The sequence below is a fragment of the Notechis scutatus genome, chromosome 6 (assembly GCF_049901735.1).
Source record: "Notechis scutatus isolate UNSWTSFEM ecotype Mainland chromosome 6, rNotScu1.2, whole genome shotgun sequence".
Classification (NCBI taxonomy): domain Eukaryota; kingdom Metazoa; phylum Chordata; class Lepidosauria; order Squamata; family Elapidae; genus Notechis; species Notechis scutatus.
The window spans coordinates 71,073,134-71,135,444 of record NC_142014.1 but is presented as its reverse complement, the minus strand read 5'-3'; the positions used below and the strand labels follow the sequence as shown (position 1 = coordinate 71,135,444).

Sequence of the window (62,311 nt, the reverse complement as noted above, 5' to 3'; positions counted from 1 at the left end):
GCCATACTCCATAAACACGTCTACTTTGAGCAATTTAGCTTTTTTCTTCAGGTTTGTCACTGTTTGGATGCCTTAAAAAGTTCACAATCCCTCATAGAGCATGTTTTAGCTGCGCTGTAAACCAGCTTAGGATAAAATTAACAAAGGCCAGTGTACCAGACGCTGGTTGAATAGATTTACTCGTGTATCTTTTACCTGTCTGGCATTTTTTAAAAAAATTATTTAGTACATTTTTCTGGTTCTCTTCCTTCCGACTAATTGATATTAAAAAAATAAAAATAGGTATGTTACATTTCAGGGGTGATTTTAAATGGATACAAAATGGATTTTATAATGCAGATTTAATTATCTTGCTGCTTGTTTCCAGATCTTATAAAGTAGAAAATCAGCAGTAAAACACAAACAGTAATAGGTTGGTTTAACTATGTTTCCCCCCCAAAAAATAATAATATAGTTTTATGTGTTCTCATTGTTATATTCGGAAGGTCGGGTTCAGTTAAGACGAGAGACTTCAGTTTAGTAACAACAGCTCTTTATTTATCGGCTGGAACAAGCTTAAAAGAATAGCAGCCGCGGTGGCTCTTTTATAGAGCTCGCCGCGGCTAGGCGGCCAATGACACTTCTTTAAGTCTGCCGCGCTTGGTTTTAGCCAATCGCGGCAGACCCTTAGTGAGCCAATCCTAGCTGTCCGGCTAACCAATCAGACAGCGGTAAAAACGGACCAGTGGGAATGCGGGGTTTCAAGTCTGTGGATATGGAACACTCATGACACCTTGAACAATTGTTTTTTTAGAGAATGTATATGGCCGCCCACTCACTTTCAGTGACTCTAGGAGGCTTACAAACAATAACATAATAAAATTAACCATTTGAGCTGGATTTATGCAACATGCTACACTAAAAGATAGTCGGTGATGTTCTTGTGTGTTTCAGAACAAAGATGGAGTCAAGTAATCAAAGCCAGGTATAAAAGAGTACATCTGCCCAGTCATGTGATTGTTCTGACCAATCAGCATCCAGTAAACAGCCTGCCCTTCCTCCATTTATGCAAGCCCGGCTTACTTCGAATAGAATAGAATAATAGAGTTGGAAGGAACCTTGGAGGTCTTCTAGTCCAACCCCCCATTTAGGCTGGAAACCCTATACCATTTCAGAGAAATGGTTGTCCAATCTCTTCTTAAAAACTTTCAGTGTTGGAGCATTCACAACTTCTGGATTATTTTATTTTAGGCTCTGTGACAATTGTGTGCAGCCGTGACAATAAATCCTGTACCTCATGATAACATCACATTCCCAATTCAGAGCGGCAGTCAACCATACCATAAACATGTTTAATACATACAGCGCTACATGTACAAGTTTGTAAGCAAGTTGGAATCGGAGGTCAGAATTATATGGAAGCAAAGGAACAAACTATTCTACATCCAAAAATCCTCTTCAATAATAATGTATCATTTATTACATTTTTATATGGCAAAAATGAGGGAACTCCCCCCACCAATAATTATGTGTTCATAATAAATTCATGTGTTTAGATCATTAAATAAATATTAACATTTAAACAATCAGCCACAAAAGAGAATGCATTTAAAACAAAACCCTGGGTGAAGGCTAAGCATATTTACATCCACAAAAATTTCAAATTTGAATTATTTATTTATTTGAATAACAGAAATTAACCTAGAGCTGTATACTGTTTGTATGGGTGCCTTTTTTCAGCATAGGATCCTGGAGGAAATTTTGTGCCTCCGTGGCCCAGTGGTTAGAGTGCAGTAATGAAGGCTACTTCTGCTGACTGCTGGCTGCCTGCAATTTGGCAGATCGAATCTCACCAGCTCACTAGGCTCAAGGTTGACTCAGCCTTCCATCCTTCCTAGGTGGGTAAAAGGAGGACCCAAAATTGTTGGGACAATAGGCTGACTCTAAACCACTTAGAGAGGGCTGTGAAACACTGTGAAGTGGTATATAAATCTAAGTTCTATTGCTATTGTGGATGTAAGAAATACATTTTGATAGCATTGAAAACACAAACCCAAGTAGCCCTTGGTTTACAACCATTTGTTTAGGTATGAAGTTACAGCATAGCTGAAAAAAAGAGACTGACAGCTGGTCCTCGTACTTATGACATGCAGCATCCCTGTGGTCCAGAGGTGGTATTCAGCAGGTTTTGACCAGTTCTGGAGAACCGGTCATGGAAATTTTGAGTAGTTTGGAGAACTGGCAAATACCACCTCTGACTGGAGCTTTTACAGTATCCTTCCCCTGCCACGCCCACCAAGCCACACCCATCAAGCCCACAGAACTGGTAGTAAAACAATTTGAATCCCACCACTGCCGTGGTCATGTGATCAAATTTTGGTCACTTGGCAACCGGCATGTATTTGTGATGGTTGCAGTGTCCTGGAGTCATGTGATCACAATCTGAAACCTTCCCAGCAGGATTACAACAAGGGGAAACCAGATCTGTTTAACAACAGTGTGATTCATTTAACAACAGCAGTGATGTGCTTAACAACGGTGGCAAAAGAGGTTGTAAAATCAGGAGCGACTCACTTAATAACTGCCTTGTTTAGCAATGGAGATTGTGGGCATTGGTTGAGGACTCTCTATAAAAATGCTGGGTCACAAACTTAGTTGCCATTTTTTAAAACTCTGAAGCAGGCTTCCGCTTTTCTACCTGATTCTCAGGTTGGTTGTGGATTTCTTTCACATTTCTCTCAGTGGTGCTTTTGAGGTTTATTATTTGCTGGAGTTGACATAACCACAGAGTCCTGCTGTTTTCTGCTACACAGCTTCCTTGTTGGTCCACACTTTTCAGCCTGAAAAAGCCCCGCGGGAGGATCTGAAAGCAAGAGAAGCTATTGTATTGTAGCAATTGAGGTATTGTCTTTGGATAGTTGCCAGAAAGTGTAAGTTTTAACAGTTCATCATAGAGACTATATAAGCGGAAAAGAAAATTCCCGGTTTTAAATATTCCCTGTGGTTCCAGGAACGGAATCATAACACACCACTGAACTTTTGGCAGCCTAACCAAAGTTCAACACACTCTCACTCCCTTAAATCTTGGCCACTGTTTTTAAAAAAAATGAATATCATTAAATAATCAAGGTCTTTCACTGAAGCTAAGTCCCAAGTTTCCAAGATAAGTGGAATATATTATTTTGAGATCTTGCCCTCTTCTGAAATGAAACTGGTCTTCTAAGAAAACTTAGAGAACTCCCTCAGCTTCAAACAGTACCAAGGAAGCCCTCTGAAGCTGCATGAGAGAACAACTTCTCTGGAAATCGTTGATCCACAAATACATCATGGTCACTTTGGAAGAAAAACAACAAATAGCCGGGGCAGCCCAGTGAAAGGTTATGAAAATGGACATTTTTGAATGCGTTTTTAATGGCTGTCTTGCAAGGCTTTGCAAAATGATGCATAGTTTCTTGAAGGACTTCGACATATGACAGTCTGGTGGGGGACATGGACAGTTTCACCTGTCCCTAGAGCAGGGGTGTCAAACACAAGGCCAGCGGGCCAAATCCGGCCCGCCAGACCTCGTCTGATGGCCCGCGGTGCCGCCGCCAGCCTTGCAGCCTCCCCCTTTTTTTCAATGAATTTACTCCGTGCCTGCACGGAGTAAATTCATTTAAAAATAGCTCAAGTTAAAAAAAAAAAAAATTACTTACCTTCCGGGACCTGGCCCGACTTCTTCCTGCCCGCACTGCTCCCTGGGTGTCGGACGTGACGTCATCACGTGGCGTCCGCCCGACATCTCCAGGGATCAGAGGAAGCGCGGGCCGCGGAGAGGAGCAAGAAGAAAGAAGTAAAAGAAAGAAAGAAGTAAAAGGTAAGTAAAGTAAATGGAGGGGCAGATGGCTGGGCACTATAAAAGGGGCAGATGGCTGGGCACTTTAAAAGGGGGCACATGGCTGGGCACTTTAAAAGGGGGCACATGGCTGGGCACTATAAAAGTTAAAAAAGGTAATGCCTTGTGTTTTCCATATGTTTAATAAACAGTGTTTGGCAATATTTGTATGTTTAAAAAAAAAATTAATGTTTGTTACCAAAAACATTTTTCAATACATTGTACAATAATTGTACATTTGAATATCTACTTGTCATTATTCTGACTATGTTTCTGCTTTCAGAGCTAGTTATTACTTACATTATTACAAAAAACAGTAATAATTGAATGCAGTGACATTAATTTATGATAATAAAGAGTGGACACATAGACCTACAGATACAACCGGCCCTTTGATGGGGACCAAACTGCTGATGCGGCCCCCGATGAATTTGAGTTTGACACCCCTGCCCTAGAGGTTCCTCCTTTCCCCAGCCTACTTTGAATCTGGAGTACAACCATTAATTAGGTAATCCTTGATTAATGACCGCTTGTTCAGCAATTGTTTGCATTTACAATAGTGTTGAACAAGTGGTACTTACAACCGGTCCTTGGAGTTCTATTGCAGTATCTCCACAGTCAAATGATTGTAATCTAGACATTTGGTGACCCGGTTCACAATTACAACACTGCAGTGTCCTGTAGTCATGTGGCCGCCATTTGCTAACTTCTTTGCTGGCTTCCAAATAGCAAAAGCAATGGGGAAACCAGCAGGATGTCGCAAATGATGATCATGTGAGTCCTCACCCCTTTCCTAAGAGGTCTGTAGGGGGGCGTGCATAAGCGCACCAACGTGCCTACTGTCCCTGTCCTATTGTTTCTTTTATTTTTCTTATATGTATCCATGTATTCATAACTATGTTTTTACTTATACCTATTATCTTGTAAGCAATTGACAAACCAAATAAATAAAATAAATAAGTTCTTAACCCAGGACTAACTATAATATTCTAGCCAATCAGAATATTTCATTCTATCTTCCCACCTCCTGTTTTTTTCTCAACTTCCCAAAGAGATTCTCAATGTTGTGGCTGAGCATGCTCATTCTTTATTGCACTATTACAGTGGTGGCTAACCTTTTTGGGCTCCTGTGCCAAAAGTTGTGCGTGCACTTGCACGTTCGCACTCGCGTGCCAGCACCCAGAAAGCAATGAGCACACACCCCCATGCCCCCTACGCATGCGCATGTAATAACCACCCACCACAGCCCCTTTACCTGCACTGCGTCTCACAGCTGATTTTTGGCTGGTTTGAGCCTTTTGCAGACTCCCAAAGGCTTGAGGAAGGCTTCTGCAGGCTTTGCAGGCCAAAAACTAACCCCGTTTCATCACTTCTGGTATTTTCGGGAAAACAGGAAGTGATGAAATGGGGCTAGTTTTCGGCCTGATTTATTGAGGGCCTCATTGGGATTGTGTTTGACCTGGGGGTGGGGGCTGGGGTGGGCGTGGCCAGCTTGACCACTCATGTTGGGGGTGCCTGTGGTGGCCTGAGTGCTCTGCCAGCGAAAAGACTTCTGTTTTTGCTGGCAGAGGCACTGCGGGCTGGTCCTTTGTGTTTCCAGGGCAGCCCAGTGGGCCAGATCTAAGCACCCCACAGGCTGGATCTGGCCCCCGAGCCTTGAGTATGACACCCCTGGTTTAGATGTTTCAATGTGGCTGCCCGGCTATTCTAATCCAGAGAGTAGGTCTGCTATTTCTATGAGGGCATGGCATTAAAATGATTTTGGAGAAGCATTACAGATCCTGTGAGAGCACTTCTGTGTTGTACATCCAAGGAGACTGTAGAAAGGCATGGACATGAGCTTGAGGGAAATATTCAGAAGCCAGTATGAGAGCCACCAAGAAGAATATGACCCCTGGGAAAGGTAGTGTTAACTCCTTCTTAACTCACTGAGGTGTAAGAGAGAGGGGAGGAATAAAAAGAACTTGCAGAATTCTGCAATTATGGCCTACTGTAAGAAAGTTTAATGCTAGTTTTCTTGTGAAATCTTGGTCTGGATAACCTCAAAGGGCTGACAAAACCTTATTTGAAAAAACTTTTTCCCCTCAACTCTTAAAAATTGTTCTCCAGACAATTTTAGCATAATTTTAACTTTTAATAAACAAATTCTTTAAACCTGCAGAATCTTCTCTCCCATCTCAATCAGACTCCATTAGAAGTCACCATGTCTTATTAAACATACCAGGCTTAAAACAATGCATTAATGTAGTGCGTTAACTCGGCCTGTAGATATGCCTGCTTTTATAGGTAGGTCTACTATTGCACAGGTATAACTAAAATCCTGTGAGATGTTCAGCTCCTCACTTTATTTACCTACTATTGCTAACTCCAGCTGAAATCGGTCATAGAAGTGTCTGCTTCCTAAGAAATAGGTACATAAATGGTTCTGCCTGTCTGCCAGAAGTCATACTCCAAATATATACACTGAATAAAAGTAATTGCCTATAAAACGAAGTACTCAGTTTATACAACTAATTGGACTCTCCTTGTATATGGCAGTCACGGTCTGTCTCACACAAACCCACTCTCATAAAACACACAAACAGAAGTGCACACGTAGGCTCATACACTGGACACACACACCCTTGCAACAGAAACAGAAAAGGTGGGTCAAAATATGATTTTACTGCCCTGGAAAGAAACAGGAAGAAGGAGCAAGACAGAGGCAGAAGGAATCTGAATCAGAAGGCAGAGCAAAGTAAGACAGGTCTGGCTCAGGTGTTCCAAAAAACGATTAAGATTAAAGCAACACCTTAAAGCAACAACTAAACTCCAAAAACATTCATGCTTTTCGACAACATCTGAAGTCATTTGCATCACCTGCCAATTCAAAAGTCACCTTCCTCTGGCTAAACAGAGTACATGTGCATGTATTAAGTTGAGCATGTTTTAAAAAAACAATTTGGAAGAAGTGTCGAAGATACTTGGTGGCCCAGTGGTTAGAATGCAGTATTGCGGGGTAATTCTGCCTACTGCCAGGAATTCAATTCTCACCGGCTCAAGGTTGACTCAGCCTTCCATCCTTCTGAAGTCGGTTAAATGAGGACCCAGATTGTTGGGGGCAATATACTGACTTTGTAAACCCCCTACAGAAGGCAATAAAGCACTGTGAAGCGGTATATAAGTCTAAGTGCTATTTCTATTGCTTTAAGCCACTGATTTATTTTAATAGGAATATCTTGCCAGTAGCCTCTGATCACATTCCCGCTGTTAAAAACCACCTGAAAAAGGAAAAACAAACAAACAAAAAAGGATCATAAGATGGGGGCACAACTCTCTTAACAACTGCCTTGCTTAGCAATGGAAATTTTAGGCTTCATTGTGGTTGTAAGTCAAGGACTACCAGTAATTCCTCTTGGTCTCTGTTACCTTCACAAATGTATGTGGTTGTGGTTTTGCAAATTAACATTTCACATACTCTGTATCAGAGTTCCTCAACCTTTTGGGGCTGGCGGCCTGGAGCGAGGGAGGGAGGAAAGAAGGGATGGTTTTGTGGGTGTGGGGAAAACACGTGTGTGCGCACAAACACCCATTGCTCATGAGAGAGGGGCTGCGAGCACACCCATGATGCTTGGGGTGACGCTCACACGAGTGGGCCCACAAACACCCACAATGCTCAGGACGATGCTTGCGTGAATGGGGCCGCAAACACCTGCGATGCATGTGGCGACATTCATGCAAGTGGGGCTCTGCACAGTGGCCACACATGTACAGTGGCCAGCTACTCACACAGCCTGCTGGCCAATAGGCCGTGGCCCGATAAAGGGCCACAGCCCACAGGTTGCGGACCTTTGCTATACATAATAGGGGTACTTACAGTGATGGGATTCAATTTTTTTTACTACCAGTTCTGTGGGCGTGGCTTGGTGGGTGTGGAGTGGCTTGGTGGGCGTAGCTTGGTGGGCATGGCAGGGGAAGAATACCGTAAAATCCCCATTCCCTCCCCAACCCACTAACCTGCTTTCCAGCTCCGTTCTCCTGTGCAGGGCAACAAAAGAAGACCCAGCCAATCAGCTGGGACTCAGGAGGCAGAGAATAGATGGGGGTGGGGCCAATCAGAGGTGGTATTGGCCAGTTCTCCAAAACTCCAAAACTACTAAAAATTTCCAGATCTCCAGAACTGGTCAGAATCTGCTGAATACCACCTCTGGGTACTTCCATTGTATTTCCAGAATGTCTGGGTATCAGACAGTATTCTCCATCTGAGGGACTTCTGAAGTGTCATCATCTTAAGCCAAAGTCACGCAATGCAAACTTGTCGCACTGCATGATTTATCGTAGGGACCAAAGCTGCTTAGAAATACAGAGAAATGGTTGGAGAAAAAGGTCTACGGGTTTTGTTTAAGCTACTCCTGTTAGTCTCCTCCTGTTTTCCCATGGAAAAGTAATTGCAACTACAGCAGCCTGAAAAGATGATGAGATGAGGCTTTTAAAAAAAATTACATGCTGGCTGGGGAATTCTGGGAGTCAAAGTCCACAGATGTTCAAGTTGCCAGATTTGAAAAAGACTGCTTCAAATTTACTTTTAAGGTTGCAGCAACTCCCCCTCCCACTCCCAAGCTCTGGATTATTTTTTTAATACAGCAATTTTACAGAATAGTTTTGCAAACACATCTATGTGGCCTGAAGCATTTATTCTAAACAATGATCTGATTGCTTATTGTACCCTATGACTATCATTAAGTGTTGTACCTGATGATTCTTGACTCTTGACGAATGTATCTTTTCTTTTATGTACACTGAGAGCATTTGCACCAAGACAAATTCCTTGTGTGTCCAATCACACTTGGCCAATAAAGAATTCTATTCTATTCTATTCTATTCTATTCTATTCTATTCTATTCTATTCTATTCTATTCTGTTCTGTTCTGTTCTGTTCTGTTCTGTTCTGTTCTGTTTTGTTTTGTTTTGTTCTGTTCTGTTCTGTTCTGTTCTGTTCTACTCTACTCTACTCTACTCTATTCTACTCTACTCTACTCTACTCTATTCTATGTTTGCAGCACCCACAGCCAAGGCTAAAGATGTACATTCTACATCCCCTGCTTTCAGTCTGGAACTGCCCATGGAAATTACCTCATTCTGCCTTTCACAACATACGAGGTGTGTGAGGTGCAGAATCTGCACGTCCCTTATCTGAGGATGTTGAGTCACATCAATAGATCAGGGAAAAAAAGAGAATATGATAACATTGCTCAAATGCCTGACAGGATGTCACAGAAGAAGCAACGGCGTGTTCTCTCTTGCTCCTTAGATATAAATTTAAGTTCAAGGAAAGCAGATTCCAATGGAATGTCAGGAAAATAAAACTCCACAGAGGTATACATCAAAAGTATAATTCAGAAAGGTGGTGTTTTCAAGCAGAGGCTAGAGAGCCACCTGTTGGGAATATAGGTAGTCCTTGCTTAGCAGCCCCAACTGAGATCACTAACTCTGTCACTAAACAAGACATCACAGGACTGTGATGGATGTGCAATGTCACTTCCCATTCAGTCATTAAACGAGTCCCAGCTGGCTTCCAACTAGCAAAGTCAATGAGGAAAACTGGATTCTCTTAATGGCCATGTGATTCCTGCTGGGATACACTTCACAACCGTAGCAGAAGGTCATAAAATCAGGTGCAACTCACTTAACAGTTGCCTTGCTTAGCAGCAGTCATTCTGGTCCCAATTGTCACAAGTTGAAGACTATCTGTACTTACTGTTCACCCTTTCCTTACTAGGCCCCTGGGTTTCCAATATTTTCGGAAAAAGAGCCTTCTTCTGGGAAATTTACTGAATGTTGTGGAAGGAATTAGAATCCTTGATTTTTAAAAAAATATTTGTACTCACTAAAAGTCATCCGATTATTGTATTTTTTTTCCTTCAAGCTCCAGCTTGCTTGCTTGAGATGGCTTAAAATGTGAACTTGGATGGAAAGCAATCTAGAAATAAAGCAGAATGTCATCATTCTTTAAACAGGATGCATGGAATTAATTCCTTTGTTTTGTTGTTTTTGCTGGCAGTCAGGTTTAATATATAACCATCTGCGGCTGACCTCAAAGGAAGTCAATATGTCTTGTTATTGCTTAATTGAATAAATAACTTCTCCGGTTGGCAACAACTGGAGTGGATGCCTTGACATCCCCACACGGAAAGCCACAATGTTTAAAAGTAGCTATGACATCCTTCCTCCAATCAATATGGGCCATAAATCCATATATAATGCAAAGCTAGTAAATGAGCATACAGGCCTTTTACGACCTATGAGAAGCTGACATTTTCATTTTTTCCCAAGATTATGAGACACCAAGATGGAAACACCATAGCAAATAAGACTGAAAGAGTACAGCAGGCAAGAAGAAAAAATTGCTTGGGTAGAGCTAGCAAAAAGCCCCATTATTGCAGGACTAATGTTATTAGAATGTAGGTTACAGCATCTCAGACTGCAGATAAGATAATCTCAATGCATGACCCTTTTGTAAAATAGTACAGTATGACTCATGCTCTGCAATGCAGGGGATTTTATTTTAAAATGTGAGTGAGTTTTACAAATGTGATCTTTGATCTTGCAATCTGAAATGGTCCTAGTCCAGGTTCCTACCATGTCACTCTGCCGGAAATTGAACATGAATTTTTCATCATGTTAGACTGAAACTTTCTTTCTGAGCGGTGTCCTTCTTATAATTTTTTTTTTTTTTAAAAGGGGGAATAAAACAGAAATAAATAAAGGGAGAGCCAAAGAGGTGATGTACCAACCTTCTTGGACCTTGGATACTTGGATAGAAGTGGTGTGGTGGCCTAACGGTAAAAATGCTCGCCTCCCATTTGGAAGGTTGAGAGTTCAATCCTAGGTAGCAGCACATTTCTCTCTCCTAGGGCGCAAAGAAAAATATCTGCTGTGAACTCCGCATGGCATCAGGAAGGGCATCCAGCCAGTAAATGCTCAGCTCAGATCAGTCACCCCGACTCTACCCCAAATTAAGGGATCACAGAGGCGTAAAAAGGGGCTACTTGTCAGATACATAAAGTTTAGGTCTCATAATTCTCATCATGGCTGGTTAGGTTGATATCTGTAATATGGCCTAACTCTATATGTCATGAGAGCATGCAATATGTAGAAATAGGCCAAGGGAGACGAATATCACTGGTTGTACAACTTGCACATTCTTTCTAAGTGCTTCAGCATATGTCCTGAAATGCTCATCGGAAAACAAATGTGTGTCATACCTAACCTGCAATTTTGATATCTATTTCATCAGGATTAAATCCCCATATGTTTTCTCCCTGGCTGCACAGAGATAGAAATTGCACAAGAGCTCTAGCAAGTCTATAATAACCATGATGGGTAGGTGATGCATACCAATAGTTTAGTAGTTAAATAGCACTTCCGATAGATTCATTAACAGTTGCTGAACAGCTGTTAAAACCAGTATTATTATACTAAGCAAGAATGAGAACACATTACCACAGTTAATTAATGTACAGTATATACTTTTCCTCCAGCAAGTCAGGATGGTATCATAGAACTATTTCCTCCACTTTTTCCATATGTAAATCTCCAGGTAGGGAGGGCTAAAAGAGAAGACAGGTAGTCCTTGATTTATGACCACAATCAAGCCCAGATTTTTGCTCCATTTTATGACCTTTCTTGCCACAACTGTTAAGTGAATCATTGCAGTTATTAAGTTAGTAACACAGTTGTTAAGTGAATCTGGTTTCCCCCATTGACTTTGCATCTCAGAAGGTTGCAAAAGGTGAGTACATGATCCAGCGAATTTTGATTACATGACTATGGGCATGCTGCAACAATCACAACTGTGAAAAACTGGCATAAGCCATTTTTTCCAGTACCGTTGAAATTTTGAACAGTCACTAAACAAATGGTCATACGTCAAGGACTACCTGTATTGGAGCCAAAGTCACTCAGTAAACATGGCCCCAAACTTGGATCTTTCTGGTTTTACTCCAGGACCTTAAGCAAATATGGTGTAGCTGTTAAGATGTTAAATTAGAACTGGTAGATCCAGGATAAAATCAATCAATCTATCTATCTATCTACCTACCTATCTATCTATCTATCTATCTATCTATCTATCTATCCATCTATCTATCTATCTACCTACCTACCTACCTACCTACCTAACTACCTACCTACCTATCTATTTTGTCAAGCATGCATTTGATAACAGATATAAGTATAAACATGATTATTAATACATGAAATGTGTACCAATAACAGAGAACATTAAGACAGGGACGGTAGGCACGGTGGTGTGCTTATGCACACCCCTTACAGACCTCTTTGCAAAGGGGTAAGGTCAACAGTAGACAGTCTGTAGACAGTTTGGGGTTAGTGGAAGAAATACTCTACAGAGTCAGGTAGAGTATTCCAGGCATTGACCACTCTGTGCTGAACATTTCCTGCTCCAACTCAACTTTTTTTCTGGAAGTTAAAAGTTCCAATCTAACCTACCTCAAAGAATTGCTGCTTGTGGATAAAATGAAAGCAGATGCTCATGGGTACTGTCTTGAATTGTTGGAAGAAATACAGGAATACAGAAATCTCATGAGTAAATGAATTGCTTCTTGGCAGGAGTGTAGCAGAACAACAGACAGAGTCATGAGAGTCATCAGCCTAGAGTCATTATGTTCTTACAAACGATCTAAGTGCAAGACCTCTTGAATTCTGTTGACTCTTATTTAGGTCCAGTTTAATGCTGTTAGTGGACTACATTCTTGTGTAGAGGGAGGAGCAATGAATCTGAACTGAAACTTAATGTCTGGTCACTCCTGGCAAGAGGTCTTATTCTGTTGATAGCAACTTTCCAGCATCTGAAACAGGCTTACAAACCTTTATATGGAATGTTAGAAGCTTAGGAGCTAGTATGGTATAGGATCTAGGTGTAATTATGGTTTAGTAGTATGACTCAGGAAATCCTAGTGCTAATCCAGCGTCCAGTATTGAAACTCACATGTACTGTATTAATTCTTAGGATAATGAATCAAAATATAAAGTGTCCTGCTTATAAATGGGTTTCGGATCTTGTATTCCTTTTGGGGATGGGACTGGGAAAAATGATTTGGAGGAAATTTGAGAGCTTATACAATTGCTTTCCTTTGTTTGCCATGTCACAATGAAGACAATGATGGTGATAATTGGGGAAAAAAATCTACTGAAATTCAGCCTGGAACTAGAAGGAGTTGCAGGATCTACAAAAAAACAAACAAACAAAAAAGATATTTGGACTATCATGACCTAATATTGATGGATAGGAAGGGCCCTCATATGAGCAAGCTAGTGAAATGTCAGGAATATCACCCCAGAAATGATACTACCACAACACGAACCTTCTCAAGTACAAACCAATGTTGATTTCCTTTCAATCTTGCAGAAATCTAGAGATTGCCTTTGTCCATACCCACTTAACCTTATCCTACTGATACCTGATTACAATCAACCATCAGGCAGCCTTTGACCCAGAGGTGGTATTCAGCAGGTTCTGACCAGTTCTGGAGAACAGGTAGCAGAAATTTTGAGTAATTCAGAGAACCGGCAAATCCCACCTCTGACTGGAGGTTTTACAGTATCCTTCCCTTGCCATGCCCACCACGCCACGCCCACAGAACTGGTAGTAAAAAATAATTGAATCCCACCACTTTGACCCCATTAGAGTTCTACATCCATGGTGAAACCATAAATGGACTCCTTAGTATTCTCCAACACCTGCTATTCTTTATCACTGTCCATGCTATCTGATGAAATTTGATGTCTAAAAAAAACTTCAGGACATCAGAATTTCAGAGTTCTGCCCTAGTTCCCAGAATTTTGAAGCCATAATTTCAAAATTCCTCTGCAAGATTAGCTCAATAGGCCAGACCTATTTTATATCAGTAACGATCTGCTGTTTTCCCATTGGCCTGTATAACAGGAAAGAAGAACAGGGAAAGTGAGACAGAGAGAGAAGACCAAGAAAACCAGAGAAAAGCTGAAAATAAGAAAGAGAGAAGAGGGAGTGACACCATTCATTTTTGACTTTGATTCCAGCCACCACCAGTTTTGAACCCACAACAAATTGATTATGAAACAACAGATACATTAATTAAAATACATAGATTTTTCTCCAGGATGTTTTGTCTTCCATCTGGTCTTTCAGTGGTGTATTTATGATTGTTGTAATAGAGTCTACCCACCTTTCAGTTGGCCATTCTTCAGATATTTCCAGCATGGAAAAGTAAAATTCTGAAGGCAAATACAATTTTTGCTTTAGTGTGTCCAAAATACGATATACCAAGCTTGGTAATTTGTGCCTCAAGTGACAATTATTGACTTATTCTCCCAGGAAAATGCAACCTTACATTTAAAATAAATGCATAACTGAGCTCATGATTTTCTCCGTTCTTTCTGCTGTTTCTCCTTCCTAGGTTTCTGCTGGAGGCATGGAGGATGATAACACAGACAAGATCCAAAAAAAAACCCTGATCAAAACAAGGTCCATTTCTGCCTGTCCTGCAGATCTAACAGAGGAGTCTTTCAAACCCTCAACACAGCCAACAGTTTACACATTTGTAAAGAAGCTTGTGCAGCCATTTGACTCTTGCCACCAGCTCGATCGTCTGGCTCCACAATATCCCCATTCATTGCCCTCTGGTGCAGAAAGAAAGGGAAACGTGTTAGCAGCTGAAAGAAGTGTAACTAAAGTTTCCTGTGGCTATTTCCAAATATATTGGAATAGCTTGTTTACACCTCCCTTGGCTCTCTAAGAAATACTTACCTGCAGATTGTTTAGCTGAGAATTGATTCTATATATATATACGTATATAAAAACTCTCAGCAGCTGTAGGCTGCTTCTGAAATGCAAAATCCCCACGCAGTGGAGAAAAATCTTTGAAGCACTAGAAGATGGAAATCTTAACATAGGACAATTCAAGCTTTGGGACTGAATTCTGGTATTACACAGAATTTAGTGACGCGGTGTGGCATAATACGTATGTCTATGGAGATTCTCAATTTAATTCAATTCAATCCAAACCTTGATTGTCAGAGTACAACATGTGTACAATGAGATTGGCTGAGCCTCCCTTCGTGCAACCCCCGCCACACAATACAACTCACAGAAAATCCCTAACCCAGTGAATCCTACCAACAAACACACAATCCTATTGCACCATGTGAACTTATTGCACGTCGCACTCTTACTATGTTGTTGTAAGGTTGTTTTCATTCAGGAGTCTGACAGCCCACGGGTAGAACCTGTTCTTCAGCCTGTTGATGCAGCTGGCTATGCTTCTATATCTCCTACCAGATTGTAGGAGAGTGAAGAAGTGCTGACCAGGTGTGAATCATCGCTAAGGATTTTCCTCACTCTTCTAAGGCAATGAGCCCTAGCAACATGGCAGTGCCAGGGAACAGCCCACAATGTTTTGTGTTGTAGTGTCTTTCTACCCATGGCTGTCAAGCCAGCATACCACACCGTAATGCAGTGAATGAGGATGCTTTCTATTGTGGACCAATAGGAGGTCATCAGATGTTGTTCCACTTTGTTTTTTCGGAAGACCCTGAGGAAGTAGAGTCTCTGTTGGGCCTTTCTGGCCACCTGGGTCATGTTGATTTTCCAGGTGAGATCTTCGCTGAGGTAGACTCCTAGGAATTTAAAGGAGGAAACTCTCTCCACACAGCCCCCCCTCAATGTAAAGTGGGGCAGGTCTTTCTTCTTCCAGAAGTCTAACACCATTTCCTTGGTCTTGCTGATGTTCAGGTGCAGGTTGTTTTCTAAGCACCAGGTGGATAATTTTTGAACCTCACCCCTGTACGCTGTTTTGTCGCCACCTGTAATAAGACCCAGTATGGTGGTATCATCTGCGACCCTAATGATCACAGTGGATGGGTCAGACGATACACAATCATGTGTGTACAGTGAGTATAGGTAGGGACTGAGCACACAGCCCTGTGGGGTGCCAGTGCTAAGCTTCAGGGAGGGGGATTTGACAGACCCAAACCTCACTGTTTGTGGCCAGATGATTCTTAATGATCCACATCATGGTTCTCCCAAAGGTGCTTTTCCAAAAGGCAGATGACTTCCTTGTTTTTTCCTTGAAGATGTTTTGCTTCTCGTCCAAGAAACCTCTTTGGTTCTGCTGAGTGGTGGAGAATCCTTCCATTCTCCACCATTCAGTCAGAACTGAAGAAGCTTCTTGGATAAGAAAGGAAATATCTTCAAGGAAAAAACAAGGAAGTCCATTTGCCTTTTGAAAAAGCACCTTTGGGTTAAATTGTAGATGCGGATTTAATAACTGCTATAGCTAAAAATTATGTATAGCTCAGTGCTACAGGGAGAAGTTTATCAGACATAGTCCCTCATCTCAAATGTTGTTAGCAAAATATTGGCATTTTTGAGGAAGCAAAATCATTGTTTCATGCATCTGAAGGATTGTAAAAAAGCAATTTTTTTCCTGGAAAACATTTTGCTTCTCATCCAAGACGTTTCTTCATTTCTTATTCAGTATGGCTGCTGCATGAGCAGGGCCCCAGAGTACAACTGGGAAATGGTTTTCTGCCATTCTCTTCCTCTGTCACCACACTCTGATGGAAGGTAGTGAGAAGTTGGATCCCCAGGAGGGAGGGGGTGCATTCCAGAGGAGCAAGAGGCAACACAGTCTGGGTATTTTGTGTGAGAGAAAGTGGGTGAAGACAATCCCTCCTTAACAGTTCAGAGAGTATATTGTAGATGTGGATAGTAGCTTTCTCAGCCCATCTTGGAAAAAATAAATAAATGCACCATTCTTGATTTTGGGCCTGACACAGACCTTACTATAAAGGATGCAGTGGCTCAGTGGGTAAGACGCTGAGCTTGTAGATCAGAAAGGTTCGGCAGTTCGAATCCCTAGCGCCATGTAATGGAGTGAGCTCCCGTTACTTGTCTCAGCTGCTGCCAGCCTAGCAGTTTGAAAGCATGTAAAAATGCAAGTAGAAAAATAGGGACCCTTTTGGTGGGAAGGTAACAGCGTTCTGTGCACCTTCGGCGTTTAGTCATGCTGGCCACATGACCACGGAGACATCTTTGGACAGCGCCTGCTCTTCGGCTTTGAAACGGAGATGTGCACCGCCCCTTAGAGCTGGAAACGACTAGCACGTATGTGCAAGGGGAACGTTTACCTTTACCTTTTCCAAGGCAACTCAGCTCCAATTGAAACAAAGCATTGCAAGAAGTCAGAAACCCCACTTATTTTCTGGCAGTATCACTGGAGGCTAAACAGGATGCTAAAGTCTGGTCTTTTGCTTTGCAAGGTAAAAAGAAGAAGAAGAAGAAGAAGAAGAAGAAGAAGAAGAAGAAGAAGAAGAAGAAGAAGAAGAAGAAGAAGAAGAAGAAGAAGAAGAAGAAGAAGAAGAAGAAGAAGAAGAAGAAGAAGGGGAAGGGGAAGGGGAAGAAGAAGAGAAGAAGAAGAAGAAGAAGAAGAAGAGAAGAAGAAGAAGAAGAAGAAGAAGAAGAAGAAGAAGAAGAAGAAGAAGAAGAGGAGGAGGAGGAGGAGGAGGAGGAGGAGGAGAGGAAAGGGAAGGGGAAGAAGAGGAGGAAGAAGAAGAAGAAGAAGAAGAGAAGAGGAAGAGGAAGAGGAAGAAGAAGAAGAAGAAGAAGAAGAAGAAGAAGAAGAAGAAGAGGAAAGAGGAAGAAGAAGAAGAAGAAGAAGAAGAAGAAGAAGAAGAAGAAGAAGAAGAAGAAGAAGAAGAAGAAGAAGAAGAAGAAGAAGAAGAAGAAGAAGAAGAAGAAGGGAAGGAAGAAGAAGAAGAAAGAAGAAGAAGAAGAAGAAGAAGAAGAAGAAGAAGAAGAAGAAGAAGAAGAAGAAGAAGAAGAAGAAGAAGAAGAAGAAGAAGAAGAAAGAAGAAGAAGAAGAAATTTAAAAGAATAATAACAAAAGCAGTTCACTTAGGGCTCCTAGACATACCAAAGGAGGTGTCCATGGGTATGCTGATGCTGGTAGGCATAACATTGCCTACCCTTGCCTGAACAGTTCTGCCGCTGAAGTATTTGGATCCTGGCAACTCAGTAAAAGGCAATTGCGAACAACAAAATCAGATGCCTGTGGCTACGTTTCCTAGGTTGGTTCAAGGCTTCAAGTTTGTGTGTCATAGCACAATTAATACAGCATCTGGATATAATGCTGTAAGAAAAGGTTAGACTGGACAGCCAGTTTGGTGTCCTGGTTAAGGCCTTGAGGTAAAACGGGGGTGTCAAACTTGATTTCATTGAGGACCACATCAGGGTTGTGTGTGACCTCGTGGGGCTGTGGGGGGGGGGGGTGGCGGCGTGGCCAGGGGGCATGGCCATCTTGATGTTACTCATTGGTGTTACTCATTTTCAGCCATGACGGCCAGCTGCAACCCTCTGCCAGTGAAAATGGAGCTGGTAGAGGCACTGTGGGCCAATCCTTTGCTGTTTCCATGTGACCCACAGGCCTTGAGTTTGACACCCCTGAGCTAGAAATTGGAAGACCAAGAACTCTTTGTCCCACCTTAGGTACAAAGCCAGCTGGGTGATCTTGGGCCAGTCATTCCCTCTTAGCTTTAAGAAGGAGCAATGGCAAATGACTTCTTAAAAAACCTACAAGAAAACCATAGGGATTTATCAAGGCCATCTCATGAACTGGACACAACAAAAGGAATTGGACAGAACAAAAGGAAAAAAAAACAAAACGTTTCAATGCATTCTCCAAAGGTCATTCACCTAGTGATATTGTTAATCCCTGAACTTCAACAGTTGCAAAAATACATATTTACTCGTCCATTTTCAGGTATAATCTAGCTTTCTGCCTTTGTTTTTTAAGAAAGCAGCACTTAAAAACATTTTTGCCCCAAATCAGGGCAAGATGCTGATTTGTAAATATCTAGCTCACTCTGAAGCAATCAGTTCCACTTCATTAGCAACTTATCAAAATTCTCAAAGTCAGATGTGGCCTCTCCACTCTTTGCTTTTCTGTTGGATTTCTACAGGAATTGGAGAACTGAGAAAGATGAATAAACAGCCGAGGGAATTCAAAGCTGATAAGCGAGAAACTCTGTAGGTTGATTGGTTCTTCCATCATACGGTTCTTCACTCCTATAGCAGAGTTTTAATTCCTTTATGACTTATTATTTAACAGAATAACAGAGTTGGAAGGGACCTTGGAGATCTTCTAGTCCAACCCCCTTCTCAGGCAGGAAACCCTATCCCATTTCAGACAAATGTTGTCCAATCTCTTCTTAAATACCTCCAGTGATGGAAGACCCACAACTTCTGAAGGTAATCTGTTCCACTGATTAATTCTTCTAACTGTCAGGAAATTTCTCCTTATTTCTAGGTTGGTTCTCTCCTTGATTAGTTTCCATCCGTTGTTTCTTGTCCTGCCTTCTGTTGCTTTGGAAAGTAGGCTGACCCAGGGGTGGGCTACTATGGGTTCGTCCGGTTTGGGAGAACCCATAGTTAATCTTATGGCCGGTTCAGAAAACCATCAAATCCAAACCCTGGCTGGCCCCTCCCACACTGCCCCTCCCAGGAGTCTCCACATGGTCCATTTTAGATGTGAGGTAAGTGCAGGGTTCAGGGAGGCTCAGGGAGGGTGAAAAACAGGCCTCCCAGAAGCTCGAGAAGGCCAGAAACAGGCCCATTTCCGGCCTCCAGAGGGCCTCGGGAGCCTGGGGTAAGCTGTTTTCGCCCTCCCAGAGGCTCAAGGAAAGCCTCCGGAGCCTAGGGAAGACAAAAACAACCCCCCCGGTGCAGGAGGTCAACTAGGCCACGCCCACCATGGCCACGCCCACCCAGCAACAGGGCAGAGAACCGGTTGCTGAAATTTTTGAAGCCCACCACTGGGTTGACCCCCACTTCTTTGTGGCAGCCTTTAGATATTGAAACACTGCTATCATGTCACCCCTCGTCCTTCTCTTTATTAAACTAGACCAAGGGCCTTCAAACTCAGCAAGTTTAAGACTTGTGGACTTCAACTCCCAGAATTCCTGAGCTAACATGACTGGGAAAGGAATTCTAGGAGTTGAAGTCCACAAGTCTTAAAGCTGTCAAGTTTGAAGACCCCTGGACTAGACATACTGAATTCCTGCAATTGTTCTTCATATATTTTATTCTCCAGTGAGGAGATTGACTCTAAAGCCTTAGAGTAAATTAGACTGACATTTTACTTAGTGGTTTTTTTTTTAAAGTAATGCATCTGTTGGGAAGCACATTTTCTCATTTCTATCAGAGCAGAAGATGCTTTTTCAAAAGTAATACCTTAATGGATAGCAAATGAGAGTTGTTTCCTACTCAAAAATAGTCTCCACTCTTCCTTGCGTTGGTTAAAAAAAAGTATGGGTGTGAACTTTGTGGTCCCCATTGCTGTTCCTTATTCTGCTTCTGTTCCCAATTCACTGCTATAGTGTGATCTCCCTATAAGGCAATTGGCAGCAAAATCTCTCAGATTTTGCACACCTTGAGGCTACGGTGTGCAAAGAAGGAGAAAATTCTGTTTAAGCAAAGATAGTGAAGCACTAGTTAAAACAGGCCCATGGCTGTTTTCCTAATAGTCTCTTTCTCTCACACACATTCTTTTTTCTTTTTTGGCACAAAGGAAATTAGTGACTGGACTTTACTATTTAGCTCCCATTAAGAAATTGACTATAGATGATCTCTGCAGTCAAGCATCATTTGCCCTTGATAATTCAGTCTTTAAGTGCAGATTCTGTCCAGATGCAACTATAAATGGCATCTCTGAGGCTACTGCCCGCTTTCTGTTCCTGTAGTTTGTTTATTTTTAAGTCAGCATTATCCCTCTATTACATTTATGGCCCATTTCTTCTCTGCACACTTAAGGCATTGTACAAAAGAGGGGTTTCACTAGACCAGAGTGAATTGAATAGAGTCTTCCCTGTCCAAGTTCAAAACATTAATCAGATTACCACACTGATTCTCATGGAACTGGGTTGGCTTTCTAGAAAAAGCAGGGTGGCTTCAATGTTTAATTGTTATGGACTGTGACTTGGTTGTATTTTCTTTTGAAGTTGGGAATGTCATTGTGAGCTGGTTGATGATGCAAAGCAATATGCTGTCAGAGTTGGATTTGGGGGATTATGGATGTTTCCTTTTTTAAAAGCTGCATTAAATTCGTTTTAGTCCATATGGCAATATTCGTGAATGTTTTACTTCAACCCATTAGGAAATATTTCTGCTGATTTTTGGTCAGAAACAAGCTCCTGCCCTGCAGAATGGAGGTTACAGGCCACTGATCGTCCTCCCCTAAACCAGAAGATTCCTTCTAATATAGAGAAACATCCTTTGTAGGAGTAGAACATGAAGCTAACTTAGAAAAACAGATACTTTCATCATATGGACATCTGCAATCCATGAATTGATACCCCCTAGTTTCAGCACTGAGGATTTATGACAATTGGAAGTTAAACTAGCGGGAATGATGTTTTCACCATGCCACTTATGGTCCTCTTTAAAAAAAAAAAAAGTGGAGGAACTCAACTTTTATTTGTCTTTACTAAGGCTACCTATTTATTTTTCTAAGAAGTTTTTAAAAATGCACATTCTAATTCTGTCCCTGATTTGGCCTTTCCAGTGTGAAAAAATAAACCCCAGATTTTGTGGTTTGTGATGGCTGGCACGGATCTTCTTGCTCCCGAGGCATCTAGGTTTGTATAGGAAGAACGTAATTTTGCATTTTGGCTCAGCTGGCTGCACATCAGGAAACAAGCACAACATGGTTTCACACAAACAAGTGTAAATCACCCTCCTTCAATATTTTCAGATGCCTCTTTAGCTGTCAGGCAACAAGGCATGGTGTTTGCATGAGAATCACCATATGCTATGAATTATTATTATTATTACTCATGTCCTAGTATTAGTGAAAGCTGGTTTTTTTAAAAAAAACAAAGGCAGGAGAAACATTCCAAGGAACAGATAAATAAGAAATATATCTCCTCTTAGGAGTATTTCCATTTCACAAGCAGAGATACAGCAGGTTGATGGTTGTGCTTGATCCCTCTCTCAAGCTAAGCCTGGTCATCTCTTACATGTCCTAAGCCATAAAAAGCTTTAAAGGCAGTGAATGTGTCCCTGTTGTTGAGTTGCTATATTGTGTCTGACTCTTCGTGACTCCAAGGACCATAATATGCCAGCTGCCCCATCCTACACTCAGAGTTTGCCCAGATTCATATTCATTGTGTCCATGACACTATCTAACCAGATTATGTCCCTATAGGATGGATATTTCTCCTTTGTTTCTTGTATTTAATGCATGTATTGATTTTTAACCCATTACTTCTTTTGTTTCCCTGGAGAAATCAGATGCGTGTATATCTTGCCTATTCTCAGAGAAAGTTAAATCTGTCGGAAGATGGCAGCTAGGATTATTATGTTGGCTATGAGAATTGTGGCTGAATTACACTGTGATATGTATCATAACCCATTTAGACTTGCAATTTATGAACCTACTGGCTTTGTTTGAGGTTCCTTTATTGGGTTCCCTTCTTTCAACAGTGGCCAAGCTCCTGTAAGCATGGGCTCTTAGCATTCCACATTGCAAAGAGTTTAATTGTAGCTTGTTTCAGGCATACAATTTGTCTCTCCTTCCCCTTTAAAGTGGATTTATGATAAGGAGAGGCTATAAACTCTTCTCATTTCACATGTCAGCCTTGAAATTTGACCTTGTGGGTCCCATCTGTCATGGACTCTTTTAAATTTAGAAGAAGGTATCTGGATACTCCCATTTGGTCTTTGTACCAGGTAACTTGTTATAGCACATAGCCAACAACTGCAACTCAGAGAGCAACATCAATACAGATTTGAAATGTTTTATTGCTGGGTCATAAAGTTTTTGATAATAATAGAGAATTGAGTAAATAATTACCTACACAATACTTAAAACTTCACAGACTCAAAGCTTCCATAAACTTGCTTTGTAAAATGAGTTGCAATGATCTGCCTGCAGGCCCAAAGGTGCTTTCCAAAAGGCAACTGGAATTTTTCTCTTGATATTCTTAAATCAGTTAACAACCAACGTTCAGAGTGCTAACAGACCAGATGGCTGCAAAGAATATAAATTATTCCATTTCCCACCGTTCAGTAAAAACTGCTTCTTGGATGAGAAGCAAAATATTTTCAAGGAAAAACAACAACAGGAAAGTCCAGTTGAAAAGCATCTTTTGGGACAACCATGACCTGAATGATTGAGAATCTCCATGGACTAACTCCTTGCAGGAAAAAGGTAGAGCCACAAGAGTTGTCTAAAACAGTCCGGGACTTGAACACCTGAGAATTCAACAGGCTGGGAAAGGGAAAGAATAAGAATAAGGAACACACACCTGAAGAAGATCTGTCAAGGACCTGAAAGTTAGTTTTATATAGTTCCAGGGTAGGCTTGGCTTGCTTAGGGACATTGATGTCCTTTCCCTTCAAGGAAACATATTGATGGCCTTGGCTTGGCCCATTGTAGGCGCACCAAATTCTTGGGTTGGGTGTTCCACTAGAACCTGACCCTTCCATCAGTTCTCTGGCTTGTGGACTCATGGAGTTGTTGCAGATACCATATTGCTTGTTGGCTCTGTAGGCCAATAGCTACTCTGGCCTGTCCCTTCAACTTCAGTGGATTCAGAGGAGACCATAACATGTACTGATTCTTTGCTTCTTAGACTGCAACATTTGCTGTTTTGTCTTTCTATCTGGTGCTATCAGTAGCACTGACAGTAACCTGGCTTTGATCTCTCTGCCAATTCATTGAGGGCTCTTCTGTCTCTGTCACCATGGGTAACTTCTTTGCAATCTGACTTTGGACCGTACAAATATACCTTTGTGTCTTTCAATTCCTAGCTTCAAACACTTGGTAAGACATTGCCCACAAATCTTCCTTTTCATTCCTGGCATTGCCTAGAGTGTAAGAGAATAAATAAGCTATATTTATTTCCCCTAAACTGAGTTCAGCAGGACCATCTTTCCATTCTGAGATTCAAATATCACTGTAGCATGAGGTGATAAATTGAAGCTTTAAGTATGTGTCATTCCTTTCATCAGATACAGATGAGGCTGAAACTCCAGCAGTAGTAAGTAATGCCTGATATATCTTCTGGCTCCAGAGATTAAGACAAGAGAACATATCCCTCCCACCCTTTTTCCTAGTTGCTGAATCCAGTGGCAAATAGTTCACTGGAAATCTAAACCGGGAAACAAATAAACAAATGATTTGATCTCTGATCACTCATGTTCATGTCGGAAGCACCAAAACACTTTGTGACACTTCCACAGATGCCTCTCCAGATGTTAACTTGGAGGAGGATGGGCCAGTCCCAGGCGTTTCAGGAGAGGAGGTGGCTGATGGCTCTGAGGCGGGAGCTGTGAGTCCAAGCGAGGGGGACAACGATCAGAAGACCAGTTGGCTGAGAGTGATTTGGTTGAAGCCCAGCTGCAGGAGGACAACCCTGAGGCTTCAGGTGGGGAAAGCATGCAGCTGCAGCTGGTTAGTGATGAGAAGGAGAACCTGCCTTCTGTACTGATCCAAGAACATGCAGGGCAGAGAAAAGTCAGGAGCAGCTGAGGTCAGCCTGATTACTCCATGAGGAGGCAGCCTCATCCCTCTTGATGGGCTGCACCATAAACTGCCTATTTAGCACAGCAGACAGTTGGAGACAATGCTGGGAACAATGTGTTGTTCCCTGGTCATTGTGATTTCCTGCCTTGCTTTGGATTGACACTGCCTTGACTTTGGATTGTTGGACTCTTGACTTTTCTTGCCTTGTGAATCCTTTTGTATTGTGAATTTAATTTGTCTGGTGGACCTATCTTGTTTGGAAACTTTCATGTGTCTTGTGGACTCATTGGGCCATTGCTCCATGGACTAGCATTGGCTTGTTTTTGGCCGGACTCAATTGGGATGGTTTTAGTGAAGGGAATTGTTGGGGAATATTAATAAATATTATAAAACCACTAAGCCACCATCGTGTTGTTGCTTGCACCTGACACTTTCAGGATAAGCAATATTAGAAAAAAACATAAGAGTAAGAAAATAGTAAGTGAAATAAATTAAAGGAGAAGAAGTGTAGAAAATCCAGTAAAATCTCGTTTCTACCAACATCATTCATTATACTTCATATCTTTCTTTCTTGGAAAAGTTTTCCTGTTTCCACTGCATCTATACATTGCTTTATGCATGGTTGTTCTTTAAATTTTTGGTCTTTCTTTTTGAAAATTACAATAAGTCCATCCAAGCTTCATCCTTTTAATCCATTCACTCTTCCTTCATGGATTCGTTTTGTGATTTGCTCCTCATTAATCATCTCAATATGACCTCAATGTGCTATTTTCAGACGTTCTCCCACTTTCATATTCAGTCTATGCTCATTCAGCACTCATACATTTTTGACTGCATCCCTTGTTTTATCACATACATTGTTCTCACTGTTCTCAGCTTTTGTTTCTTTTGATATTACCAACTCTCAATTCCTTATAACCTTATAAGGCAGAAACAGGATGTTATATACAGCCATTTTGCTTCTTTCAACAAATACTCAGCAGTCCTTATACTACTCATTACCTTACTACCAATGTTTGTACTTATTAAAATGCCTCCATCCATCTCACCATCTTTAGCGCATATTCTACTAAGTAGACACATCCATCTACCTTTCACCATTTATGTACAACCTGTAATAATTTTATTTCCCCTGCGAAAACACATCCTGGTTTTTAAGACATTCATTTTCAGATTGCTATTCCTTGTTGATACAATGGATCTAAAATTTACAGAAAACCTTTTGACTTCTCGCTCAACAACATGACAACAGCAGCATGAAAAGGCAAACATTCATTTACATACCAACTAACACAATGTGTGGATATAGTGGTGTAAGAGTTAAAGTGTTGGAGTAGACTAGAAAGATCTGGTTTTAAGTCCAACCATTCTTGGTCCAGGAAACTCCCTTGTCCCAACTTACCTCACAAAGTTATTGTGGAGAAAAATTGGAGGAGTTCTAAATATGCTGCTTTGAACTTCTGGAGGAAAGGAAGGATGTAAAAAACAACAACGAGTCATTATAAGCATTAATTATATCCAGAAATAGATTAAATGACATTCTAATTTCCTATCAAAGTCTTTACAGATTAAAGTGAATAAATTAATGCATCAACGGGATCATTATTAAATAAGACTTGGGTTTGGTTCTGACTTCACTCAAAGTTTTGAGGAAACAAATTTTGGCATTTATTCAAAAGGCAAGAGAGACTGTCAGCCTAGAAAAACACAGCACAACCCAATATTGAGACCACATCAGTAGTGCTCATTTGTTTAATGCTGGGCCAAACTGCATGTTCTTGTTTCATTTTCCCTGTTGGTGATGATGACAAAATATTCTCACAAAATGTTCATAATCCCCATTCCCCGGTAGCTCTTCTGGAGCCATATTCCTCTTCACAGATGTTTAGCGCTTTAAATGTTTGAAGCACTGCAGATACACAGTCTACCTGAAATCTTTGTAACAATTTTGGAAAAGAGAAAAAAGGAAGGGTATGTGGGAGATTACCAGTCTGCGCCTGAGGGAAGTGTCAAACATGTCATCAGTCTTGAGTCCTTCATGCCTACACAAGATCTGAGTCCAGCCCACATTCCTGTGAATTCCTGTGTCTCTTATCTACCACCAATTTGCTTTGACTGTCTGAAGTTCAGATTCTTGTAGACAGCTTAAGCTTGCAATAAATCTTTACACCCATTTGAACTGCCTGGATCACCTGTTTCCCCCAGCATTTGACAGGGTGGTTGAAAACTGTTGTTAAGAGAAGAAGACAAAAATCCCAAATAAATGATAAAACATCAGGCTGAAGGAGCCAAGATTGACACAAGGAGTTACTTCAGAGCAGTGTGGGACTCAAATTTTTTTTTTACTACCGGTTCTGTGGGTGTGGCTTGGTGGGCGTGGTGTGGTGTGGCGGGCATAGCAGGGGAAGGATACTGTAAAATCTCCATTCCCACCCTACTCCAGGGGAAGGTTACTGCACAATCCCCATTCCCTCCCGCTCTAACCTGCTTTCCAGCTCCATTCTCCTGCGCAGGGCAACAAAAGAAGACCCAGCCGATCAGCTGGGACTCAGGAGGCAGAGAAGAGATGGGGGCGGGGCCAGTCAGAGGAGGTATTTCTGCTTCTCTGAACAACTCAACATTTCTGCTACCGGTTCTCTCCAACTGGTCAGAACCTGCTGAATACCACCTCTGCTTCAGAGTAATGTTTTTATTGTTGCTCACATATAGACAGAAATATTTCCACATTACCGCGCTTATCAGCCTAACTACTACATAGACTCTGTGAACTACTAGGCAGAGCCTGTCTTCACTCTCCTTCTACATACCAAAGACTCCAAGCTACGTTGTCTCTTTGCTCTCTGGGAAGGAGCCCCTCCCTCCTGCAACTATGGACTACCTTCTACCACATCAAGGGAATTCTGCATAGGAACCAAACCTCACCGCTCTTTTCTAAAAGTTCTTACTGTTCTTGGAGCAAAGGACGGGGTGGGTGGGATTAAAAAAAACAACCCCATAAAAGTCATGATTCTGATTGCAACCGAATGATCTTGTTTGCTATGTTTGGCATATTTTATTGATTTTATTGTCATTTTTTTGATTACTGTGAACAATCAGAGCCACATGAACTAAATATTTAATTCCTAGTAATAAAACAATACCTTTAATGTCCTTCTGATTCAACAACTTCTGATATTCTAGGTCCTTCAGAAGGACTTGAAAGGTGGAGAAAAATGCCACGTTCAGTCTAAACATCTGGCTGATTGTGACCAATTATAATAATTAGCCTTCTGAGGAAGATAGGCAATTAAGAAGTGTGAAATATAAATAAATCAATAAGCAAGCAAGCAAATAAATAATAAAATAATAAATAAAATAATAAATAAATATACACTGCTCCAAAAAATAAAGGGAACAGTTAAACAACACAATGTAACTCCAAGTCAAACACACTTCTGTGAAATCAAACTGTCCACTTAGGTAGCAACACTGACTGACAATCAATTTCACATGCTGTTGTGCAAATGGAATAGACAACAGGTGGAAAGCATAGGCAGTTAGCAAGACATCCCCAATAAAGGAGAGGTTCTGCAGGTGGTGACCACAGACCACTTCTCAGTTCCTATGCTTTCTGGCTGATGGTTTGGTCACTTTTGAATGTTGGCAGTGCTGTCACTCTAATGGTAGCATGAGACGGAGTCTACAACCCACAAAAATGGCTCAGGTAGTGCAGCTCATCCAGGATGGCACATCAATGCGAGCTGTGGCAAGAAGGTTGGCTGTGTCTGTCAGCGTAGTGTTCAGAGCATGGAGGCGCTACCAGGAGACAGGCCAGTACATCAGGAGATGTGGAGGAAGCCGTAGGAGGGCAACAACCCAGCATCAGGACCGCTACCTCCGCCTTTGTGCAAGGAGGGACAGGAGGAGCACTGCCAGAGCCCTGCAAAATGACCTCCAGTGGGCCACAAATGTGCATGTGGCTGCTCAAATGCTCAGAAACAGACTCCATGAGGGTGGTATGAGGGCCGGACGTCCACAGGTGGGGGTTGTGCTTACAGCCCAACACTGTGCAGGATGTTTGACATTGGCCAGAGAACACCAAGATTGGCAAATTCGCCACTGGGGCCCTGTGCTCTTCCCAGATGAAAGCAGCTTCACACTGAGCACATGTGACAGACATGACAGGGTCTGGAGATGCCATGAACGTTCTGCTGCCTGCAACATCCTCCAGCATGACCAGTTTGGCAGTGGGTCAGTAATGGTGTGAGGTGGCTTTTCTTTAGGGGGCCGCACAGCCCTCCATGTGCTTGCCAGAGGTACCCTGACTGCCATTAGGTACTGAGGTGAGATCCTTGTGAGACCATATGCTGGTGCGGTTGGCCCTGGGTTCCTCCTAATGCAAGACAATGCTAGACCTCATGTGGCTGGAGTGTGTCAGCAGTTCTTGCAAGACGAAGGCATTGATGCTATGGACTGGCCCACCCATTCCCCAGACCTGAATCCAATTGAGCACATTTGGGACATCATGTCTTGCTCCATCCACCAATGCCACGTTGCACCACAGACTGTCCAGGAGTTGGGGGATGCTTTAGTCCAGGTGTGGGAGGAGATCCCTCAGGAGACCATCCGCCACCTCATCAGGAGCATGCCCAGGCGTTGTAGGGAGGTCATACAGGCACGTGGAGGCCATACACACTACAGAGCCTCATTTTGACTTGTTTTAAGGACATTACATCAAAGTTGGATCAGCCTGTAGTGTTCTTTTCCACGTTAATTTTGAGTGTAACTCCAAATCCAGACTTCCATGGGTTGCTAAATTTGATTTCCATTGATAGTTTTTGTGTGAGTTTGTTGTCAGCACATTCAACTATGTAATGAACAAAGTATTTAATAAGAATATTTCATTCATTCAGATCTAGGATGTCTTATTTTTGTGTTCCCTTTATTTTTTTGAGCAGTGTATATTCAGAGTTTTCCTTGACTTCCTTCAGCAAGGATTCTTGACTTTTCTTAATATACTCATTGAGGCCATGCTCTTCCCCCTTTTCATATAGGTGAAACAAACTGTGGAAGAAGAAAAGTATGGCCTTATTTAATGACTACATTAAGTCATGCCAAGAACTCTAGGTGAAGGAAGTCAATAAAGGAAAGCTCTTAAAAACAATGAAGATGAAGGCTGAATATGGAAAAGAAACAACTGAAAACCAATTTGTAAATTGGAAGAACAAGGCAATGCATGGTCAATAATTTGGAGAATATAGAAGGAAAAGCCAGTTTAAAACCCCCACATGGAATTGGTTACGATTAGGAGAGTTAAGGAAAGAAATTGAAGGCTTTGTTTTAACGACTGAAGAACAAGCTTTGCCACCTGATTTCATAAAGACAAAAATTCAACACGTAATATGCAATGGTAATTATCCCCTTTGTAGTAAAAGGATGAAACAATTGACTATCAGTGTCTTCAATAAAACTTCACAAAATGACTACAAGCAGTGACCTGATCAAGTTTCCAAAATTCAGTCAGTCAGTCAGTCAGTCAGTCAATCAGTCAGTCAATCAGTCAGTCAATTTCTATAATCAATTAGTCAATGCAAACTGTGCATTGGAAACTTTGTCAGAGGTTTGGGTTTAAATATAGTAAAAACTACTGGAAACATCAAGTTGAGAAGGTTTTGGGAAATGAGCAGGTTAAGCTCTTATGGGACTTTAAGATCTAAACAGGCAGGCATCTTGTTCATAACATGCCTGATATAATAGTTATTAAAAAGAAAAAAACTCTGGTTCACTGATGTTTCTGTACCAGATGATGTTAGGATTGAAGAAAAACAATTGGAAAAAATTACAAAATATTGGGAGTTGGAGATTGAAGCTGAACACTTATGGAAAAAAGAAGTCTATTTTTATAGATCATGGAGCCTTCAGAGCAATACCTAAGGGATGCCCTCAACATCAAGAGATATTGAATTTATCAGACCTGGACGCACCAATTTTATTTAACAAAAACCCACCCTGTTTTGCATTGCCTATATTCTTAGACACCACATTAATCATTCTTAGCTCCTTGGTTAGGAATTGAATTATTAAGTTTCCACCCATTTTAGGCTGTGAATCTACCCTGTTTCCCTGAAAATATGACCTACCCTGAAAGTAAGTCCTAGCTTGATTTTTACACATGTGCCCTACCCACAAAATAAGCTCTAATTAAGACTCCAGAGTGGGCGGGTAAAAATGAAGCTAGGGTGTGGGTGGGGGGAGGGGGGGGTGGAGCTGCCCTACTACTTACCTTTGGACAGTTGTAGCCAGGGCTCACATACCACGACACCTGCCTCACCAGCCCATTTCTTCTGCAGCCGGCAAAACTGGCAAGGCTTTCCGGAAGGCCTGTGTAGCTGATAACAAAGCCCTGGATTGATCTGGAGCTCTGTTACTGGCTGCAGAGGCCTTCGGGAAAGATTTGCCAGCCACTGAAGAAGAAGTTCCTGAAGGCCTCTGACAGCAAAAAGGAGGCCGGGGGTGATGCATGCAAGTGAGGTTAGTCAGTGGATGACATCCCCCCAAAATAAGACCTGGTGCCCTTTTTGCTGTCAAAATATATATATATAAGGCAGGGTCTTATTTTTGGGGAAACACAGTAGCTATAGACTACCCATAGATAATAAAATAACCATACTTTTTTATAAAGAAGAAATGTTGATTAGATCATATGGTACCTTGGTTTTAGGAAGGAGACAGACTATTAAAAGCAAGGAGATAACAGATAATCAGAATGGAAAGGATCTTGTAGGCCATCTAATCCAACCCCCTGCCCAAGCAGGAGACCCTATACCATTTCTGACAGATGGCAGTCCATTCTCTTCTTGAAAGCCTCCAGTGATGAAGCTCCCACAACTTCAGAAGGCAAAGCTGTTCCATTGGTTGATTGTTCTCACTGTCAGAAAGTTTATCTCCTTATTTCCAGATTAAATCTCCTTGTTCAGTTTCCATCCATTATTCCTTGTCTGGCCTTCAGGTGTGCTTTAGAAAAGTGGTTGCCAATCAGTGGTGGGCCTTGAGAAAATGTTGGTGGACCACAGAGAAATCTCACCCACAGAGCACACCCCCCAAAGCAATTAATCCAGGCTGCACAGAAACACAAGGCTGCGCCACCCACATGGCTCGCAGGAATACTCCCCGCCCACTCACTCCTTACCAGGCAAACTTGCCTGCTAAAATTGCTATTTTTCCTTTTTCCGACCATCCTCTGTTCTGCTGTGCTGGGAGATTTAGATTAGCTAGGAAGCAGTAAATGGTTGGATTTCTTGCTTTCCAGCTAATCTTTAAATCTTCAGCTCTGCTTCCCTTAAGACTGAAGGTTTGCTTTCAAGCAAATTCAATGCAGACTCACAGCAAGCAAATTTGAGAGACTGAGCTAGCCGATGGCAAATAGATAGATCACTGAATGATTCTGTGAGCAACTCAATCTGCCTGCTTTGCCTGATTTTGGGTAAAAAATGCTTTTTTTAATAAAAAAAATCAATATTTACATGCATGGTGTGTTGTGAGTTAATTTTGTGAGTTTGCTTGCAAGCAAATTTTATGAGTTTGCTTACAAGCAAATTTTATGTGACAGACTGAGCTAGCCAATGGCAGATAGATAGATCTCTGAATGAATCTGTGATTCTGTGAGCAACTCAATCTGCCTGCCTGCTTTGCCTGATTTTGGGTAAAAGTTGCTCTCTTTTTTTATAAAAAATTCAATATTTATATAAATATTTATAATATTTACATACAAGCCATGCCTAGCCAGTCACATGACCACCAAGCCACACCCACAAATTAGGCCATGCCCACAGAACCGGCTAGTGGTCCCTGGGATCTAAAATTATGAGTCTGGTGGTCCCTGAGGTCCAAAAGGTTGGCGACCCCTGCTCTAGACCAATCCCCTACTCAAGCAGAAGTTCCTATATTATTTCATACAAGTGACTGTCCAGTCTCTTCTTAGAAGCCTCCAGTGATGGAGGAGCACCCACAATTTCTGGAGGAAAGCTGTTAATTGTCTTCACTGTCAGGAAATTTCTCCTTATTTCTAGGTTGCTTCTCTCCTTGATTTGTTTCCATCCGTTGTTTCTTGTCTTGCCTTCTGGTACTTTGGAAAATACGTTGACCCCCTCTTCTTTGTGGCAGCCCCTCAAATACCGGAATACTGCTAATCATGTCACCCTTAGTGACATGATAGCCATATTGATATACCAATTGATATAAACATCAATTGAAACCTAAACAACCATTTTATCAAGAAATATGGTGTGAGACAGATTTCTTTTCTTTACATGCAAAAAAAAAGTCCCACGTTCAGGGACAATCTGAAAAACATCCCAAAAAGCAAATGTCCATGGAGATTCTCAGTCCTCCAAGTCATGGATGTCCCAAAGGTGCTTTTTTTTTTTTTCAAGAGGCAACTGGACTTTTTTGGTTTTTACTTTTGAAGACATTTTGTTTCTCATTTGAGAAGCTTCTTCAACTCTGACTGGATGGTGATGAATGGAAGGATTTACACTCATTGCAGACAGCTGGTTGCTCTTGCAAGGAATATAAATCTGCAAGGAATATAAATCCTTCCATTCCCCACCATCCAGTCAGAGCTGAAGAAGCTTATTGGATGAGAAGCGAAACGTCTTTGAAGAAAAACCAGAAAGTCCAGTTGCCTGTTGGAAAAAAAAAAACACCTTTGGGACATCCAAAAAAATCAGGTTAATGGGGGAGGAAACTCTTCTCTGGAATAGATGCAGATGAGCTAGATGGGGAAAAAATAATTTCATCTGACCAAAAACCTAAAACCTTTTTTGGGGGGTTGCTTGAAATTAAATCAGAGCTGGTTGTTTTTTTTCCCATGTGCTCAGCAATGAATTCTGCAGAAAAAGGGTGGATATGCACTGATTGACTGACTGTCCATTTCCTCCCACTGAGGTTTGCATTATGAAATTGGGATATGATAGATAAATCAGACCAGATTGGTGGGTTTGAGCAGAGCTGGGGAGATTTGCATAAAAATCAGCAAAGTCTTTTTAATTTGCTTTCTATGCAATGCACCAAAGTTTCCCCCAAATTGGTGGTTAAAACATCTCAAGAATAATTGCAGGAATTGGGTATGTCTCGTTTAATGAAAAGAAGGACTTGGGGTGATGTTATAGCAACCTTCCAATATTTGAAGGGCTGCAACAGAGAAAAGAGGGTCAATCTATTCTCCAAAACATTGGTTGCCAACCAGTGGGCCGGGACCACTGATGGTCCGTGAGAAAATTTTGGTGGTCTTCAGAGAAATGTCACCCCATAAAGCATCCCCAAAGCAATTAATCCAGGCTGCGCGGGGACACAAGGCTGCGCCACCCACATGGCCCATGGGAACACAAGGCTTGCGTTGCATGCATTGTGAACAACATGAGGTAGTGAGGGAAGGGAGGAAAGGGTGGAGGGGGAACTTGCCCCAAGCACCCCACACGCCGCCTGGCCACTTCTTCCCTCTGCTTTTGGCTGCACGTAGGATAGCAGCAAAGTCTTTCTTTCTCTCCCTCAAACTCCGCCAGAAATGAGTCTTTGGGACCCTGAAAGGCATTCTGCTCCAAGAGGCTGTGCCAGTGTGACAAGTCTCACAAAGGCTCATTTCTGGCAGAGTTTGGGGAAGAGAAAGAAAGACTTCTGCTGCTTCTGCTGCTTTCCTTGAAGCCAAAAGTCTCTCTGTTTCCCCCTGAGAAAGGAGCTGGAGACGGTATCCTGTGAAAGAAGAGAAAGTTATTGAAAGTAAAAGTTCTTCTTGGTCGACCCAGGGCTTTGAGATTTATCTAATTTAATTCCTGGAAAAGATGGTTTTCTGATGATTTCTTCCACAAGAGAAAAAAAAAAGCGGCTATTTTGAGGTGCTGAAGGAAAGTTTACTCTCCCTCCCGACGGAATTAAGCCGGAAGGGAGAGGATAAAGAAAATTTATAAATTTGGACCTTGTTGGAGGAGATGCCTTGAAGACTTGAGGACAGAAATACAATCTTAATAAGGCTTTAAAATATAGACTTGGATTCTTTTTTTTATTTGTTTGATACCACCCTGGAAGAGGAAGGGGGAATCTTGGCTTGCTTGGATTTATTGAGGATTGTGGATTTTGGGATTGTTTTGCCTTTCTCTCGGAATATTTGGTTGGTGTAAGAAGAAAGAGGAATAAAGAAAAGAAAAGATTTATTTATAATGGCTTTCCTTTTTGAAGACCTGAGGGATGAATATGAGCAAATAAAAGCAATCTGCAAAGATGGCATGGAAAAAGCTTTTCTATTCCTAGAAATGGCGCTGGTCAATTACCAACAGACAATGGAACAGATGGAAACGGAAGAAGAACAACAAGGAAGAGACGAAGACGCCATCTTCATTGAATCCCAAAACTTATCTAAGGAAGAAGGAAGGAAGAGAGCAAGGAAAATGAAGGACTTAAGATCTAAAAAACATTTGAGAAAGAGAAAAATATGATGCAAAGTAAATATAATGATAACAAACAAGAGAAAAAGGGAGCGCAACAGAGAAGGGATCCCAGCAAGGCAGAGGTTAGAAGAAGAAGGGGGGTAGGAAGATTTGGTGGGGGAAGAAAGAAAGGGGAAAGGCGGAGAAAAGCCTCAAAGCTTTAAAATTGGATGGGAGAAGAGGGATTTTTTTTTAGAGACAAAGGATGAAATATAATTTTCTGTAAGAAAGATTCTGCTAAGGTACAGAAGATGGTATTGTAACATTTATATTTGAAATAGTAAATTAGAATGCTTTAAGATTTAATAAGAAATTAAAATGTTGAAGTTTTTATTAATGATTGATTTTTAAAATGTAATAAAATATTGAAGGAAAGGAGGATACAATGTATTTAAACATTTTTGGTGGATAGAATGTACCAAGCAGAACCAAATTGGGTATTTGTTATGTTGAATGTTAATTTTACTAACTTAGGGGGAGGATAGAAAGGCATCATACTCTGATTAGTGATTTCAGGAGAAATTTTTCTTTTATTATAAGAAGAGATAGAGGGATAAATGAATGGGCAAAAGATACAAATTTAATGATTTAATTAAGATGGATTAAATAAGATAGAAATGTGAAGAGTGATATGTGCTATTATTTTAGCCCATGCAAAGAGAGGTAACTGGGGCCAAGGTACTTTACTAAAAGATTTTTTTTATGTTTGTTTGTGTTTGTTTGTGTTTTATGAGAATATTGGGGAAATTATTGTAGAAAAACAGGGAAAGATTCAATATGTAATGATTTGTTTGTTGTTGAAACTTTTAATAAAACTTGTTTAAAAAAAAAAAAAAAAAATCAGCAAAGTCTTTTTAATTTGCTTTCTATGCAATGCACCAAAGTTTCCCCCAAATTGGTGGTTAAAACATCTCAAGAATAATTGCAGGAATTGGGTATGTCTCGTTTAATGAAAAAGAAGGACTTGGGGTGATGTTATAGCAACCTTCCAATATTTGAAGGGCTGCAACAGAGGAGAGAGGGTCAATCTATTCTCCACAACATTGGTTGCCAACCAGTGGGCCGGGGACCACTGATGGTCCGTGAGAAAATTTTGGTGGTCTTCAGAGAAATGTCACCCCATAAAGCATCCCCAAAGCAATTAATCCAGGCTGCGCGGGGACACAAGGCTGCGCCACCCACATGGCCCATGGGAACACAAGGCTTGCGTTGCTTGCATTGTGAACAACATGAGGTAGTGAGGGAAGGGAGGAAAGGGTGGAGGGGGGGAACTTGCCCCAAGCACCCCACACGCCTCGCCTGGCCACTTCTTCCCTCTGCTTTTGGCTGCACGTAAGGATAGCAGCAAAAGTCTTTCTTTCTCTCCCTCAAACTCCGCCAGAAATGAGTCTTTGGGACCCTGCAAGGCATTCTGCTCCAAGAGGCTGTGCCAGTGTGACAAGTCTCACAAAGGCTCATTTCTGGCGGAGTTTGGGGGAAGAGAAAGAAAGACTTCTGCTGCTTCTGCTGCTTTCCTTGAAGCCAAAAGTCTCTCTGTTTCCCCCCTGAGAAAGGAGCTGGAGACGGTATCCTGTGATCCCAAATAAAGAAGGTTCAATCCGTAGGAAAACGGGGTGGGAATTTTCCTGAAGACTTTTTTTTTTTATTTTCCCACGGCCTCTGGTCCTTGGGATTTAAAATTATGACTTTGGTGGTTCCTGAGGTCCAAAAGGTTGGCGACCCCTGCTTTAGAAAATAGCTTGACCCCTTCCTCTCTGTGGCAGCCCCTCAAATATTGGAAGACTGCTATCATGTCTCCCCTGGTCCTTCTCTTCCCTAGACTAGCCATGCCCAGTTCCTGTAACTGTTCTTCATATGTTTTAGTCTCCAGTCCCCTCATGATCCTGGTTGCTCCTCTCTGTGCTTTTTCTAGAGTCTACATACATACAATGAGGAGAGTGTTTAACTCTCTCCCATGCAGCCTCAAAATAAATTATGCAAAGCTTAAAATTATGCAAAACTCCAAAAGAGCTGCTGAGCCAAAAGTCAAATAACTGGGCTTGGGAAGCTCATTGGAAGGCCTTTGATGCCATAAGGCTACAAAGAGGTCAACACAAATATCAGATTGATGCCATGCTTCTGTGTGGAAGAGATCTTAGGCCTTCAATAAGTCACCTAAAAACAGTTTCTCCAAGTTTGGAGTTTTCAGAAGTTTACATTTTGCCTAGAGAAGAATTACAAGCTTAAAAGTTTTCCCACTCTTCTCTAATTGTTCACTTCACCCAACAAAAAGTATCTTTAATACAGATCCTGCAAAATAAGCCAGGTCTCAACACTTTGAGGTAGACCAGATTTGAACACTGAAGTCACAAGTACCAAAATTACCTTTATTACAGAATTACACTAACCGAATCTTGCAACTCGGAAGGTGCCTCCCTTATCCTGGCTTTTATCCTAAAGAGAATGAGGGAGGGTCATATCTGACTCGTTATTTCAAATTACAGGTAGTCCTCGACTTACAACTGTTCATTTAGTGACGGTTCGAAGTTACCATGCCACTGAAAAAAAACGGCACAACCATTTTCCAAACTTACCACCATGGTCATGTGATCAAAATTCAGCCACTTGGCAACTAACTCATATTTATAACAGTTACAGAATCCCAGGGTCATGTGGCCACTTTTTGGGGCCTTCTGACAAACAGAGCCATTAGGGAAGCCAGATTCAATTAACAACTATGCTACTAATTAAACAACTGCAGTGATTCACTTAACAACTGTGCCAAGAAAGGTCATAAAATGGGGCTAAACAACAACTGTCTCACTTAGCAACAGGAATTTTGGGCTCAATTGTGGTCGTAAGTCGAGAACTACCAGTACATTTCTCCCTAGGACTCAGATTTCTCTTCTCAGGCCAATGCCTTGGCTACAGCTCTTCTTCCTCTTCCTGGAGCTTATTCTCACAATCCATTACACCAGTATGTTTTATTTTCTATGTCACTGCAATGACCTTTTAGTGAGAGGCAAGTTGTAAATATTTGCTTAATAAAGAAAGTTTGGTCTAATTTGTCTTATCTGATAATACAGATCACTCCTTTGAGCAATCACAGAAAGTAAGGATACATGTTTACACACAAACACACACACTTGCATACCGCAGATATGCATAGGTGTTATTCAGTGCAAAAACATGATTAAGCATCTGCTTCACTGAAGTTAGCAACATTTGGGAAATTGTTTTAACATTGCTCTTGTCTGTGTTCATGTAAGATTCAGTTGTGCTATCAGGGAAGAAGTTGCTGTGCGGAAATGCTCCCTAATATCTCTTTAATTTCCAGCATCACTTAATAGTCAGACTCACAAATCAAATCATAGGTTCTAACCCAGGTGTACCTCTCTAATTATGGGTTAATTTAGTGGCAAAAGGAAACCAGGCCGCCAAAGAACACAGTACTATCAAAGCTGACACCAGCCAGAAGTAGTGCAAGATCAGAAAATGTGGACAATTGGATGACTTCTTCTTCTTCTTCTTCTTCTTCTTCTTCTTCTTCTTCTTCTTCTTCTTCTTCTTCTTCTTCTTCTTCTTCTTCTTCTTCTTCTTCTTCTTCTTCTTCTTCTTCTTCTTCTTCTTCTTCTTCTTCTTCTTCTTCTTCTTCTTCTTCTTCTTCTTCTTCTTCTTCTTCTTCTTCTTCTTCTTCTTCTTCTTCTTCCTCCTCCTCCTCCTCCTCCTCCTCCTCCTCCTCCTCCTCCTCCTCCTCCTCCCCCCTCTTCTTTTCTTCCACCTCTTCCTCCTTGTCCCAGAACCTGAAGGTTTCTACACAACCATTTTGTGTACAGCAGAATGAAACTAGTTGCAGTTCCATATCTGTTCTGTTTTACCCTACTTCTGCCAGGGAAGGGGCTGGGAACCAGCTCTTGTTAATGAAAAGCAAAAATGGTTCAGGATTTCAGGGCCCATGAAATCAGCCAGATGTCTCATCAATGTATAAATCCACAGCTTCAGGTGTTTCTACAACTGCAGTTTCAGGATTAGAGCACTGACCTACCTTTACAAGATTGTACATAGACTTATCGCAATCCTATTTGCGCTTGGAAGGATCCAAAAACCATTCAGCTGTTGTGCTTGACATGAACCCTGCTCACAGCTTTTCCAATTCCAGCTGGTGATTGTAACTGTCTTTGCGTGCTAGAAGTGCTACTTCAAAGAGTGTGCTTTCATGCCAGCATCTGCTGCTCTTCCAGTAAATGTGAAGATTCTTTAGTTTTGCAGCCATTTTCTCTCCAAAGCCTTTTTTAAAATCTGCCAAGCAGTTTATGGATTTTAAATGGTATCTCAATCTGATTTAGTAAAATGGTGGGGGTATTTTTTTTGTAACTGCTGTTGCAATATAATAACAATACAAACGTGGCACTTTAACTGTAGTGGAACAGGGGACAGTGTGTATAATTGACATGGTGACACTATGGGACAAGGGTCTTCAAACTTGGCACGTTTAAGACTTGTGGACTTCAACTCCCAGAATTCCTGAGCTAACATGACTGGAGGAGGAATTCTGCGAGTTGAAGTCCACAAGACTTAAAGCTGTCAAGTTTGAAGACCCCTGCTGTGGGACAATAGAATTGATCTGACCCAGCCTTTGTAAGTAATGATAAGATGCTTACTCGTGAGTAAAACAAACCCCCTTTTCAAAACAGGGCAGGAACAGTCTTTTTATTCACATGGATAAATAAAAACCAAATGTAATTAGTCCCAACAAACCTGGTTCTGGCCAAGGAATCCAAATTGCTTGCTGTATACTAGAAAATGAACAGCTGTCTGCGACAACCGGCCACTCCCAAACCTCTACTATTTATTTCCCAGCCAGGGAGGGGCTGGCTAACATCCGCATCTGCTTTTCCCTGAGAGCCGGCTTATTGCTTTCCTTTGCTCGCCTCTCCTTTCTGCGCATACGTGCATCTGGGATGGGCCCCATCTGTTCCTCCCCCTCACTCAACTCAGGCCCTGAAGACAGCTGCCTCTCCACCTGGGGGAGGATGGAAGGCCCCGGCTCTGCCTCTGTCCATGATGCTGTTTCCTTACCAGAGCCTTCCAAAGGCTCCGAAGCTGCCCCAGGCTGCCCCTCAACTTCCTCCTTGTCTGACTCTGCTGCTAGCTCTGCTGGCAGCCGACAGGCCACAACAAGAACCGAATACCTAGCCTTAGAGAAGATCACAAAGAATTAAGATCTGAAAAATCGAAGTTGAAAAGATTATAGCATAAACTGGCCATGGGGGATGGGTTCCCAGTGGTTAACAGCATACTAGGTGCCATATCAATAAAATCTTGGATGACATTTAGAAAATCTGCATATTGACAACATTTCCATCTGTCAAAAGACCACACAGCTTGGATCTGTACATATACTACACTGATTCATTATGACATCCTAGGTTCTTGGGGAAAAACTTGATGTATACGAAGGCCAAGACCAGCAAAGGAATTGGTAGCTGTGATTTCATGTTGTGCATATAATAATATGAGATCTGCTTTGGCGGTTAGTTATCCAGTTATCCAGTGGAGAAGCCTGGGCACTGAGTCAAGACTAAAGCCCTACTCCAGCCAGGATTATATCATACAGTAAAATTACAGTTATAATGATGGCACAAATTCATGCCTTTATGGTGACCCCAAGCGTGTTCCTAGAAATGTGCCATTTATGCAGCCCTTTGCAATCAAAAGTGGTCCAGTTAAGAGAAGTAGCACCTCCTGGTTGCCATCAACATTGTAATACTGGGAATCTCTTTTTGATGGATCTTTGATCATGCCAATCATTCCATGCATTTGTGCAGCTTCAGTGCTGAGGTGTACTTGCTTGATTAATGGCAATTCTAGGCTGTTGTGTAACTGTGTTCCTGGTGTCATCTTGTTCATGGTCCCAGTGAATGCTTATGGATAATGCAAACATTTAGATAGAGCTGTCCTAAGATTTGCTTTGAAAATTTGCTTCCCCCTCTGCGAAAGAAGCTTTTGACTTCCAGCTTTCTCATGTTTGCAAATTAGTCTTTGGTGGTGTTTTTGAACTTCCTCGGTGATGGTTGTAGGTGGTCCTGGATACCATGCTGATGTTGCTTCATTCACACCTTCTTCTGCCTCAGAAGAATTCTCTTGTTTCCCCATCAGGAAAAGCTGCATGAGAAAAGTGTTGTGATGATTCCTTTATTTGGAATTACATGCACATTGGGAAGGTGAACACCACACTGAATGACTGTCTCTCTAGCAATGAATAGCAAAATTTTCACAAACACTCTTTTTGTAATTTTATCCCAAGAACATCACACTCCATTCATAAAATTTCTGTGAAAACAACATTCTCATCTGAAAGAAACGTTGAAAAGCAATTCTCATTCATTAAATTAAATGAGAACAGTAGGGAAAAAAAATATGCTCAACGTCTCAGTTTTATACTGTTTAAAATCAGACCCCTGTGGTGGCTGGATACATAGTCCCTCACACCCATTATTTTTGATTTCAAGATCGTTGCTGTTAATCATTGCATTAAAAAGTCTGCAATTTCAACAGCGACTGTACTCTCCACAGGCCATTCTTCACATGCAGAGCAGGGGTGGGATTCTACCAGTTTGCACCTATTCGCTAGAACCGGTTGTTAACATTCTAAGCAGTTTGGAGAACCGGTTGTTAGAAGAAATTACTGGCCTAATCCTATAAGGAAGGCAGGAAGGAAACATTCTGGTGTTGCTTACAGAAACTGCCTCTCTGTTAACCCTTATTACATTCTTGGCAGGACTAGACTTCCCGTCTCAGGAACTTCTCTGGAGGTTTTTTTCCCTTCCTTTGCTGGTAATTTGCTTGTGTGGAGTGACCATTCAAAGTTACAATGGCACTGAAAAAAGCGACTTATGACCATTTTTCACACTTACGACTGTTGCAGCATCCCCACAGTCATGAGAGGCCAGGCGAGGAGATGTGTGCCTCGATGTGAGTGATATTGAGTTGGCCATGCCCAGCCAATAACATGACCACCAAGCCACATCTACCCAGTCGCATGACCACCAAGCCACGCCCACCAACTAAGCCACGCCCACAGAACCGGTTGTTAAAAAATTTGAATCCCACCCCTGATGCAGAGTATAATATGGTCCAGTTGGTATTAACATGGGACTACAGATTTAAGATGGTTGGAGGTCTGATCAAGCTGTGGTGAAACACCACTGAGAAGTTCTGTTTCTCCTAGGCAGGAAAGGAGGCAGAGTAAAGTTCTGAGGCGGGACAGTCTGGTTAGTTGTTGAAAATATGAAATAAAAGAGAAGTAGAATAATCTCTAGGCTATGAGAAATGTAACCATCCATTTTCAATGATAAAAAGTTATTTGGCACTTCTATACATGTAATTTTAGCCTGGCTAAACATGACAGGTTCATTCTCCAATTCCTCCTAAATCCATAGTACATAAATCCACTGTCTACTTTGCGATGACAGTTATCATCTGTTGTGAAACTCAATTTTATTTCTCAGATCCCTGGCTGGCCTGCTGATTGAGAAGGGCTCTCTTGAGTTGCATGAAGTTGGTCAAAATTGGACACCAGGTTTTTTTTATAAGATAACTCAATATCTGGGAAAAAGGCTCACGTTCAGAAAGGAGGCAAATGCAATCTAAATGGATAGTGGCAATCTTTAAACAGAGGAAGAAATGCTTACCTTAGCAGAGGTGTCTACAGGGTGTTGTCAAATAGCTAACACTATGGCTGTGACAGGGTGATCGACCCTCCATTTGTTTTCTAAGTGAAACATACATCAAATCCAGATAGAGCTTTGATCACAATACTGTAGCTGCCATTCCGTTTTGTTTTTTTTAACCACATCCTGTGGATGCCCATGTAATCCAGAAAGTGTTTTAAGTGCTCTTTGGTGGCACCTAGACGATTTCCTCTAAAAAGTCAAGAGAAGAGGTAAAGTATGACTGTGGGGATACCTAGTCATCCAGGTCATGGTTGTCCTAAAAGTGCTTTTATTCAAAAGGCAACTGGACTTTCTTGGTTTTTGCTTGAAGACATTTCGTTTCTCATCCAAGAAGCTTCTTCAGTTCTGACTGAATGGCAGAGAATGGAAGGATTTATATTCCTTGCAGTCATCTGGTCATTAGCATTCTTTCTGAGAATTGTTGAGACCACTTGGAGGTTTATCTGTGCTCTCAGGGTCACCTGAATAGTGCAAATGGGCGTGGAACCTTATTGGAATTGCTAAAAGGACTGTGTTATAAATCTGTACCCTGAGGGCACAGATAAACCTCCAAATGGCCTCAATGACTCTCAGACCAGATGACTGCAAGAAATATAAACCCTTCCATCTTCCACCATTTATTCAGAACTGAAGAAGTTTCTTCAGTTGAAAAGTGAAACGTCTTCAAGCAAAAACAAAGGAAGTCTAGTTGCCTTTTGAAAAAGCATGTTTGAGGGAAGGTATGAGTTGGAAAATGCATGGTTCATGGGTAGGCAATATTTGAAGGCTGAAGGGTTAGATTTCAACCTTCCCAGATTTTGTGGGACCAGGGAGTCTTCGACTTACAACCATATGTTTAGTGACTGGTTAAAGTTACAACGGCAATGAAAAAAATGACTTATGATCATTTTTCACATTTATGCAGCATCCCCATTGTCACGTGATCAAAAACGGGGATGTATTTATGACAGTTGGACTCTCCCAGGGTCATGTGGTCACTATTTGTAATCTTCCCAAGCTTCTGACCAGCAAAGTCAATGGGGGAAGCCAGATTCACTTAACGTCCACCAGTTTCCCTTAGCAACTGTTAATATGTTAATGAATGTTTTTCCCTGCCAAATGTTCCCAGGCTATACAGTATATTTTTTCTCTCTGAAACAATGAAGCTTGGATAGCCCCCTAGAAACAGGAGGAAAATCTGTATTATTTCCCACCCCCCATGAAACTGAGACTTCCAGTACTTAAATAGATGTACTTTGAAAAGCATCCATGAAAGAGACCTAAAACAGGATGGACACCTTGTATTGCAGGCCCAATTGGCAAAAGAAAGCTCAAGACCACATAGGTTGGAAACACGTGGAAGAGGTCTTCATCCTACAGTGGATATACAATGGCTAGAATGATGATGATGATGATCATACATCATTTAATTTATGGTTAAGGATGGATCTGATTGCTTAAAGTCATAGTATTACTTACAGTCACTGTTGCCTTAGTAACATAATTCCTTCACACAGCCAACCGTACCCATGCCTTTCAATTAATAGCAATTCCTTATTTTGGCATCTGTGTTAAAATGCAAAATGGTTCATTGAACACTAATGGTGGGTGGGTGGGTTTCTATCATTCAAAACAAGAACTGTAAAGAATAAGAAAAAAAAAAGAAAAATATTTTTTCTTCTTCGCTTACTTGAGTCTTTAAGAGGACTATAAATAGGATTTACATCAGCCCCTGAAGCAAATAAGGACAGAGTAAAAGAAAAAGGAGGTCCAGTTCTCTGGATTTGGTCATAGAGCTGAAGGAGCCATTAAAGCCACAAAGATCTATCCCTGCCCAGTGTAAGAATCCAGATTAAGTATTCTCAACAGGCAGTTGTCTATTCTTTGCTTGAACAAATCCATAGTTCCCTGCTTTTTCTGTTAGAGCTTTTGCCCCATTAATGTTCAAATTTATTTTGACTTTCTGTAAATTAAATTTATTATCTGACAGAACAAAAGAGAACAAGTCCTGAGTTTTTCCCCTATGCCATCCTTTAAATATCATATCCTCCTTCAGTGGCCCTTTCTCCAAGTTCAATAGACTAGCTTCTTCCATCTTTTTTTAATAGGAACCAGTTTCTTATTTCCTGGCTGTTCTCATTGCAATTTTCTGAATTCATACCGAATTATTAAAATATGGGTCCAGAACTGGACAGGCTTCTTCAGATAAGTGGACCCGAGGCACAATAAATTGAGATGTTTAATAGGCATCCAAACTTCCACCATTCTTATTAACATTTTTCATTAGCTACCTTGTGTAACATAGTCTTTCTTTTTGGTGTACCCTTCTTTCTTCTTGGGGATTTTGGCTCGCGATTTCCAGTTCTGGCTATGGATTATTGTAATTCACTTGACTTCTGATAAAACTATACCTTTTGCAACAAATGGAGTCAAGGATTGTTTCTGCTTAGGAATTCAAGCTGAAGCAGGTCTGACGCCTCCATTCTTACCTGCCCAAATGTTGAACTGTCTAAAGATGTATTAAATTGATTAAACTGATTGATTAAGCAATTGCAGAATCTCTGAAACATGTTGTGATTCCATACAGTATTTTTTACGATGCAATTTGAGTGACAAATGTTGTTGAGAATATCATCCTACTGTGCTTCATTGAATTTTGTTAATGGCTTGGGTTTGTAATTATTTCATAGCCTGCAATTTGCCTTTCTGAGCCGTCATTCACTCAGCTTATTAGGATATGATTTATCCTAGAAACTTCATTGGAAGTGTTAATCACAGTGTCAAGACTGAAAATTAAAACATGCTCATCAGGATACCAATAATGGAATTTCCATTTTCTTTCTGCATTGAGATGCAAATTAACATGACACTCAATTTCATTGCTGAAATCCTAAATCAAGTAAATAAACACACAAACACACCACTTCTGTCTTGCATTAATGGGGAGAAGTTTCTGAAAGACCAACAAAAAGGTTGGAAATATGAACTAAGAGATTGAATTTAGTAGCTGGAACAGTGAAGTGGATAATAGGCCAGAACACACAGTCATAGTTGATTAGTTGGAGAGTGCTGACTCCTGCAAGAAACAATCTTTGCTATGTTAGTATTTTCCTTCCTTTTTCTTCTGTGTGTTCTGTATACAGTATACTGATTAATTTCATCTCATGATATTCCTGTGTTCCTGACTATCTTGTGTTCTTTCTTTCTGGATGATGACAGACTGCTGTAAGTTTGAACGTGTTATATATGTATATGTCTACAAGTTTGTGTTAGTGTCTCTGACTTCATCTGAACAGCTGCTGTGCCATTCCTTGACATGAACCTCAGAAAACCTCAGGAATTTACTCCTAAAAGGGCATCTTACCTTCAGTTTTTGAATAATTTCTTCAGTTTTTTAATAATATGGAATCTCGACATCTCAGGCAATCTTAAGAAATCTCAGAAGATTTTGGTAGGCACACAGAACCATAAAAAATGGCTAACTCCTGGGCTAACAAAAATTGAATTAAACCAACTGGTACTATTTCGGAGGACTTAGGTAAATTTATATCAGATATCAAGTGTTTAGGAACTTGGACAATCTGGTTTATAATAGAGTTCGTGAGAAGAAATTGTGGATCCTGGTAGATCACAGATTAAGCGTGAGCAAGCAGATGTCAAAAAAAGTGCTGCAGAGTGCTGCAGATGTCAAAAAAAGTTAAAGCACTCTTGGGATCAATAATGTCAAGAACATGGGAAAACACAGGTAGTCAGGTTAGTCAGATTTCACCTGGAATACTGGTTCCAGTTTTAGTCATCACAATACAGAAAATGTATTGGGAAATATGCAGAAAAAAAGCAACATAGATGGTGAGGAGTTAGGAAGTTAAATTCTAAGACTTAAAGAAATTAGGTAATTCTAGGAAGAACAACTAAAAGGACTGGGCATGTTTAGCCTAAAAGAATAGAAGACTAAAAGGAGACATGAGAGCAGCTTTCATATATTTGAAGAACTGTTACAGGGAAGAGAGTGTGGATTTATTCTCCTTAGCTATTAAGGGGAGCCAATGGATGGAAGACTCACAGAGAGAGGTCCAAACTCAAATAAGGAGGAACTTCCTGACTATGAGAGTTATTGAGCAAATGTAACAGCTTGCCTTCTGAAATCACGGGCAATCCAGAGGTGGTATTCAGCAGGTTCTGACCAGTTCTAGAGAAGCGGTAGCAGAAATTTTGAGTAGTTCGGAGAACTGGCAAATGCCACCTCTGGCTGACCCTGCCCCCATCTATTCTCTGCCTCCCGAGTCCCAGCTGATTGGCTGGGTCTTCTTTTGTTGCCCTGCACAGGAGAACAGAGATGGAAAGCAGGTTAGTGGGGTGAGGAGGGAATGAGATTTTGCAGTAACTTTCCCCCAGGAGTGGGGAGAGAATGGGAATTTTACAGTATCCTTCCTCTGCCATGCCCACCAAGCCACACCCACCAAGCCACACCACGCCCACCAAGCCATGCCCACAGAACCGGTGGTAATATTTTTTTTTAATCCCAGCACTGGGGCAATTGGTTATTGGAGGTTTTCAGGTTGAACAACCATTTGTCTGTGATGGTCTGAGAACTTCTGGAGAGCAGTTTGGGCTAGAACAGGGACCCCCAGCTTCTGAGTCAGGGCCCACTAGTGGACCTTGAGCTGTTTGTAACAGGGCCACAGAAACAAGGGGCTTGTGTGAGCAATGGGTGAGCATGTGCCTGCATGCTCCATTTTTGTGAGTGGCAGGTGGGCATGTGCACTACTCACGCAAATAGAGGTGTGTGTATGAGAGCTTGCCAACTGCTTCTCCAGAGCCATCCCCTCCCCTCCCCCACACCAATCTGCAAAGTCAGAGAAGGTTGAGGAGGTCTGGACTAGAAAACCTCCAACCTCCCTTCCAACTCTTGTCTTCTACCATTCTATGGCAAATATGAACTATGATTCCACTTACGATCCACTTAACAACGGCAGCAAAGGTGGTGTTCAGCAGGTTCTCTCATACCACCTCTGACTGGCCCCGCCCCCATCTATGCTCTGCCTCCCGAGTCCCAATGATCAGCTGGGTCTTCTTTTGTTGCCCTGCCCAGGAGAACGGAGCTGGAAAGCAGGTTAGTGGGATGGGGAGGGAATGGGGATTTCCCAGTAACCTTCCCCTGCCTCGCCCACAGAACTGGTAGCAAAAAAAATTGAATTAACTTAACGACTGCGGCCAAAAAAGTCAAAAATGGGGCAAAATTCACTTAATAACTGTCTTGCTTAGCAACAGATATTTTGGGCTCGATTGTGGTTGTAACCTGTAAATCTTCATTCTGGATATGTCGATGAGAGTTCAGGAGTGTTGAGAGCCCACTGAGAGCCCACATGTGTTTAACACGGCAGAGCCTAGATTTGTATTTCTACTTATTACCATTTTCAGTGATGCTGAGAAGGCCCTAAGATCACGCTGCCAGATCTGATGAAAAATGAGCTATTTTCAAGTCCATCTCTTCATGGACTGTTTTCATTCGCATTGGTTAAGGACCCCGTTTGCTTTCCTCCCTGTTCTGTTCCAATAAAGTTGCACTTTATGTCATGTCTTTTCGATCATAAATCTGAAGGCAAGGGCTGCTTTTATTACTGACTGTTGCGAGACTATTTAGGAGCCTTTCGATGAAAAAGTACAGAGGAGAAAAATAGCCCATCGACTTATGCTTGCTTCAGAATCAATTTAATGGCCAAACCTATCGCAGAAACATATCAATGACGCAGGCATCTGCATCACGATTTTCCTCATGCCAACCCAACCTCCTAATTCAATTTCAATACATTTTACCCTTGATCTTATTTCCTGAATGGTGGAAGGGGAGATTATTTCCTCTGAACTCAGCTCTATACGGTCATTGCTCCTTCTTATGATTAAAATGATCAAAATCTTACAGTAGCCCGACATGATAAATTAAAGTCTCCAGTGGGTGCCATCCCTTCTTCAGGTACAGCCAAGTATGAAAGTCCCTGCTGTGAGTATATTGCTCTTCAGAGATTAATAGATGAGAGCAGGCCCTGCTTGTAACTGCTTTGCAAATATTGGATGGCCTCTTGTTGCGTTCTTTTGCTCAGCATCCTTGGGAAGCATTCAAATCCTTTCCCCCAGGGGTGGGATTCTACCAGGTCGCACCTATTCGCTAGAACCGGTTGTTAACATTCTAAGCAGTTCGGAGAACCGGTTGTTAGAAGAAATTACAGGCCTATTCCTGTAAGGAAAGCAGGAAGGAAACATTCAGGTGTTGCTTACAGAAACTGCCTCTCCGTTAACCCTTATTACAGTCTTGGCAGGACTAGACTTCCTGTCTAAGGAACTTCTCTTTTCCCCCCTCCTTTGCTGGTACTTTGCTTATTTGGAGTGACCATTCAAAGTTACAATGGCACTGAGAAAAGTGACTTATGACCATTTTGTCACACTTAACACTGTTGCAGCTTCCCCACAGTCATGAGAGGCCAGGCAAGAGATGGTGCCTCGATGTGAGTGATATTGAGTTGGCCACGCCCTGCCAATAACATGACCACCAAGCCATGTCCACCCAGTCACATGAGCACCAGCCACGCCCACCAACTAAGCCACGCCCACAGAACCGGTTGTTAAGAAAATTGAATCCCACCCCTGCCTTCCCCCTGAATGCGGTTATTCCAATCCAGTATTCGGGCTTCACATTTACAAAGGCAGCGGTTCGAGTAGGGGCTGCCCTACTTCAATCTGCTGAGATGGGGATCTCAGAGCATTCTTCCCTTCCAAAGATTTCCCCGCCCTATGGAAAATCAACAGGCCAGGAAGAAGGCTGGATAAGGAGTCTTCTGCAGTTTGTGTAAATACTCCCAATATCACAATAATTTGTGATTATTCCCTACTGTGGATGTCTTCTCTTTAACTTGAAATGGCTATGATACAACCTCCCAATTCTGAAAATACTTAAATAAGCATCTGTATCAGTGATGATGTTTTACCGGTTCAGCCCGGTTCTGCCGAGCCGGTAGCAGCGATGAGCAGCAGAGAAAGAACCTGTTCTTTCCACCGCTCTGCTGTTGGGCCCACCCACCTGCCTGGGCTCCCATACTTACTTTTATCCTCTGAATTTGAAGCCTCTGCACCTGCACACCGAGCCACACCCACTGAACTGGTGGTAAAAATATTTGAATCTCACCATTGATCTGTATGGAGTCAGATCAATTAATAGCAATAGCAATAGCACTTAGACTTATACACCGCTTGACAGTGCTTTACAGCCCTCGCTAAGCTGTTTACAAAGTCAGCCTATTGCCACCAACAATCTGGGTCCTCATTTTACCCACCTCGGAAGGGTGGAAGGCTGAGTCAGCCTTGAGCCTGGTGAGATTCGAGCTGCCAAATTGCAGGCAGCTGGCTGCAGCAAAAGTAGCTTGCAGTACTGCACTCGAACCACTGCACCCCTGAGGCTCTTAAAAGCTGCTTTATTTATTTTTAAATTTATTTATTTCTTTAGAAAATTTGCATGGCTGCCCAACTCATTCACAGTGACTGTGGGCAGCATAAAAGAATTAAAAACCCAATGCAAAACCCAATAAACCCACCACCCTGATGACCACAATGAAACCAACCTCTTGATGGGCTCCATAACACCTTGGGATCCCAGACCTGCTGGCAAAACCACGTCTTCAGGGCCTTTCAATAGACTGTCAGGATGAAGGGCAATTTTATTTCCACAGGGAGGAGCCACCACCGAGATGGCTTTTATTCTTGGTCCTGCTAGCTGGATCTCCTTAAGAGCGGGGACCTGTAACTTATTCTGCCTCCTGCCTCTGGTGGGTCAGGTAGATGTAAATGGGAAAAGATGATCCTTCAAGTAATATGACCAGAGGTGGTATTGAGCAGGTTCTTTTTTTAAAAAACAAACTTTATTAAATTTTTTTAACACACATAAACAAAACATAGGATGTAGTGACATAAAATATCTTTTCTAGAAGAAACAAATAAACCATCTTATTTGAAAAGAAGATAATTCCAAATTTATCACACTTCTATATATATATTTATCTTGTCTACTCAACTTCTTATCTTTTACTCCCTTTCCTTCTATTTAATTATATTTCTTCTGCCTTAATATATTTTCATTAGTATTCTTCCACATCCTATCAGACTTAAACAAACATTACACAAAACATAAATACATAAAACTTCTTTTTGGAAGGTGGCTTACCCCGAGTTAACTCTTTTTATACAGACATCAATCAAAATTTATACTCACTTAATATACTATCTCATATCTTATTTAGCATTCTCTAATTTTCCATATATTTTCTCTCTCCTACTCATTCTTTTAATTCTGTTTTATTTATTCCCTCTCAATTAAATAATTATATTTGCATCTTTGGTCCGTTTTCTTTCAATCACCTACTTATCCTTTCTATCTAATACAATATTTCTCCTGTAAACCCAAATTGAAGTATGACAACTTTTTATCTTCCCCCTAAATAACACTTAAAATAAAACATATTTTCCGTGCTGATTCTGCTCCGTACATTCAAAGTATTACATTTCAAAATAATAAAACAAACAAATAATATTGAGTTTGATAAATAATAATAAAACTAAAAACAAGTAAAAAAATATTAAATTTATAATACAATAAAAACAATGTTTCATAGGAAATTAAATTTTATTATTAATTCTTAAACAATTAGTATTGAGCAGGTTCTGAACAGTTCTGGACAACTGGTAGTGGAAATTTTGAGTAGCTCGGAGAACCGGCAAATACCATCTCTGACTAGCCCCGCCCCATCTATTCTCTGCCTCCTGAGTCCCAGCTGATTGGCTGGGTCTTCTTTTGTTGCCCTGCACAGGAGAACGGAGCTGGAAAGCAGGTTAGTGGGGTGGGAATGGGGATTTTACAGTATCCTTACCCTGCCACGCCCATCAAGCCACGGCCTATTGCCCACCAAGCCACGCCCACAGAACCAGTAGTCAAAAAAATTGAATCCCACCACTAAACATGACCAAGGGCCATGTAGGATGGATATGGACATTTGTGCATTTTCTTAATTCTGTAACCTAATGCAGTAACTACAAAAACTGAAGGCATCATAGATTTGGCATTACAAGTCCAACATTTGTAACAAGACAATATAAGTTTAAGGCTAACCAAAATGCTGAAAAAAACCCCAACAACATAGAAAAGTGTTTGGTTCTCCAAAATTTTTGATCGGACAAGAAAAACAAACTTAATTCCAAAAATTAGGTCAGCCAATTGCAGTTCAAAAATGGAAATTGTGAAAGTGCCTTGAGACTCTTTCTTCTGTATGCTGAAACCATTAATAAGTTTTCTCATGGTCCCAAGTTGGCCATCACTTGGATATGTCTATGATTATACTAAGCTTAGCATATTTAACAAGAATCTCAAGTTCTTGTTTAGCAAGCAAGCAGAATGCATTAATTGGCTAGAGAAACTTGATGTTATTGAGGTACCACCATCTATCACATCTTTTATTTTGGTGGACTTTCATCCACCACTGCAACCAATGTTCAGAGGAAGCCAACTCTGTCTGATGGACCTTCATCTGTGACCTTGTTTGTATGCATGAAGCTCCTCCCGTGGCTAACTTTGACAGTTTTACTTGCTCAGGTGTACTGAATCTTGGCTGGTAGCCATTGCCCCTTTGTAGTGCTTCTCAGTGGCTCTAATGAACAGTTATTTTATGGCAGACATTTGAAGAATTCTACGCTGTTATCTTCGCCCTTGTTCTATCATCTTTTCTGCATGCTAAAGATTCAGATCAATCCATAACTTGATATTATGCCTCCACAGGGATACATAAAAATGGTTTTGCATCAACATGTCTCTGTATGTCTTTGCCAAGTGGCTCGCAATGATGCACTTTAAATGACTGAACTCTTCTCAGTCCTGACTGTTTGTGTTTATGCACGAGAACCAATATGGAAAAAGGGAATAAAGCAATGCCCAGTCCAGGCAGCTCATCCTTAACTCTGGTTTTATTTTAGCTTCCAACTGTGCTCTCTCCAGAGCTGGTGGGAGCTTCATCTTTCCCAATAAGCATGGCTAGTAATTAATTCATTAGTTAATTAACAACAGTCAACTCCTCTGGGCAATCCCAGGCTGAGAAGGAAGCTTCCCCCTACCCTCTTTAGTTTGTGAGAAGGTGTTCCAGAAAGACTAGGACAGATTTTGTTCCTTTATTATTAAATGCACACCCCTCCTTTCTAGTCTATTTCTATAAACACTCAGAGTAGCTTACAGAAAGACTGTGAATCATAACAGTAAAATCAATACAATTTTAAAAAACCCAATTGCCCAAATTTGGTGGCAGAGATGTCATTTTGTCACTTTCCTATGTCTTGGGAGATTGGAAGCTAACTATACTGTATCTCCTTTGGGAGTGTGGGCCACAACCTGCGATGTCTTTCACACAGCCTTTTGTGTTGATCAAAGTAACTGGGAAGATTTAGGGCAGGCAGCCTGACCAATAACCAACCAGAAGCACTGACCTTTTTGAAAACCAGAACAGAAGGCAAAGGGTAGGTTCCTTTGTTCTCTGAGATGGTTCTTTTAGCTGTAGGCAAAGAAGGCACACAAAATTGATCTCTCGCTCTTTTCCATCAATTCCATCTATCTGGGGTCTTTCTACCCTTAATCCGAACTGCTAAAAAAAAAAAAGTTTAAAAAAAGTTTTAAAAAAGGTATAAAGTCCTTACATTTAAAAAACATCCAAGTTACCCAGGAGCTTGCTATTCCTGAGACCATCATCTGTGAACTATCCTTAAATATCACACTTCGATTCTTACTATGTTACAGAGCACCTGATTATGACATCAAACATGTAAACAAGCTAAATTCACTACTAACATGGGCAACATCCTGCCCACATGCTTTTATCTTTCTTGGTGACTTCAATCTACCTCATATTGACTGGACCCTAAACGAATGTACAACTGAACCCATACACGCAACCTTCTACAATGCTGTTACAAATCTGGGACTGGAACAACTAGTAACCAGCAATACTAGACTAAACAACTGCCTCGATCTCATCTTCTGCAATAGTTTGAATTTAATTTATGGAATAAAAACTAAAGAACCCTTTTCCAACAGTGACCACAATATGATTGACTTTTGTCTCAACATACGCCCACACAAAAATCATCACAATGGCGTAATCCCCAATTATAACTTCAAAAAAGGCAACTATGATCTTATAGACAACGATCTTTCATTCCTTGATTGGCAATCTCTATTCACTGGATGCAATACTGTTGAAGACCATTACAACATATTTTTACTTGAAGTCAAAAGAGTCATCAAACTATATGTACCAACAACAACTCCAAAAACCAGAAAAAACAGATTACCCATAACAATAAGGAAGCTTCAATCCAAAAAGAAATCACTTTGGTGGAAAAACAAATTTGCTCACGTTGCCAACTTCAAAAGCCGATACAAAATTTTATGCCACCAGATATAGACTGAGTGCACCAATTATCACATTAAACAAGAGGAAAACCTTCTACACACCAATTCCACCCGCGCTTTCTACAATTTTGTAAACAACAAACTAAAAGACTCAAGGTCCATCCCACCCCTGAAAGGACCTAATGGTAAAGACTGCAATGATGACACCATTAAAGCCAACCTCTTTAACACATTCTTTGGCTCAGTATTTGTAAATAGCAATGGATCATGCCCAGTATTTCCTAGTCGAACCACAGAAAACTACAATGATCCAATACATATCGATTTTACAGAAGACAATGTTGAAAAAGCACTATGCAATCTAAAACCATCTCTATCTATTGGACCGGACAGAATATGTGCCTACTTCTTAAAAAAGCTATCCACTGCCATAGCAGAACCTCTAAGCATAATCTTTGAAAAATCTTTCAGGACCAGCTCCTTGCCAAAACTATGGTCACAAGCCACGGTCATCCCCATTGTCTAAAAGGGAGACCCCAGCCTAGCTGAAAATTACAGACCAATCTCCTTATGCTGCATCACCTGTAAAGTCATGGAATCAATTATTAACCAATCCATTATCCTCTACTTAGAGAGAAACAACCTACTCTCCAATAAACAATTTGGTTTCAGAAAAAATCTATCCTGTAATCTGCAAGTCTTACACTGCAAAAACATATGGACTACACAACTTGATCAGGGCAAAACAATAGGCACAATCTACATAGACTTCTGTAAAGCCTTTGATTCAGTGGTACACAACAAACTACTCCTAAAATTAAAATCTTATGGTATCTCTGGACAACTGCATAACTGGATAGAAGCATTCCTCTCAAACAGACAACAAATGGTCAAAATTGAGAGTGTCCTATCAAATTCTGTACCTGTCAATAGTTGTGTCCCCCAAGGCAGTGTTCTAGGGCCAACTCTCTTCATACTCTACATAAATGACTTCTGTGATCATATTAAGAGCAACTGTGTTCTCTTCACTGATGATGTAAAGCTGTTCAACACCACAGACAATACTGCTACTGTTAGATCTGGAGGAGTGGGCGTAATAATGGAGACGAGGCATCGATAGTGACTCAACTCAACACTTTAATAGTGACTTCAGAACAGAGCAACAACAAGGGCAGCAGCAGCTCTTTTATAGAGCTAGCTGCTGTCACAACAACCAATGCAATTGAAGTAACCGCTCTAAAAGCGTCCAATCGGCGACGGCCCGTTGTCAGCCAATCAGGTCAGCCCAAATCGGCCAATCACGATTCGCTTAACCGCGGGCCAATCAGAAGTGCAGGCTTACAAGCCTGCTGCTGAAGTAAGTTAGTATAGTTTTTGACGAATGAGTTTATTTAGTTCGTAACACCTCTCCCCCCTAGGTTCCGTCTGAGGGGTGGGGTGACGTATTCTCGTAAGTAGGCAGGCCGTTTCACCTGTCTATTCGATTTTCGCTGTTCCACCGGTCTCTGCTCTGGCGCTGGCTCCGGTGGGCTGTTTGTAGAACCGGGTGGCGAAAACGGTTCCACTATTCCGCTCGGGGACTCAGGGCTGTCTTCTCTGTTGTCATCCGGGTTCCCTGGACTTGCTTCTATGGCCGGGCTGCTTTGTGGCGAAACAATCACCCAGCTCGGTCCACCTCCGGAAGGTGAGTATCCCATGGTTGGCTGTGCAGACTGCTGAGCGTCAGTTAGTGGGTCGTCTGCTATTTCTATTTTGGCCCCCTCAATTTCCCTTCCCCCCCAGTTTTAGATTCAGGGGTTGAGATAGGGTTAGGTGCCAATCGGGAACGAAGTTGGTCTATATGGCGCTTCCATAATTTCCCATCGCTAGTTTGTAGACGGTAAGATCTGGGGCCCGTAATTTGAGTTATAGTAGCGGGGACCCACAATGGATCACCCGCGAAGTTTTTCACGAAGACTAAGTCGCCTACCTTGAATGCACGACACTTGCTGCTGGAACCGCAAGGTTTTTCTGGTGTGTAGGTTGGGTGTAGGCGATCGAGGTGTGAGCGAAGTCTCCGGCCCATCAGAAGTTCGGCCGGGGTTCTGTTTGTGATGCTGTGCGGGGTGATGTGTTGGAGGAGAAGCATTCGGGTTACTTTGTCGTCAATGTCTCCATGTTCCATCTTGTGCAGGGTCTTTTTTATGAATTGGACCATACGCTCAGCCCTGCCATTGGCCGCAGGGTGAGCCGGCGAAGTTAAGGCATGGCGGATGCCCCGGTCAAATGCTAGGGCAGTGAATTGGGGACCGTTATCCGAGACTAAAACGTCAGGCAATCCGTGCGTAGCGAATAGTCTATTTAATTTATTAACGACGGCTTCTGTGGTGGTGCTCTTCATTTTGTGGACTTCGAGCCAGTTGGAATAGGCATCCACAGTTATGAGAAAAGTGTGTCCCTTGGTGGGTCCTGCAAAGTCAATGTGGATGCGGGACCAGGGACCACGAGGTGCGTCCCATTCAGTTGGAGGTGCCTTCGGTGGGGTAGTGCGAATTTCCTGGCATTTGTTGCATGTGGCTACCCAGGCTTCTATCTGTTTATCGATACCTGGCCACCACGCGTAACTTCTTGCCAATGCCTTCATTCGCACGATGCCTGGATGACCATCGTGCAACAGTTTTAGGACGGTGTGTTGTAATTTTTCTGGAATGACGACTCTGTCTCCCCACAAGATGCAGCCCTTCTGGGAAAACAGTTCCGTCTGTCGATGTTTGAAAGGCGCGAAGGTTTCGTTGGGTTCGTTGTCAGGCCAACCTCGTTCCACCCAGCTGAGGACTCGAGCGAATACAGGATCCTTTTTTGTTTCCGTGGCGATGTCTAGTGCAGTCAGGGGTGGTGCAGGGAGAGTTTCGATTTGGAGTGCAGTTAAAGTTGGAGCTGGAACGTCTATGGCTTCTGGTAGCGGAGAACGACTCAAGGCGTCAGCGTGGGGAATGGCTTTCCCCGGGCGGTGTTGCAGTTGATAATCGTATGCGGCTAGAAACTCTGACCAACGGGTCATTCTGGGTGATAAGATGTGGGGAGTTGGTTTGTCTCCCGCTAAAATGCCAAGCAATGGCTTGTGATCGGTTATTATGGTAAACGGTCTGCCATATACATATTCATGGAAGCGTTTAATAGCGGATACAATAGCAAGAGCCTCTTTATCTAGTTGGCTGTAGTTTCTTTCAGTCTTCGATAAAGTTCGTGAAAAGAAAACAATAGGTGCTTCATTTCCGTTTGGTAGGACATGACTTAAGATGGCTCCTACCCCAAACAGTGAAGCGTCGCAGGTGACCGTTAAAGGCAAAGTCTCGTTATACTGCATTAATACAGCGTCTGAGGTTAAGAGATCTTTTACTTGCTGGAATGTTCATTCTTCCCGATGTCCCCAGACCCAGGAAGCCTCCTTGTCGAGTAGTCTATGTAGGGGCTCAGCTACAGTCGCCTTTTGGGGCAAGAAGATGTTATAAAAGTTAATGAGTCCTAGGAAGGCTTGGAGGTCTGTTTTATTCCTGGGTCTTGGGGCATTTTTTATTGCCGTTACTTTTTTTTCAGTGGGATGGATTCCCTTTTTGTCAAGAAGGTACCCCAGGAATTCAACCCTCTCCATACAAAGTTGACACTTGTCTTTTTTTACTTTCAAACCGGCGTTTTTGAATTTCTGAAGAACCGTTCTGAGTCGTTTCTCTAATACGTCTTTAGTGGGGGCAGCTATCAATACGTCATCGAAATAAGGCACGACTCCTTTTATGCCTTGTAGCAGTCTCTCCATCAGGCTTTGGAAAATGCCTGGTGCTACACTCACTCTGAACTGGAGTCTATTACATTTAAACGCACCTCTGTGCGTGACTATAGTCTGGGCCTCAGCAGTTTCTGCATCTACGGGTAGTTGCTGGTATGCCTGGGCGAGGTCCAATTTTGCAAATATTTTTCCGCCACCCAGGGAGTGAAGAAGATGTTGGACCACAGGTAAGCGTTGCTGAAGCGCGTGATTTAGAGTGGCCCGGTAATCCCCACAAATTCTTATCGATCCATCAGGCTTTATGGGAGTTACAATCGGGGTTTCCCAACGGGCGTGATCGATCGGTTCTAACACCCCCTGAGCTATTAATTTGTCCAATTGTTCATCGATCTTTGGCTTGAGTGTGAAAGGCACTCGACGAGGCTTAAGGCGGATGGGTGCAACATCAGGGTTGAGGCTAAACGATATGGGGGATCCCTTGTACTTGCCTAGCTTCTCGGTGAACACGTCCTGGAATTCTTGGATGAGGGCCACTTCCCAATCGCTGTTCCCGGTCTGGTGAATGCCAGCTAGTTCAATTCCCAGTGGAGCGAACCACTGTAACCCCAACAAGCTGGGTCGGTCTCGATCGATGATGGTAATAGGCAGAGTTGCGGTGTGGTCCCTGAAGGACACCTGGACGTGGCGGGAACTGGCAACGGGAATCCTGTTTCCCTGGTAGTCCCGTAATATGATTTTTTGGGTGCTGAGGTCCTGGCGATGGATGTCAGGGATCAGCTGCTTGAAGGTTTTCCACGAGACCATTGATAGGGACGACCCTGAGTCTACTTCCATTACACATGGACGATTCTCAATGGCGACCTTCACTCGGATCTTTCTCGCATCCAAGGATGATGCGTGACCAATGGTAATGGTTTGATCCGCCTCTTCTCACCTAGCTGACGCAGCAGGCGCTCGATTTCTGTAGTGATAGTGGTTCCATTGGTGATTCAGACGGTCCTGATTTACAGGTGGGCTGCCACTCCTCTACTCGTTGTAGAATACCTTATGCCACCAGACTTGAAATTCTGGACCTAGAAAACCTTGAATTACACCGTCTTCGGTCTGATCTAAATATGGTATATAAAATCATACATTGCAATGACTTACCTGTCAATGAATACTCCAGCTTCAACCATAACAACACAAGAGCACACAATAGATACAAACTCAAGGTTAACCAAACCAAACTTGATTGCAGGAAATATGTCTTCAGCAACAGACTGGTCGATGTCTGGAATACTCTACCTGACTCTGTGGTTTTTTTCCCCAAACCCCTAAAACTTTAACCTTAGACTGTCTACTATTGACCTCACCCCTTTCCTAAGAGGTCTGTAGGGGCATGCATAAGTGCACCAACGCTTTTATTTTTCTTATATGTACCCATTTCATGCATTCATCACTATGTATATACTTATACCTATTATCTTGTAACGATTGACAAATCAAATAAATAAATAAAATAAATAAAGGAGTCCATACAGATTTTACTCCACTAGATTTTGTCAATGATAGGGGGCAGATTCAAGGCCTAAGGACTTTTTTGGGGTCATGTGGCCATCACAGACCAATTTACCTTACCACCAAATTGGAACCTATTTATCTACTCGCATTTGCATGCTTTTGAACTGCTTGGATGGGGCTAGGACTGGAGCTTTCAGGTCTCAAACCTGGGCTGCCATCTTTCCAACCAACAAGCCCAGGCTCTTAAACACTGAGCCACTGCATCACTTCAGTCTTAACTGAAGGTCCTCCTCATATATCAGACCTTAACTGAAAGCATGTGTAGAAATAGTTGGGTATATTGGGAAATGTAGTCCTTTGCATCTGGACAGCCTCAGACGGGGTAACCTGTGGTGCATTGAAAGTTAGATGATCTTTGCTTAGACAAAAAACTAATAGAGAGGGCAGACATAGAGCTTATGGAGCCAATTATGTATGTGTGAGTCTGTCTATCTAAAGTATCTATTTCACCATATGGATATATTATCTAAAACATGGTTCTGATTTGAATTAGGTAATTGCTGAGCTCCACTTGGAGGGACAAAAAAACCCTATCTCTAAACACTTCAGAGCTTAGTTAGGATCATAGACCAGCACAGATATCATTCTCAAAAAGAAGAGCAATCAAAATGCATGGGATATATGAGAGTTGTGTTTGACAAAATCCCTTGCAGACTGAAAGGTGATAGGAAATAAATACTGGGTTCCAAATACTTAAAAAACCTGCTGTAGTTTATTTTCCTCAAACTTTTAAGCAGAATTCTTGATCAAGGAATTGATAACAAAACCAGACTCTTTGGAACATTTATTTATTTATTTTATTTTATTTATTTATTTTGTCAAGCGATTATAAGATAACAGGTATAAGTATAAACAGTTATGAATACATGAAATGGATACATATAAGAAAAATAAAAAGAAACAATAGGACAGGGACAATAAGCACGTTGGTGTGCTTATGCATGTCCCCTACAGATCTCTTAGGAAAGGGATGAGGACAATAGTAGACAGTCTAAGGTTAAAGTTTTTGGGGTTTGGGGAAGAAACCACAGAGTCAGGTAGAGTATTCCTGACATTGACCACTCTGTTGCTGAAGTCGTATTTCCTGCAATCAAGTTTGGTGCGGTTTACCTCAAGTTTGTATCTATTGTGTGCTCTTGTATTGTTATGGTTGAAGCTGAAGTATTCATTGACAGGTAGGACATTGCAATATATAATTTTATGTACTATACTTAGATCGGACCGAAGGCGGCATAGTTCTAGGTTTTCTAGGTCTAGAATTTCAAGTCTGGTGGCATAAGGTATTCTACAACGAGTAAAGGAGTGGAGAACTCTTCTTGTGAAATATTTCTGGACTTTCTCAACTGTATTAATATCAAATACGTAATGCGGGTTCCAGACTGATGAACTGTATTCAAGTATTGGTCTAGCAAATGTTTTGTATGCTCTAGTTAGTAGTGTGATATTACGAGAGAAAAAGCCATGTAGGATTAGGTTAACAACTCTTAATGCCTTTTTGGCTATGTAGTTACAGTGGGCTCTAGCACTTAGATCATTAGAGATGAGTACTCCAAGGTACTTTACAGAGCTTGGATCATCAAGGTCTTGACTATTCAGCTTGTATTTTATTTCCTGATTATTTTTTTTGCCAATATGTAAGACAGAGCATTTATTTGTTGAGATTTGAAGTTGCCATTTGTTTGACCATTCTGATACATAGTCAAGATCTTTTTGTCTGTGGTATTGAACAGCTTTACATCATCAGCGAAGAGAACACAGTTGCTCTTGATGTGATCACAGAGGTCATTTATGTAGAGTATGAAGAGAGTTGGTCCTAGAACACTGCCTTGGGGGACACCACTATTGACAGGTACAGAATTTGATAGGACAATTTGATAGGACACTCTCAATTTTGACCATTTGTTGTCTGTTTGAGAGGAATGCTTCTATCCAGTTATGCAGTTGTCCAGAGATACCATAAGATTTTAATTTTAGGAGTAGTTTGTTGTGTACCACTGAATCAAAGACTTTACAGAAGTCTTTGTAAATTGCGTCTATTGTTTTGCCCTGATCGAGTTGTGTAGTCCGTATTTTTTTGCAGTGTAAGAGTTGCAGATTACATGATAGTTTTTCCGAAAACCAAATTGTTTATTAGAGAGTAGGTTGTTTGTCTCTAAGTGGAGGATGATGGATTGGTTAATAATTGATTCCATGACTTTACAGGTGACGCAGCATAAAGAGATTGGTCTGTAATTTTCAACTAGGCTGGCTTCTCCTTTTTTGAAGATGGGGATGACCGTGGCTTGTGACCAAAGTTTTGGCAAGGAGATGGTCCTGAAAGATTTTTCAAAGATTATGGTTAGAAGTTCAGCTATGGCAGTGGATAGCTTTTTTAAGAAGTAGGCACATATTCTGTCTGGTCCAATAGATAGAGATGGTTTTAGATTGCATAGTGCTTTTTCAACATTGTCTTCTGTAAAATCGATATGTATTAGATCATTGTAGTTTTCTGTGGTTCGACTAGGAAATAATGGGCATGATCCATTGCTATTTACAAATACCGAGCCAAAGAATGTGTTAAAGAGGTTTGCTTAAATGGTGTCATCATTGCAGTCTTTACCATTAGGTCCTTTCAGGGGTGGGATGGACCTTGAGTCTTTTAGTTTGTTGTTTACAAAATTGTAGAAAGCGCGGGTGGAATTGGTGCATAGGTTTTCCTCTTGTTTAATGTGATAATTGGTGCATTCAGTCTATATCTGGTGGCATAAAATTTTGTATCGGCTTTTGAAGTTGGCAACGTGACCAAATTTGTTTTTCCGCCGAAGTGATTTCTTTTTGGATTGAAGCTTCCTTATTGTTATGGATAATTTGTTTTTTTTTTCTGTTTTGGGAGTTGTTATTGGTATATATAGTTTGATGACTCTTTTGACTTCAAGTAAAAATATGTTGTAATGGTCTTCAACAGTTGTCCAAACCAAGCATCGGTGGTCCAAACCAA

At 41.5% G+C, this 62,311-nt stretch overlaps 1 long non-coding RNA gene across 2 annotated transcripts; it reads right to left on the bottom strand.

The window, feature by feature from the left end:
* Window positions 1–25,812: 25,812 nt before the first annotated feature.
* LOC148130245 (uncharacterized) lies at window positions 25,813–44,139 on the bottom strand. Of its 2 annotated transcripts, XR_015750164.1 has the most exons (4): window positions 44,051–44,139; window positions 42,551–42,630; window positions 26,405–26,644; window positions 25,813–25,877 (listed from the first exon to the last, which is right to left on the bottom strand). It is a non-coding gene; the product is annotated as an uncharacterized LOC148130245 (long non-coding RNA). The 2 variants fall into 2 exon arrangements; XR_015750163.1 differs by lacking the exon at window positions 25,813–25,877 and having other exon boundaries at window positions 25,938–26,644.
* Window positions 44,140–62,311: the final 18,172 nt, after the last annotated feature.